Genomic DNA, 72,089 nt, shown 5'->3' on the forward strand with positions numbered 1-72,089 from the left:
CAGCTGGGTCTTTCAACAAAAATCTTGAAAATACTGCAAAATCTGTACTGCAACAATGAGTCAACAGTATGGGACGGAAGATGTACTTGGAGATGGTTCCAAACGTGTACCGGAGTGAGACGGGGTTGTATCTTAAGCCCTATGTTGTTTGCACTGTTCGTTGATGACTTAAGTAAATTTCTTCCTGGTGGTGTTATGATTGCAAACATGTGCCTAAAAGTACTTTTATATGCTGATGATACTGTGCTGTTTGCAGATTCTTCATTAATGTTACAAAATATAATAGATGAATTAAATAGATATTGCAACTTATGGGGACTATCTACAAACACAGACAAATCGAAAGTGATGATATTTAAGAAACATGGTAGAAGATTGAGGAATGACGAAAAATGGTAGCTTAACGATGAGAATATGAAATATACCTCAAAATTTGATAATCACTTGAACGAGAAGTTAAAGGAAGCTAAATTGGCTATTAATTGTACCTGGAAAAATGTCTTGGGAAATCCGAAAGTGTCACTGCCCGTAAAATACAAAGTTTTTGAAGCCACAGTTAAATCAGTTCTAAATTATGCAGCGCAAATCTGGGGTGTGGATAAATATGATGTAGTAGAAAGATTGCAGACATTTTATATAAAGAAAACAATTCGTCTGCTAAAAAATACCCCAAATTATATGGTGCATATAAAGATTGGTTTACCGACAAACATTGAAATTCCATTTTGATTACATCAATCGTATTAGGAATTATAGTAACAGGAATTTGTTGCGGCTGCAAAAATACCTTGTTGGTGCACTACGTGAAGCTGTTGTGTCAATGACAATATATCCAGCCAATGTGCCTAGTGCTATTGGAGAGCTTCAGTTTCGATTTGGAAAATCAGACTTGATTGTGAAAGACCAATTTGTAAAACTGCAAGAGCTACCGTCGTTCGAAGAGTCCAAATTAGAGAAAATTATACAATTTTCGACAAAAATTCGAAACACGGTTTCAGTGATAAAAGCTGCCAATTGTGGCCATTATTTGTGTTACATAACTATTATGGAAGCATTGGTTCCTGAGATACCGCCGAGCAAGCAGTATGAGTAGTTTCAACAGAACAAAATCTCTGAAATCACTTTCAACTATTGAGAAGATTCTTCCGATTGGCTTGGTTCTATCGTGAGGGTCGTATGCCTGCTGTAACGACACTTACTTGGGTTCGTTTCGATTTGCTAGGGTGTCTTCAGCCTCACCAGGATCGTTACAATAAATTTTTTTTATAACCAAAATATTCAGAAACACGCTTAGGTTTTATATATTTTTTTTGTATTTTATTATTTAGTATAATTAAATAAAATAAGTTAATAAATTAATTAATTTCATAAATAAGTGAATAAATCAAAGGGTAGATTGAAGAACGCTGGTTATCTCTTCCAAATTATCTAAAGCTGCGTACTGATTCGAATTCAGGTTGACTTTGGTTGACTTAGGTGTTTTCTAAATGAAAAATGTTTTTTATGTATAATTAGTATCGATATTTCTTTATGTAGAAATATCCTTGTATATATATGCCTTAGAGATTCTATGCCAAGTCTCCTGCATAAGAAAATGTGCGTCTTATATACAGAATAGTCAGAGCTTTTGTGTAGCGCTTTAATTTTGTTTACAGCTGATCTCGCATTATTCTTGTTTACTTTGCGGTTTATTGATTTTCTATATCATATTGTGTGCGGTACTCCGCATGTGCACTTAACTTCTGTTTGAGCTTATCTTACGGCGAATAATATGGGGGTTCTTGATTCTTATTTCGGTATTCTGCTGCTTTGATTTGTTTTTCTTCATTATTTTCGTAAAACGTGTAGTTTCGGTGGTGTTTTATTTATTTATAGATATTATTTTATTTAAAATGTGCTAAATTGATAAAATATATAAAAAAAAGAAAATGGTGTGTATATATTTTCTTGAATTAATATCTATTTTATTTTCTTAATTTTCATTTTAAATATTATATTTCAATTACAATTTTGATAACCTAACCACAATTTTAACGGGTACTGCAGGTACGAGTATTAGTAATTGAACATAATATTACTACTATATATAAATAAATTTTAATCCACATACGAAATCATGGCAGTGATGAGAATTTAGACCGCCTAATAGACGAATATTTTGATATAGAAAATTTCGGTGTGCACAATACTCAACAATTGCTTGAGTCAGAGAACAACAGAAGAGCCAGAAAAATACTAGAACTCACTACGCGTAAAATTGGCAGTTGCTATGAGACAGGTAGAAGACATCAGCGTCAAGCCTACCTGACAGTTTGGAGAAGGCGAGCACCCGTTTCAAAAATATGGAGAAAAAAATGAATAGCTGTTCACAATTTGCCCAGCGATATCGAACAGATATGAATAACTATTTTGCCAAGGGTTATGCTAGCATTTTAACGAATGATGAGGTGCGAAATTGTATATGTCCTGTAAGAAACTTACCACATTTTGCTGGTAAAAACGTGCATAAGCTGCATAGTGTTTGATGCTGCCGCTATAGCGAATGGAGTTTTACTCAACTCACAACTACTTAAAGGTTCGGAAAAATCAAAGACATTACTTGATATCTTGTTTAAGTTTTGACAAGGTGAAATAGGAGTAACCGCAGATATAAAGGCGATGTTCTCCTAAATAAAAATACGAGCAAAAGACTAACATGGCCACCGATTCATATGGCGCATCAAAGCCGATGACTCTAAAGTTCATCATTATGTCATGATGTCTATGATTTTTGGCGTTGTATTTCCCCATGTTATGCGGAGTATATCAAAAACAAAAAATCCAAACATTTCCACGACGAGTATCCTGAAATAGTCGATAAATTATCAATTAACATTATGTAGATGATTTAGTTTGTGTGACCCTATCAAAATATGCTAACAAGTTGTCAACATAAATCGCCAAGCGGTTTTTGCGCTCAGCAATTTTGTGTCCAATTCAAAATATGTTAAGCAGACTATGAATTCGAATGTCAATCAAATAGCTATAACAAGCCATATTGTGAGAATGGAACCATCATCGTCAAGAAAAAAAATCCTAGGAATGCAGTGGAATACGCACCAAGATGTATTCGAGTATCATACCAAATTCCATCGTGTACCAAATGATGTTTTTAAAGGAATATGTCCACCTACAAAAAGAGAACTTTTACTATTACAATGGCCGTGTTTCATCCTAATGGGTTTATTGCCGACTTCCTTTTACAGCCGTAACTTTTTATGCAACGAGTATAGAAATGTCAAGTAGAATGACACGAGCCTATACCAGAGTCAATTTTTGAACTTTAACCAGCCTGGTGGTCAGAGTTTGAAAAGCTGAAATATCTTAAAATTGATATCAAAAAAGATATCAAAATTTAAAAAAGATATGTCAATGAATTGGAAACTTTCTGTATTCAAATTCGATCGACATACTGTTAACCTCAGAAACGCATTTCACTTAAAAAAGCTATGTTAAAATACATAATTACACAATATTTCAAATCGACCATCCCGACGGAAAAGGACACGGTGGAACTACCATCTTCATAAAAAACTGTATAGTTAACTCTGAATCAGAAAATCATAGAACAGAACAAATACAAGCGACCACAATAATAATTGACGATTCTCATAGTCTATTAAAATTGGCTGCTGTTTATTTTCCTCCTAAGTTCTCAAATACCAAAGATAGGTATTTAAATTTCTACAAATCTCTTGGTCAAAGATTTATAGTCAGTGGGGATTTCAACTTAAAAAATTCACTATGGAGATCACGTTTAACAAACGCAAAGGTTAAAAATCTTTACACTGTACTGAGTGAATATAAAGCAAAATTTATAAGTACTGGTGAACCAACCTACTGGCCTAGTGACCCAAGAAAGCAACCTGATTTGATTGACTTCTTTATAACAAAAAACATAAATGTAAATAACCTTTCCATTCATTCCAGTCTTGAGTTATCCTCTGACTACTCATCGATAGTACTAGTTTATAGCACAACTCTTCATATGAACAATAATACTTATAATTATAAAAAGTGTTGGGATACATATCGCGAGCTAATTGAAGAATAATTAGTTATATAATTGTAATTAGTTATAGTTAATAAATCAATACTCTTCTATTATCTGCAGCATCTGCATCTACACCAATAACTAAAACCAAAAATGTAATACATGTCCCGAATCACATCAAACATAAAATAGAACAAAAAAGAATGTTGAGAAAAATCTGGCAAGTATCTAGAGCTCCACAAATAAGGACAAAGTTGAACAAATTAACAAAAGAGCTGAAAGAATTATTAGAGGTTGAAAGACAAACAAATATGTCAATTTTTATCTCAAGATTGAGTGCTACAAAGGTAACAAATTACTCGTTGTGGAAGAACGACAAAGAGTAGTAATCGTGCCATACTCCATTGCAAACCGCTTAAAAAGAACTTAACACTTGGGTACGCATAAATCAAGAAGAAGCAACTGTTCTCGCTGAGTATTTTAAGAGCACATTAACAAACTCTAAAAATGATACAAACCATGCACTACCCAAGAACCTGACCCAGAAGAACGTTAAAGTTAAGAAGATAACAATTGCTGAAATAAAAACCATCATCGCCGTTCACATAAACCCAAAATAATCACCAGGCTTTGATGAGATATCTAGTAAATTTCTTCTAGAATTACCTGTAATAGCTATCATTTACATTAGAAACATCTTTAACTGCATGATCAGCAATAAGATTTTCCCTTCTGTTTGGAAAGTAGCGAAGGTTGTAGCAATACCTAAACCAAACAAAAATGCTTAAATTGTTAACTCTTACAGACCGATCAGCTTATTACCCATCCTATCCAAACTATTTGAAAATCTTCTTTTCTCCCGACTGGAACCAATAATACGTGAAAACAACCTATTGCCAAATCTGCAATTTAGATTTCGTAAAAAGCATTCTACAATTCACCAAATACATCGGGTGACTAGCAAAATTGTTAAAGCATTCGACAGCGTTTAGCACGAAGGATTGCTTTACAAATTATCAAGAATATTGCCGGCCGAATTTTATTTACAATTGAAGAGCTAACTTAAAGATAGATATTTCTTTGTGCAATATCAAAACGACACATATAACATGATAAAAATAGAAACCGGTGTCCCTCAAGGGAGTGTATTAATCGCGATCCTATATATATTATACAGGGTAGACATTCCTAAGCCAAAAAGTGGAGAAATACTAACTGTAACGTAACTTGGGGGATAAAGATAAACGCCGAAAAAACTGTCCAAGTTATCTTGCTTTTCTGCAAGAAAGCCAAATACTTGGGCATGATATTAGCCCAAATGCTGACTTGGAAGGAGCACATAATTCAGAAGAAAAGGAAACTCGTCAAAGATTTGCAGATCTATATTGGCTTCTTGGTAAAAATTCCAGTCTGTCAATAGATAACAAACTACTAATTTACAAAACTGTTGAAATTTGAAATATAAGGAACCACCTGCAAGACTAATATAAATACTATCCAAAGGCTGCAATCAAAAATCCTGCGAGCGATAGTAGATGCTTATTCACATATTCACAAAGACCTGAATATCCCTACTATACATGAAACAATTCAAAAAAGCAGTGCTAATATTTCTGTCAAAATTTGTATGAAATATATCATTATCAATAACATGTTGTCTTAAATGATGATTTAAGATAACTCAAACTTCCAAATTTTCATTTGTTGAAAATATTACCAGATATCTATAATAGTTGTAATATCAATGGAATAAATTAAAAAAAAGAAAAAAAAGATATTTCAAATTGTTCAAAAAGAGAATTTCGCGAACGAAATCGACCAGATACATAAAAGTAAGCCCATTCAAAAGAATAGCCCCATTTACAAATTGCAGCCATATCTGGACGACCATGAACTATTACGTTTACATGGACGTCTTAATAAAACTACGTGACTACCGCTGGATTTTCGATGCTCGATCTTGATGTCACACGGTCATACCTTCACAGAATTAAATGTACGCCATTTTCATGAACAACTTCATCACCAAAATATAGCTGTGGCTATTAATGAAATTTGTCAACGTTTTTGGGTGTCACAAATCAAAAAGGTCATAAAAAAACGTTCAACCCCAACCTGCCAAATAGAGAGAACTAAACGATAATTACCTGAAGATCGCGTCACACCATTTATACGCCCATTCACATATACTGGTGTGGACCTGTTTAGTCCTGTTAGTGCCGCCATTGGTCGCCGACAAGAAAAAAGATAGGTTGCAATTTTTACCTGCCTTATGACAATTGCCGCCCACTTGGAGATTGTTGAAAACATGTCAACAGACGCCCCCCCAGTTCGCATTTGATGTGATAATGGTACCAACTTTATAAGTGTTTGATTCGATCCATTATCTATATCAAAACTATAATCTAAATACGCAGAACGAAATACAGTTTGTAATATTATTTTTTCGTCCCATATTTTTTATTTAATAACGTAACAAAGACAAAAAAAATCAAACGAATTGCAAAAACAAAAAAAAAATCTATTGATTCTTCTTATATTAAATATTTGAAATGTAAGAACGATAGTTATTGGACAAAGTATTATGATTTTTTTAAAGAAAATAATAAATAAAGTATGAAAACATACTGGTATGAAATATGAAACCTGAAAAATCCTGAAAGAAAAAAAAAAAATTAAAAGCCCAATAAAACAAAAAATATATACGTCTATTAAATAAAGTTACGATTAAATTAATTTGAACTTCTCAAATTTTTTTGGAAATTTTATACATATTTTCAAAACATAATAGTTTATAAATTAAATAGATTAGCACTGGACTTGGAAATCAACTACTTCACATGAGCGCCGAAATTAAAGTATGGTGCATAAAAAATAATAAAGGCATCTTTAAATGCAAATAAATGAAATGTCAATCCTTAAAGGTATTATCGCTGAGCACATACGTTGATATACTTATAAAATTTTTTTTTACTACCCACTGAAAATAATGATATGCCCTGAAAATAGCATCAGTGATGGAAGTACCATTATAATTAAATATAAAATAGTTTAATACCTGTAATATCAATAAATATTAAATAAATTCGTCCCAACTGCTTTGTATATAGGTCGCTTTCTATTGTAATACCTTCAGTGTTATGTATACACGTTTTTGTTCTAGGTCAAAAATAACAGTAAACTGAAACTTGTCTTCAGGGCTTAGTATATGAAATACTCTATTTCGCATACGTACAAGTTTCCATATTTGATTGTTTTTTTGTTTCCAAAAATATTATTCATACGTAGTATAGAATATAGGAAGATTGTAACTTAAATTTCACCCACTGAACTATACTATGGATAGTCTTCAAAAGTACAGCAGATTCAATTTTGAGACCAGAATCAGTTATTGGAACTACTAAAGGTTAAACTAAATTAATTAGTAGCGATCGATGAAAACATTTTGAGAATAGATCATCTTGAAACATACTCTCGGTTACATAAGGTCTATATCTGAGATATGCTCGCCGTTGCCTGTACACAATTAATTTATAGTTACAGTAAACCTTACAGAAAATGGCTGTTTGATTATATTTTTCTATTCTTTTGGGAGAACTGTGTAAATACAAAAAAAATTAATAATAAATATTATAAAATTAATTTAATTAAATTTTTAATTTGTTAAAAGATCTTAAAAGATCGTAATACACATGCAAAGCAGTAATACGATCTTTTAAGCACATCAGGCGGTTGTATGCGTTTAACTGTAAGTCTAACAAGGTAAATACTTTAAATATTTAATTAAAGCAGTATTAAGTTTAATAAATATAAATATTACAGGTAAGGCTTCATCACATTTCACCTTATTTAAATATGTAATTGAGGCTATGTTACGTCTCCCACCTTCAGACTTATTAGCAGGAATGACGTTTTAGTCATATTGCTTGCATCTTTGTCATACGCACAAACAAAACTAACGAAACTATCAAGCGATATACTAAAATAACAATTATCAAGTTAAAAACAAATCCAGAAGAATTTAATATCAATACTACACCCAAACTATATTACCAAATCTTAATAATTATTATTTGTATACGATAAATATTCAAATATTTTGATTTTAAATTAAAATAAAAAACAACTCTTCGTAAAGCGATACTGCTGCATTTGATAAATATACCTATAGCATTAAAATAACCAGAAACCATTTGTATAATCGTCTATAAATGATAATAAAATATTATTTTTATATTTAACATTATTTTTAATTTAACAAATTATTTTTAATTTAACTAATTATTGAAAAGAGGCATATAATTAGAAATATAATTAATTAAACGGAGTTGTAAACACAACTGAGTCTATTATAGAAGCAAAAAAACGTATACTTGCAGTTTTTCTAGATATAAAACAAGTCCTTTATAAAGCGTGGTATACACGACTGTCACAGTGGTTTGTATCTGAAAAACTTCTTACTGGTTCATGTATGGAACTATGATATCCCGACTTTTCTTAATAGAATATAATTGAGGTTATAGAATATAATTATTGCTGATATAAATAGTGCTATTATACAGCAGATTGAAAAATTTACACACATTTTTTACTAAGTGCGTTCATATAACCGTATACATAAACGCATAAAAATATACATTTGATAATTTTATATGCTTAGAGGAGTACCTTTACAAACTATAACAATTTAAATAAGGGTATGTACATATAGGTATATATGTTATTAAATAGTATAAAATTTCCTTTTCATGTGATTAACAATATTTCAAATGCAATGAATATGTTTTATTATAAAATCTGTTCAAAATTATTGGTTTGGTAATATAAAAGAATTAACACTTAATAAGTATAAATGCAGTTTTGTAAATATTATTACTTTATAATAAATTTTTCTGGTTACTATCGCAAAAAAAAGAAAGTAAAACTGATTTTATGGCTTATATTTATGTTGTATAATTTAATGAATGCTTTCAGTTAATTGGGATACTTTACTATGCACTAGGGACCTATAATATTAAAGAGGTGCCTGTATATTAGATTCTTAAATTTAAAAATTGTATTTATAAATAACATTAAACAGTAACTAATTGGTTACGTATCAAGATCGTACCAGCTAAACAATAAAAGTATTACTGTGTGTTTTGTTTATTAAGAAACGCGAATAAATCATGTAGAAGTTAGGATTTTGAATTGAAGTTAAACTAGTAACCCTCAGCAATTAAAGTCGAAGTTATTGACAATATCTAGCGATTAGTATGCTAAATATGTGAAAGAAAATAATCTATAATAAATAAAACTTAATTTGAACTGTGAAACATGGTGGTTTGTAGATGTATGGTAAGTAATGGTGCCGGTAAACCTAATTTTATACAAAATACAAGGACAAATTTGGGTATCTAAATATTCTAAAAACAAATTTAAAAGAAAGTGCCAGAATGTTAGGGCTTGATACAATTTTTTGTTTCAGCAGACATTGTCCGGGATTGGCTGCTGTATTATGCTCCCAGGCAACTTTGAACAGCACCACAATCACCAGACATTAATCCCTTAGAATTATAGTGAGATTATTTGGAAAAGAAGATTCGCCACCCCACGATTTCTAACAAGGATATGTTACGTAACGTCATCAAGGAAGAATGGCAAAATATGGACACACAGGATACTGCAAATCTAGTTGACTCCATGCAAAGACAATGAAAAAAGGTTATTAAACGCAGAGGTTATCCCATAGGCTAGTAAATTTAAGATTTCTGTGAATTTTAATTGTTTTAATTTAAGTATTAAGAAGTGCACGCAGACTTTTTCTGCTTCGAAAATTGTCGCTTTTGCATATAATTTTGTTTAATTTATTTTTTTAGAAGAATAACTGTTAGTTTTTTATGTTTTAATTTCATTGTTGTTTTTTTTGGTTAAAATAAATCAGAAAACAAAAATCAATTTGAGTAAAAATTAAAAAAGTTATGCGAAAAATTTAAGAAAAACTTTGTGGGTAAGTGTAGACTTTTTCTGCTGTGTGTATAACAAAGAAGTGTTTATTGTTATTAAATATATTTTTATTTAAAAATTTTAATTTTTTTTTAAATGCAATAATCTATTATTTTGTATAACTGAAAATTTATATATAAAAATACTATAACAGAAAATGATATTAGTGCAAGTATGTATATTTCTAAATAGAGAAGTAAATGACAATTAAATAATTAACATTGTTCTTACTGATTTTTGCTTCAAGTGGTATATTAGCAGTAGATAACATGTTATTGTTAATAATATCTTTGAAGTATTGAATAGGCTGTACATTGTATTTTCTTTTTTAATATTAAGTTATATTTCATTGTAGAGGACGAAAACAATAATTGGAGAGAAACAATTTTTTTTCATTTTTAATCATTTTCAGATTTCGCAACGATGTGAACCTGTTATAGGTTGACTTCATACAAAATCAACTTTGTATCAAATTTGTATTAAACCAACGTTCTTTTGACATGCTATATATGATCTTTTTATGTATTTTCACTAAAATCGAAGCAGTAAACACTGATAACATGCAGTGAGCGAAAATCTCAATCGGGCTTTCGACGACTTGTCTGATAATGAAATGTGTTGCCCGTACTGCGTACTGCGACATATGCTCGTGCAGTTCTCTGCCTTTTACTGTTGCTGCTTTTTCTTTATACTTTACTGTTTCCAATACCATTGAATCTCTAGCCAACACCAAAATTCTTCAGTAAACAGAAGGCATTCATGGGAAATGGTTGTGGTGGATTTTATAAAACCCGCTAGTACATCTTAAATCGATCGTTTGCTTTAAGTAGAATATTAGCAGTTTGAGATTCCAACATTTACTGCTACTGCATGTGATTAGTGCACGGTATATTTTTAACAAGAATTCGTTGCAGATACACCACAACGTTTGAGGCAATTGGCTTTTTTGAATTTAATTAAATTTTTTAGGAAATTCTGCAAACACATAGTGAAGTGAAAATAACAGTTAAAATAATAATCTTAATATAAAAATTAAATAAATTTAACATATAAAATTTGTGCTATTAAAATACTAAAACTCAAAAGGTGATACATTGCCGCATTAAATCGTTCTTCAGGTAAAATAGCTACTACTACACTCACAACACAAATTTTAAAAATGTTTAAATATTTAAATGTTATTCATGTGTGCAGTTATGTTTAATAGTATTTCATTGACTTGAATATATGCTCCATTAAAGATTATTTACTTTCGTAGATTGTACTATCTCAATGGGTTTTATATGATTTCTAATTCACGCGGTTAAAATAAAAACCAAAACCTTAAGAAAATACATATACCATATGTATATTTCTTATCGAACAACATTTTCAAGCCAGACGAATGCAATTACCAACTTGCAATAGTGTTTTTGACATCGAGTAAGGCCTCGTCCGTCTACAAATCCAATCGGGTCTAAATAAATTTCAATTGCAACATTCTTTCGTTATGTTGCTTGTAGCGTGGTTGAGTTCTCGCCTCTCAATATATGTACATATTTAGTTTAATGCCTTATTTAAATACAAAATACAAAATATAAAATATAAAATAACAAATTTTGCTGCAAGTGTGTAAAGCAGTTATATTTGTCAGAAACAGTTGAGCAGTTGCAGTATAATAAATAAGCTTAAAAGAAAATATATATATTACACATATATGTATTTACTTTTTTTACTTTTTTATTTTTTTTATTGTTTTTATTTTTTTACTTTTTTGTTTGTTGCTGATTTTCTGTCGCTATAATGTTGTCGGGAATCTCAATGTTCGTTCATGTTCATTCCATTCACGAACCAGTCAGTTAAACAAGTATTTTCGTTTTAAAATTTATATTTGCTTATTACATAAACTCGTCAGCGTTTCAACGACTTATAACTTATACAGCAGACGTTTCTTGTTCTGCCATTTGCTGTGCATATTCCTTTAGTTAGCCGTAATCGAGACATATAAAATATAAACAATACCATGACTTTTTATGTGACGAAAATCCACAAAGACCAGTTCAGTGCGATAAAATATTATAACAAAACAGACACAAATTCGTAAATTCGTATACATAACTAACTCATTCAAAGCCTAAGATAATCTGCAAATCTAGTCCAAATATCGTATTTAATCTTACTCATATGATCGAAGAGAATGTCTAATATATTTCAAGTATATTTGTAGATTTTCATAGCTATTTTGCCAATGTCGAAACCATGCAACAGTTGCATAGAACTTGCTTCTGCAGCATATGTCGGCAATTCGTACGTACATGTGCTTGTGGAACAAACACATGCGTTACATGCGTAAGCAGCACTCTTATTTATTTACTACATTTTCAGTAGACACAGAAGTAAATATGTAGTACGTAATACACACCAACATATATATGTATGTATATAGTTTAGTAACAAATCTGGTGTTAGTGCGTTAAATACAAAATACAAAATACAAAATAACCCATTCATAGATAAGAAATATACAAGGCAATGTGTGTTTCTAAATACTCACAAATACAAAAATATCTAATCCAATAAAGTGTAAACATAGAATAAAAAAACAAAAATAATTTTGAAAGTACTCGGTCATATTAATGTGCTTAACCTTTCTCAAATTTGATTCAAAGTGTTTTGTTGTAAAAGAAATAATCAAAAACTGGAACAAATAATAGTTAAAATATTGTCAGTGGAATCGATTTTGATTAAAATATTTACCATATTATATTTATTCTTTAATTATTATAAATTTTTTGAAACTGTATATAATTTTTAATTATTTTTATGTACAACATAAAATAGTTTTTTAAAATAAATATTTGTAATATAATTGACTATTTTCTTTTGAGAATTAATTGCGTCAGCATTGTGATGTGTTGTCATCATTTCATGTGATCGGACGAATAGAAGCAGAGTTAATGTGTCCCCAAAGTTTACAGAATCTTGGTATTATTGGTATAAAGATAAGCTTAGAACAAAGAAGGTTTTATTTTAAACTTAATTAAACCTTAACTAAAGAGTCTCAAATGATGAACTAATTGAACTTAATTGATGGATTGATCAAAGATCAGATTAATATTCCTAAACTGTAAATCTCAAAAACATATCATTTTGATCGAATATTTAGGTATATTAAAACCTTATGATAGCGACTACACAAGGCGCAATATCGTTATGAATATATCAATAACTTATGACCAAATTGTTGGTCAACATATATCCATTATCTCTACAGGTTTGATCAAAACTGTGTATGAATTCATCAAATATTTATTTAATTGTAATCTAAAAATATTATTTTTATCGAACATATAGGCATATGTTGCAGATTTATGTTGGCGAATACACAAAGCTCAATAACGCAACTTTTTGCGTGAGACTATTTATTGGCAATTACATGCATCAAAAGGCAAACCAGTTTTTCTATTCACCTGATTTGATAACGTGCAGATTTAACCTTCTCAAAAAAAACGCATTTACCGATGAAAGAAAAGTGTTTTATGGAGGTAGAAGTCGTCAAAAATAAAATGTATCAACATTCTAAAGGCCATATTAATCGAAAATCATGCTCATTCGAATTATTTTGAAAAAAATGAAAAAAGATTTGTAAAAGTACTGCAAATGCAATATTCATTTTATGTATATATGTATGCATTTTAAACTTCATTCGTCAATAATCATCAATAGGAATTTCAGATTTATAACCTACTTATTAGAGATAACGTTTGGAAACTATATTTAATACGGTTCCTCGATGAGAAACGCATGTGGAAAAACCTCTTATTAGCAATAGTTTAGTAAATCCAAAACCGACTTCTTGATGACTAAGTACCACATATCACGATAGGTGGAGTTTTATCATTCGAAAAATGGAGAACCCTGCAATCAACACATTGTAGATAACAACATAGAAGTACGTGAGTTTAAACTGTACTGAGTCTGGTTTTATTCTCTATTCTTCAATAATTAAAATATGTGGTGCAGTGGCGTAACTACAGGGAAGCGACTGGAAGCAACGCTTTCGGGCCCACGAATTTAGGGGGCCCCATTATAAATTTATGTATTCATTGTATTTATTTTTAATAAATTCTCAAAAGTGGGACGAAACGATTTGCCGTATAGTTGTGCTTCAATCCTCAATTTCTATCGGTGCTATATTTAAATCTGCATCTACTCCATATTGCAAAATATTTCATTAACCATTAACATATACCAAATTTCATTGGAGTATCAAAAAGCTGAGTTCAAAAGCTGAGAGAGTAGTTTGAACTGAAAAGGTATATATATACTTTACTGATATATACTTTATAGTATTTGCGACGTTTCCTTTAATGCGTTACGAAAATCTGGACAAATATAATATACCCTTTTTACACTTTTTCGTGTAAAGGGTATAAAAAGATGTTAGTAGGGGCCCCTTAGTTAGTAGTTGCTTATAGGCCTAAAAAATGTAGTTACGCCACTGATGTGGTGCGATACAATGGAGTCTCGTATACTAATTTGATATTGAATTAATTTGTTTGAACAATTTATAAAATCAATCAATAATTGTAACTATTAATATAGTTCATACTCGTATATTATTTTGGTTTTTGTTACATTTGTATTTATTATTATCTGCAATAAATATGTAAAAATATAAAACCATTTATACATTTTTCCAGAAACAATTGCAATTTTCTTATCGTGCTATAACGCAATATTTTGTCTAATTATATTAATATGGACTAGTTTGGTACACTTCTTCGTTCGGTTCGTTCTTCTTATATATTGGAAGTATTGACGTTATGTTGAAGGTGTAGAATGTGCGCATCTAAATGTAGCTTAACAACGCGGCCTTTCGGTAAACAGTAAATATAAAAAATTATATAAATATTGACTTCATTTTTTAAATAAAATTGAGGCAGTCAATTATTAATATATAAAAAGGAAAACAATGCTCTTGTCAGCATGAAATAATTATTTTAAAATTAACGTGTTACTAAGAAGAGCTTAAGGAGACAAATATTATAATAACTGATTTTGAATTAACTTTAATTTATTTAACGTAATTCGTAACATGTAATCTTTTTTTTTTGAAATTCTTGATTGTACGCAAGAACAAGAAGTTGCATATGATCTATATGCACTGAATACCCTTACTTTGTTACCCAAACTTGACATTTAGTCCCAATGTACTTTTGAAAGTGCTTCTCTATACAAATATACTTGAATGCTCATATTAGCTGATTTTATTTTTGTTTTCTTTACACCAATAATACTTGTGCCATGACGGATATTTTAATGTAAACAAATCAACAACTAATAAAACAAATCGTCTTAAAGCGACTACGGTCCGTTTTTCTAAATACGGAAAGTTGTACTTCATTTACTTCTAAAAAGCATTACTAATATTGCGATTTATGTTTTGTTTTTGTTTTTTGAAAAGACTGGTACCTTATCCAGCATTTTATTTTATTTATTTTAAATTTTATTTTTAACTTAAAAATGTACATAGTATTTGTTCATGTATTAATTACATTTATTATTAGGCGTTTTCTTTTGTAAGCATGTCACAAAAGAACTAAAAAAATAAGCACTACTAAATGGCAACTCTGGACAAAATGGAGGATTTGTTCGGCTTATATGGGCAATAAATGTGTAATAAAATTTAAAGTTGAAATTTCGAAAATTAATAATTCTTTGCAATTATTGATGAGAATATAACATTTAACAAATAACATAATCGATACTTTAGAATCAATCATCGATGCTACTACGACACCAAGTAAATGTGTTTTCATGCATTCCATGTTATAGGAAAACCATCGTTGCTTTATTGATACCTAGCCATACTTTAAAGAATCATTTCGCACATTGATTCCTTAAAACTGACTAAAGCATCAATAAAACAGCGATACCATTATAAATTGCTGGGATATAAAGTTAAAAGAATAAACAAAGTTTTCAGTATACCGTTTGATTACTTCTCATGCGATTTTATCTTGATAGCACTAAACTGCTTTCACTGGTATTTACACAACTTCTGAGCTTTAATCACAATGTCGTTTATTCGTGAATAAGATATATACATGAAAAGAATACCAAACCAAAGAGGCGTTCCTAGCAACAATATGGTTGCAAATTTGCAAGACTTACATTCTTCAATTTCTGATAACATTAATTCTAATAGATGGAGATGCTCATATATCACTTAAATTGGCTATAAGCACAAAATATTTTAAAATGGTGGTCTAAAGATGGCTTAAAGAATATACATGTCAAATCACACGTATGATATGGTATGTCAACAGTTTGAAAATAACATAATTGTGTGGTTTAATTCACTCCACATTATTTAATGTAATCACTGTACTGGCAGGCATACCACTCACGCTGTAGCCTACTAATGTGACCTGATATAGTCCAATAGTTCAGTTAATTTTGTGAAAAGTCTAAAATTAAAGTTTGATTTACGTCGGCAGCTATCGGCCGTAGACCATTATATAGCTAAGCCATGACTAGTAAATCAAACTAAGCTGCTAGCGTCAGCCAATCACAAACCAGTCGTAGTCGTCGTCGTCGTCAATATGTGTTATTATCTTTACCAACGCAAATTCAAATCTTTAGTGTTGATTTTTAGATTTCAAGTATTAAATTAATATTAATTAATTAACAATAATAATAATTACGTAAAATTTTAGTATAAAAGTTGTAAAAATTTTATAGAATTGTTAAATGTCATTTAATTGTGAAGAAGACAATAGTAATTCTACAACATCAAGTGTTTGCAGTTACACATATTCACCGGAACATGTCGATGTCGAAAAAAACATTGTTAAGAGAACCATTGATTTTGGACGATGCAACTCCGAATCATACAGGAAGCGAAAACGAGGAAGAGATCACTTGTGGACAACCTTTTCTGACGGAGATACAAGTTCTTCCAAACAGACAAGAAGTGAAAACAACTATAATGAAGGAGACGAAGAAGAGGAAACGGGAAGAAAAAGAAGAGAAACCCTTGAAGAAAATAAAAGTGAATGCGGAAGAGGCGATCAAGAAAGCTCAAGTCTTATCAACGAATTGCAGTCATATCTCGATTCTCTCAATGATTTTGGCGATGTGAACACCAAATTCATTTGTTATAATAAATCAAAATTATCAGCAAAGCATCTATATCGAAAAATTGTATTCCCTCGTTTATATTAATTATTATATTATTCAAGTTGTCATTGACTTATTAATTAAGTAGAAATATGATATAAATCAAATGGAGATGTTCGTTTGAATATATTATAATAAACATTACTTATAATATTGTTATCAATCCTTTTTATTTTATTTAACACACAAATTAGGTGTGATACAAAGCATTTCAATTTGATGAAAAACACTTAGCTCTGAAAAACAAATTAGGACTGGAGTATTATCTCTTTAGATGTGTTTAATGAAAACTCAAATATAATCCTGCATTTTATACGTTACATTGAATCATAATTCATATTTAAATAAACGCCATTTATCATAATAAATAGCGATATTTTAGTAATATTCATTTAGTACTTATTAATTTTAATTATCTTCTACATCAAATAAGACTAATTCCAAACTATTTTGATAATAAAAATTTTTTATTTACTGCAATGGTAGTAGAAAAAGTTAAAGCCACATGCGTCTTCTGAAATATTAAATCCAATAAACTATAAATAAAACTTTATTCTAAATAAAAAGTCAAATAATAATAATTAGTTTTTCTTTTACATTTTATTTTGCAGTATATTTAGTTCTAGGAACATTTATATATATTTTTTTTTTTATTTTCTTTAAAATTATTTCATGCTTCTTTTACATCTTGTAAAAGTAAATCGAAACTATCTCGATAATAGTTCATTTTGTGCTAACATTGATAAATTGTACTTATTGCCGCCGTAAATCCCCTGTGATGTTTAACTTTCCCCATCCTCTTGTAGCTCTATAATTTTCATCTTTGCTGATACAACGATTTCTTGAACTGATTTCATCGCTGTGAATATGCAATTAAACTTACAGGCGTCGTTAAACTTGTCAACACAGTATTTCACTAAGTGGACAACCATTGCGAACAAGCAATTCACAGAGTTAATCGTTTGATGGTTCCAAAAGTACTCTTGTGTTTGATATATTGATTAATTTTTATTTCTATATAGTATTTGGACCGTGCCATTAGGTGTTAAATATCTTATTATTAAAATGTCCTCTTTAGGATATATCACATCACTGCATCCTTTTGAAGTAATTTTAGATTATTTATCGATACATATCCGTTGTTCGATCACAACTTGATGGATGTTCGTTTTGAAAGCATCAAGAAATTAAGTTTTGTCTATTTATATACTATCCTTTGCGTTATCCTATAAACGAAAATTTAGCGGTGATAAATCGTATGATCTGTGTGTTTACATCACCAAAACTTAACATCATACTTTCCGGAAGTTTTCGCAAACGGTACGTGTTGTATAGCATGAAAATTCTCTATTGAAGTTTATATTCATATTCATATTTCTCTGAAAATCGGAATATTTGTCAAGAGAATACGTTTCAGATTACAGCTTTTGTGCCTCCGCAAATAATTTCGGTAAATTTCATAAGATTCATCTCTAGTTCTCTATTTTGTTTACATACTCTTTATACTTAAGTTTGGTAATCTTAAAAATATCAGTTCGTGAAGACGATACCACCATTTCCCTTTTCTACTTAAGTTTGGTAATCTTAAAAATGTCAGTTCGTGATGACGACAGTATTGGCTTTAAAATGACAACATAATTAATTTTCGGTGTCGAAGAGTATGTACGAAACCGAATATATATGTAATACATAGTATGTACTCGTCATCCATTTGACTTTCCAATCTTTCTTTCATTGCAGTAAAAATGTGGCACCACTTTCAATATTGTAATTCCACATAACATAAGCCTCAAGGTTTTTTCTGAAGGCCAAATTAACATAAGTCGTTGCTAAAGAAAATTCGTGTGGTCTTACTTTAACGATTAGACACTAGAACTAATTGTGATTAAGAAAATAACATATGTACATAGAAGTACTTACATAATATATATGTAGGTATATAACAAAAAAAATATTCTCTCAATTTATTAAAGAACTTCATAAATAAACATTAAAAATATGTTTGGTCAAATTAAATTCCACCAAAGTGTGGATATATTTTATAAAATATATTTATTTTCGACTTTTTTCTATATGTATGTATTCAAATATAAATATCTTATTTATTATTGTTTGTTATAGTTGTTATATATTGTTTGTGTATGGAAAAATTCATAAATACTTTTAGTATCTTTAATCATGTATTTACCATACTTACGTTTTTCGTTGGATTCCTTTGTCAACTGCAGTTTAAAAATAGATTTAAACCAACCAAACCAAAGTAATATTAATATAGAGCATGGTGTTTTTTAAATTTTATTTTAATATTTTAATATGTAGTATATTGTTTATTTTATTTTCATTGAAATTGTATATATAAAGGTTTTCTACAGCAATTTTTTGCTTTTGTTAGTACTTTTAAAATTATTTTCATATTTTTATATAACCATTAAATTGGTTAGCTGGACGTGTGGCTGTTGTTCGTATAAATGTATATATTTTATTTTAATTTAGAAACAATTGCACACTAATTGTACGAGGAGTTTTCCTTTTTAGCTTCGTAAAAGTTTTTGATGGCGACATCAATTTCGAGAAAGAGTTTTGGGATAAATTTTTATTGGTTCATGGTACTTTCTGGATACCTTTTATACTTTATCGTTCACCAGAATTAGATGAGTACACCTAGTGTTTTAAATAAAGTTCAATTTGTTCCTTCATTGTATAACTGACATATTTGCGGTATTGTTGTAAGACCTTTATCTTTAATGACAATCACAGGTGAATGGTCCGATGACAACTCTCAGCTAGTCTTGCATTGTTCATAAAGGAAACCTTTGGTAACAGAGAAATCAATAAGTTCAGGAATTTTTGCTGTATTTGATGGCTAGTATGTGTGATCTCCCGTAGAAAAGACTTAAAGTTTTAAGTGTTTTAAGTTTCACTGCCTTATATAATTCACGTTCCTTTGTTGTGGTTACTTGTGATCCACAGAATACATTTTTCGCATTGTAATTACAACCCGTTATAAATCGATTCTCTAATGTTGAAAAAAATTTTATGTAGATTTCTTTCTTTACATTATGTTTTGGTGGGCTGTATATGGCGGATATAAGAATCGGTCCGACTGATTCCTCGGTCTTAATATTTGTGACTGGAATTAAATCAGTGCATTCATAATGTTTAAATATTTTTTTAATTAATATTGCTGAGTAAAAAGTTGTGACAACCTATTGGCATTCCATAAGACGAGTTTTATAGGCATGAAATTTGTTTAGACACTTAGACTTAGAAAATTTGAAAGTTTGCTGTTTTCGGGTTGCTCTTTATGCTGATTAGTTGAAAGTTTAATTTCAGCATTATGTTTTAAAAAAAATTTAAGTTGTGGAAAAATACTTGCTTGCAGTTTGTAATTATCTGGGTGGTTTCTTTAACAAACAACATATTTGACATCATTTGTTCTGGTTTTCCTTTTCATAGTTAGTTGAAAAGCAAATTTAATATTAATTTCATTTTAAAAATTTAAAAATAAAACAAAAAATATAAAGGAAAAAAATAAGCCTTTATATTTATATATTAAATTATTTAATATATATTACATTATATATTTTAAAATATTGTTACCGACCTTAATTGTTTTGATTTATTTGTTGGGTTTTAGGCTTATATTATTAATTAATAATTAATTATTATTAATTTTTATATTATAATAATTATTATATTATTAATTATATTATTATTAATTAATAATTATTGTATTATTAAAATGAATTAAACATTTATTTCAATTTTAAACAACTTTAAAACCATTAATGTATTTATAACATATTAAAGTCATTTTGATATACTTTTTTTTGAATTTTTTGTATATAAATAAACGGTTAGATTTTGTTTATTATTTAAAAAAACGATCTGAAACGACCTTCAAAAAACAAACATTTGTCTTATAAAACCATATTTCGCATTTCAAATGCGAAATCATGTGAGATAATAATTTACCACAGTGTCGTTGTGTTTACTCACCTTAAGTGAGTAACTGTCAAAAATGAAACAGGGTTTCGCTGCCGAATTCTTTTTTTACACCGAGGACAACCTCAAATAAGCGCACTTTTTTGTAAGTGTATTTTATTGACACACAAATACTTACAAGTAATATATCCATTTATATACAAAGTGTTCTTTATCAAAGCTATATGTATTTATATAAGAGAATTCTTGGACAAATAAACAGATAACATTGTATTGAAGTCTATTTTCAGTATTTTCACACTTTTTTAATATAAAATACCTTTTTGTATTACTTTTTGTCTTGCATTTTTTAACGTATTCTATTATAAAATTTTTTTTGGGATTTATATCAAAAACATCCATTTACCTATTAATTATTAAGCATAAATCTTCACTTTTTTAAAAATTTATTGCTATTTTTTCTTATGATACATTAACTCGGATTTTGTAGTCATTAGTTTATAATACTAATTATTTATTGAATATATATTTATTTTTTATTTAATATATAATAATTGAAATATATTTTTATATATAATAAAAAAAAGTTAGTCATCATGGATTCCAAAATTAACAAAAATAAATCATAAAGATATATCATTAATTAAAATTTTTTTATATTCACATGACATATAATGAATCTTTTTAAATAGCAAATACATTGTTTTTAAACAACGCAAATTAAGTGCGACGTTGGCTAAGTAATCCACCACATGAGTCTGCGTTTTCAATTTAACAGGGTTCGGTGCACTTGTCTAAAAAATTATATACAGACAAATAAATATTTCTAAGACCACTGAAAAATGTTTAATCATGTTTGAAAAGGTTGTTACACTTTATTACAAAAAAAATTTCCAAATGCTATATTGTTTATAATTAAATCGCCTTCTACCAGTATTATATTATATAAGATATAAAAAGCCTTTTTTTTTAATGTTTATTTAAATAATTTATTTATAATGTCTATATCGTAGTAGTGCTGTTCACATTATTCGAAGTTTTTAAAAATTCGAAGTTCTTCGAATATTCGAATATTCGCATTTCAACGAAGTCTTCGAAGTTGGAAAAAACTTCGAAGTTTTTGTGAATTTTTGTTCTCGAAGTCTTCGAAGTTTAAATGTAGTGAAAAACTTCGAAGACTTCGAAGACTTCGTAAGCAAAAGGTGAAGTGAGAGCGCACAATGCAAACAAACGTGCATCACACAAATAATTTGAGGGATGAAAGCGTTTGCTTTGTTTGTACGGTTTTATGTTTTTTGTTGTTATTCTATGCAGAAAATTAAAAACATGTTTTTTTGTTTTATTTTATTACATAAAATTTATTTTATTATTTTATTATTAAATATGTATTATAATATATATTATTTTTAAATATGTTATTATTAAATATTTTTTATATTAAATAAAAAATTCACATTTTAAATAACTTATATTTATTATTTACATTTAAAAAATTATATTTATGAAAATTTTTAATATAATATAAAATACATGAAAATTTGATGGAATTTCTTTTATACAATTTTGCTTATACACTAATTTACATTTTATTTAGATACTTCCTTATAATATTATGTATTTCTTTTCCTAGAATAAAGGATTTAAAAATTTTCCATAAACAGTAAAATAACTGTAACTACAACAAAACATTCAAAATTTTATAATGCAAAAATAAATTTGCGCTTACCTGCGTGATCATCACAGCTCATACAGGTCAAATAATTAGGCATTAATGAGCAAAACTCATTTTTCCATAACTAATTTTTAAGGTTTTAATTTGTGATTTTCTTTTTAAAGGAAAATGAAAATTTTTATAAAATTCCATTACTAATAAAATCCATCAATATCAATATTTTCATATTATTACGTATATATTTTATGTTATATTAAAAATTTTCTCAAATATGATTTTTTAAATATAAATAATAAATATAAGTTATTTAAAATGTGAATTTTTTATTTAATATAAAAAATATTTAATAATAACATATTTAAAAATAATATATATTATAATACATATTTAATAATAAAATAAATTTTATGTAATAAAATAAAACAAAAAAACATGTTTTTAATTTTCTGCATAGAATAACAACAAAAAACATAAAACCGTACAAACAAAGCAAACGCTTTCATCCCTCAAATAATTTGTGTGATGCACGTTTGTTTGCATTGTGCGCTCTCACTTCACCTTTTGCTTACGAAGTCTTCGAAGTCTTCGAAGTTTTTCACTACATTTAAACTTCGAAGACTTCGAGAACAAAAATTCACAAAAACTTCGAAGTTTTTTTCAACTTCGAAGACTTCGTTTACTATTCGAATATTCGAATTTCTTCGAATACTTCGTAAATTCGAATATGAACAGCACTATATCGTAGCGTATTTATAATAAATCTAGCCGAAAAATTTTCGTTTGTTGCATTTATTGCGGCTATAACTCCTCTGCCTTTCGCTCTTACTTATCGCAGAATTAGGTAAATATTAAAGTGTCTTAACACTCTCTTTGCAGTCAGCCAGATATATCATCTCAAACATCACGTGTGAGATTCTAGAACTCACGTGTGAGATTCTAGAACTCACGTGTGAGATCTCAAAGAGAAACTTACATCTAGGTCCGGTATGCCGGTTTTATTATCCAATTATACGACATAAAAAAGTAATGTTTGAAGTGGATAGAATATGTTTTACATACCTAAAGAGCACTTTTATAAATATTAAAAGGCGAATTTAAAGCAACAGGAAATCAAGAATGACCAACAAATATATAGTATGTGGAAAGAAATCAGATTTTTGTGAAGCAAGACTTGAAAACGTGTTCCATGTTTTCTTACGGGATGATAACATTCGTCCCCCGGTGAAAGCTCGGTACGATGGACTGTACAAAGTATTTAGTCGAGACGATAAGCTTATAACTGTATTATAACTATCTGATGGAATTATTTATCTGTTTACGAAACCAACCCATTTTAAATATTTGGCTTCAATTATAAACTTTAGTCTCATTGTAAATATAATACTAATGCCACTAGTAATACTACTATTAAAAATAAATTAAATTAAAAAAATTAAAGTAAGAGAAATACGATTATTCTGTTGTTCACGTAGAACAAGTATTGAACAAAAGTATTGAATTGAATAAGATTTATACATGTAGATTAATAAAAATAAAAACATACGTAACAAACGCCATATCAATATTGCTTATTAGTTTAAGTAGACTTTGTGCAATTCATAGTCTACAATTAAACACAAAAAAAAAATCACGCAACAAACAGATTATTTAAATTTTGATAAATTTCTACACTTCATTGAATTAACACAATTACTCTAAAGCTGTACTAAACCATTTACCTCATCGAATTCTAAGGATAAGAGTCTAGTTTGATAAAAGTCTGGGAGCAACTGATAAGTAATAATTGAAAAAATACTGCATAGTTACTAAAATGATTACTAATCTCAAAAATATAATATAATGTAATAAATATACTTTAATAACAGAATTATTAAATTCCAAAACAGTGGAAGACTATGCTGAAGCTGACTTTTGTTCCTTATAATTCATTTATCATATTTTTGTGCAAAAATAAAGCAAAAGCAAAGAATCTAGAGTACTCTAGAGTGAAAGTATAGTAATAAAGTAAAGGATTAGTATTGCAAATATTTGTTCCACCTTAACGTACAATCCCATTTAGTAGTTTTGAATAAATAAACACATTAACAATATACAGATTTTCATACTTTAGGAGGCAGAACAAATTCTCTTAATACTTTATAAGGGGTCCACAAATATATTCAACATTTAAAAAATATTTTTTTTTTGCTTAAGTATATCTATATCAATTCATTGAATCAAATTAAATTATTACTGTTTGCCGAGATTGAAAAGAAACTAATAGATGACCCAAATTAAACATTAAAATTCATTAACCATTTTCCCATATGGGCAGGGGCATACTGGACTAATTAAGATTGGTGTTTTATAGCACTTTCGAATATTCAATACTAAATATATGTAATTATTTTCCATTATATGTTGAACAAAGGTATTGAAAACAAAAATTTAATGTCATGTTTTTAATAATTTTCTTAAAAGTTCTTAAAAGATCATTTTATTAAACAATATTTTTATATATTTCAGAATAAATGGCCAACATTAAACAGCGCGAAGGATCAAAAGCTGTATCTGAAACACTTATTGAAGAAGGCGATGAAGCAGCTAATTTCGAAATTGACAATTCAACAGCCGAAGTTGTCGTTCCTCCTGATAGTGGTTGGGCATGGGTAGTAATGATAGCATCATTTCTTTGTTGTACTGTAGTAGATGGCATTGTTTTTTGTTCAGGACTTATACAGGATTATATTTTAAAAGATTTTGATGTATCTAAAGGATATGTTGCCTTTGTCTCCTCTTTGTTAAGCGGTTGCTACCTAATGGCTGGTCCATTTGTAAGTGCTTTAGCAAATCGATTTGGTTTTCGTCCAGTCACTATAGCTGGATCATTATTTGCTGCATTTTGTTTTGGATTATCTTACTATGCGACAAGTGTTGAATATCTTTTTTTAACTTATGGTGTACTTGGAGGAATTGGTTTTTGTATGGTTTACATTCCATCGGTTGTAATTATTGGATTTTATTTTGAAAAATGGCGTGCGTTGGCAACTGGTGTGGCTTTATGTGGTTCGGGTGTCGGTACATTTATATTTGCACCACTTACAAATAGTTTATTAGAAAATTATGGTTGGAAAAATACTCTTGCAATTCAAGGTTGTATTATCGTAAGCTGTGCCATTTTTGGGATAGCTTTTAGACCTATTCAACCAATAAGACTTGCAGTAACTGATAGTTCCATAGAAAATGTAGAGAAAAAAAATAATGGTCATGGGAACACTGTTGCTCCTCGATCTCCATTTCATGCAAATGCTTTCAGTAAGCCATTACCAGAAGGACGCTTTGCATATTCAATGCCAAATTCAGCACATAATACTTACATGGGTAACTCTCCAAAACATCATTATCCTACTGCTGCAGAAGTTTTTCGTGGTACCAATTTAGAGCGACGATTATCAAGCAATTCGACTAAAGGGACAGAACTAAAAACTTTAAGAAAATCACAGCCGACGACACCAAACGGAGAGCAACAATTTAACTTCAATCTGAATAAAGAACTTTCCACTGTTGGGGAAAATGAAGAAGAGACTGAAAACGAGAATCTTCTTGTAACCGAAACTAAACCTACAATAGTTCAGGCACGTCGTCATACTGTATCTGGCCGTCGACCAAATGAAATTAACAGAAAAAATGTATCAGGATCACATGATACAGTTCATAATACATCGCGGCCAATGTATCGGGACGATATATTTTTTACAGGATCTTTAACAAGAATTCCCCAGTACCAATCACAAACCTCACTCGCATATCATATGTCAGTAACAAGATTACCAACAAAACAAGATATGCTTGAAGAGAGGCAGAAAGGATGTCATCTTTGTCCTGAAGCTGTGCGTCGTACACTTTCTACAATGCTTGATACTTCACTATTAAAATCGCCTTCCTTTATGCTTCTATCATTTAGTGGATTTTTAACAATGATGGGATTTTTTGTGCCATTCACGTTTTTAGTACGTCGTGCTAAAGATGCAAATATGGATGAAGAAGCTGCTTTGAGGGTTGTCTCAGGAATAGGTCTTATTAATACTATTGCTAGGATAATTTGTGGCACTTTGAGTTCATTTCCAAGCGTTAAACCCTTATGGCTAAATAATGTTGCTATTACCGCTGGCGGCTTAGCGACTATGCTTAGTGGTATCGTCATCAATAGTGCAACGCAATGGACATTTGCTGTATTCTTTGGTATATGCATTGCTTGTTTTTCTGCCTTACGTTCTTTGATTGCTGTCGAAATGATTGGTTTAGAAAAACTTACAAATGCTTTCGGATTTCTAATGTTATTTCAAGGTGTTGCCGCAACTATTGGTAGTCCTATCGCAGGTATGCATATTTTTTTTGGTCTTACGTTTCGACTAAATATAATAATTATGTATTGAAAACAAAATATACGTATCATTTTTTGCAATTCACAATTGCATAATTTCAAACACGAGCATACGTTATCAAATCAATAAAACCTTGAATGATATAGCAACGTGCTTCATACTAAAAAAAATTCTCAATGCCTAGACTATCGAGCTATATTAACATTTAGAATGGCTATATAGAGTTATTAACGTATTCGCTAGCAAAATTAACACATTTATTAAAAAGTGATTAAATATATCTTTACTATAATTCAATCATTATATATATACAGCAAATTTATTAAAGTAATCAAATTTAGATAGGAATTTGTATAAGTTAAACAGAAAACTATTAAGTTATTGTTTTCATATGTGTGTTTTGGAGTGGTTCAATATAAAATAAAAAAGAAATGATTTTTTAAGTTTGATTTATGGCTTCAAGATATTACGTAAACATTTGAAAAATGAATAAAATTTTTGAAAATGTATAAAATTCATTAGTGTAAGAAAAATTTAATATATTATATTTTTTTATTATATATTATAACTCACTAAAAACTGCATCATAACAGGGAAGAAGATTTTGATCATACTGCATTATCTGCTTTTTAATGCGCCCAGTTAAAATTCAGCGTATATTATATTTCACCTTTCTTTTAACTGATATGGACACACAATCCTACTGTCATTTGTCTTTAATATTGGATTCACACAAGAGCTTGTTTATAATTTTAGCTGTCAAAAATTTTTATTTTGCATTGAAAGCAACAAAAATTGACAGCTGAAATCACAAATGTGACAGCTAAATTACAAACATTACAGCTAAAATTACAAACGAAACTCTCGTATGAATCCAGAATAAGTTCCCTGGATTTAATTTTGGTACAGAACTTACGAATTTCACACATTGCCAATCTGTATACATGAGCTCTGCTTGGTTGTGTGTAAAACAGTTATTTAGTTTAGTTAAAGAAGTTATTTTAGCTATTTTTTTTATTTTTGTGAAATGATAAAATGTAACGTAGTCTTTTAAATCATAGTGAAGTAATGAATTTAAATAAGTACTGGATAAACTCAATATTTATAAAAATACTGAAATCATAAATAAAATATATAAAAAAAATATTGCAAAAATAGATTATGCAAATTTGACTAATTAAATAATATTGAAGAATTAATAAATAAATATTCTTTCAGGTGCTTATCATATATTTTTATTATATGTTAAGCATTGTATACTATTATAAATTTATTACAAAAAGCCTTTTCTTTTGTAAACATATCACAAAAGAACTGCTTTTTTTTTAAAATAACATATGAAACAATAACACTGCTGGCTTATTTAGTCCAACATTTTTGTAATCGCTTAACTAATAAGCAGTTCAAATCGTATGGTTGCCAAGACTAAAAATTCGTCTATTGTGAATGATTTTTGGAAGTACATACAAAATATCCAATTAATAGTTAACGAAAGATTTTCTTGATTCTTCGTATTTCGTGTCGTCATTGTACGTAAAAAATACGTTACTTTTTCTATTTATTATTTTACTGTTAAAAGGAATGAAATTTCATGTAAAAAAAAAAATATTCTTACCAATAATTGCTAAGAAAGAATTATTATTCATTTTGGAAATTTAAACTTTAAATTTTATTATATGCTTTATATATATAAGCCTAACAAAATCTCCATTTTGTTCTGAGTTGCTATCGAAAGTAGAGCTTATTTTATTTGTTATTTTGCGACATGCTTACAAAAGAAAAGGCGTAAAGCTGTAATTACTTACAATTATTATTTTTACTGTTTTGGTTTGGCAAGATTTTGATAAAAAACTCAATATATTAATATATGTTTTATATTTTTTCATTAAACAATATTTTTTGTACGCAAGATGCGTGCTGCTTTTACGTTTTAATGTGCAAAACTTGATCATTAGTGAGGCACTTTTCGAAAGGATACTGGGATGTGTTTAGTAATAAGCTCGAATCGAACACCGTCACAGATGTGTTTGATAATGCTTAAAATTTCAGACCGTCACTGCGCTACCCAGTTTGGTATTAAGACAATTAACTTTCAGAATATAATGCAGTAAAGGCTTAACGATGGATTGCTGAACAAGAGAATAACAGTTCTATAAGAGACGATAGATTCTTTCATTGTCTAAGTTTCTTTACTTTATGAGATTAAGAATGGGAAAATCAAGTAGGATTATATCTGGGGACTTGCATTTGAACTCAAATTTATTAGAAAGTAAAAATGATTTTAGTTACAATATAATCAATTTTAATCGGAATTCATTATTCCGAGGGCTTAATTTCATTACCGCGGAATATAAAGTTTTTTCAAAGGAAATCAAATGTAATATGTTAGGGGTTTGGTGATACAGAAAGGATGATGTTGAACTCAGAAGGATCGAATATAGTAAAAATATTGGTGATGAGAGTATTGAACGTATATGTGTCTATGCGGACATGAAGTTTAAATGTAACTCCTCTTGACTTAATACAGTGGCAAACCGAATAGTAGAAAGTTTAAAATGTCAAGAATTTTACGACCCAAAAATATTTTGTGTCTTAATTTGTAGCAAGACGTGGAAATAAGGATACTCAGTCTGGTTTCCACTTTGATGACTTAATTAGGTTTAATAAGCGTTAAGTTCCGAAATAGGGTACCTTTTGATAGTAAAGTGAAAAAAATTTATATTAAAATAATTTGCACGTTGTTCATTTCAAAGCATAATCAAAAACTTTTTACTTCAGAGTGGATTTTCTTTATATCCCAAAGAAAAGTAATTTATAGCTATAAATTATTAAGATCTAGACATAACGTACATATGTTTAAGCGGATAACATGGAATTCTTAAATTATTGAATACCTGGAATTAGCTTGGTGGCCAAAAAGGGTGCAATTGCAGCATTCGAGAGAGTTCGAGAATAAATGCTCACGTTTGGGGTGAGATGTGCCACAATGAAATTTATAAAAAGATTAATTGTATAGTTCAACAGAATGGAAGTTCTAGGCATAGTAAGAGTTTAAGGAATCCCGTTGCATTTAGGCTTTAGATAATATACAACTAGATAATGAGTATAATTCTTATATACCATAACAGATTAGATTTAACTATTTCAAAAAAGGGTCATTGGTAATTATGTATCATCGATAGCTAATATCAATTTAAGATATTTCTCATCATATAAGCAAAGGACTTTTTTCAAGAATATGGAAACTATTATATTCTCAGCTGGTTTTAAGGCACAGTTCGAGATTTGTTACTTCTTAATATCTGCAATTGCATTTTTATCATGCGTTCAATAGATCCGCAACGGTTCTATTATTTGACAGTGTCATCTCGATGCGGTGCCAAATCAAAGTAATATTAAGTGGATGTAGAACATGGTGTTATTTGAGTGTTATATCTCAATATACTATTTATTTTATTTCATTAATATTAAAATCTTTATATAGTAGATTGGAAATTACTTACCAATTTTTGAAAGCATTTAGTTTAGTTAGTTAGTAGTTTGGTTATGTTTGTTTTAAGTTGAGCATTGATTATGAATGAGTGAAGTGGAGAGTTTACCTCGTATTTTGGTATGAATTAAATTTAGATTAGCCATTCAAAACCATCTTTTGCATTTTTTGCTAATCAACAACTTATTATTTTTATTACAAATATATGCACATAAAACTAAATATGAAAGTTTGGTAAAAAGTAAATTTATTTTTTTTTAAATTAAATCCTTACAATGTAATTAATAATATTAAAAATAAAATTTAAAAAAAATGTACAGACGAAAAATTACTAAGTTACTTTGGTAAATGAAGTTGAGAATTCTTTTAATATTTAATAAGGGCTTATATCATTTGAGTTTGTTGCTAATTAAATTGGTGATTGGGCAAGATCTTACGAAAGTTTCCTGATCTTAACGATTTAAGCTTCCGTCAACTGGTAGACTGGAATTCAGATATTTCCAGATGAAACGAGAACTGCGTTAATCCGTTAAATAAAATTGTTATTGACTTTTTGAAGCATTAGCAGAACATAGATAGGACGTTATGGTTATGGTTTTGCCTGAAGATACCCGTTTTAGTTTGTGATGCAACTATAGCAATCCGTAATATGTTATCAAATCCCATTTGTTAAGATAAAATTCCGAAATTATTTACAAGTAAAGAGTCTAAAATCAACATAACTTTATAGTTAAATCCAATTTTTCGATTACTTTTAAATGAATTTTTTTTCTAAAGTTTTTAGATTCTTGATAAAACTTAATTTTATAAGTTTCAAAAAATAAAAGGATATCTGTTTTCTATTGATATCAGTTATTTCTTGACCTATATACTCAACAGTTGCTGAAAGTGGTTATGAAATCAAATACAGTTATTACTGGTGGTCTGTTGAGCAATTGTATCATGTGAAATGACTCTAGCATTGACATTAATATAATCCATTGTGACAGTTGCATTTAAATATATCCAAATTTGCGATGGAAAGGACAGCACCTATCCGGAACTCAGTACTGCTTGAGAGCAGTTATGATGAGCATAAGTTTATCGTTATTTATCAGCAAGTTAAGACCATGTGACTTTATTCATTATGAATATTGATCGTTATTCATTAACACGTGGATAGATTGGCACACATTAACTAGGAAGCGTCATCTTAACGGAGTGACTTGTATTTATATTGGCTATATTTATTATTAATTGCTGGGTAAAAAACAAATATTAACTTTAGTGCGGTGTAAATTTGCTGGGTACAGAATGCTTATCATAGTTGGCACCGCTAAAAATTACCGGTTACTTACAGTTTTTTGATTTGTGTTTTTGATCCAAAAGTTTTAAAGTGATTGTAAGCAGCTGCTTTTCTGTTCGTGTTTATAGCTCTTCAGTACATGATAACTTAAACTATTAAGTACTATTTATATTTATCAATTTACAAATTTAACAATTATTTATAAGTTCAATTCATTTATTTACAAAATGGCTTTTACTGATTTAAAGGTTTAATTTGCGCTGATTTCATGTTCGATAGGAGTTATTATTTAATCTTAAAATCTAATCTAATAATTTATTATACGTATAATAAATTTCTTCAAAAAGCTAAACGATCTTTTATGTCGGATAGTATTCCACAGTAAATTATATTTTTATTATGTTTTACTTTAGGCATGTTAAATAAGAAAAAATCAATAACGTCCGCATTATTACCAATATTTCTGTACTTATAAAAAACGCTTCTCAGAATACAAAATATGAAAAAATTAATAAACTGAAATATTTATTTCAATTAGTTTTAAATAATTAAATTCAAATGAAAATATAGTTAAAGTAACGAATGATATATTTAAAACACAAAAATATAAGTCATATATTCTAGAATTTCTGTTTTATGTATTTGTTTTTGTAATAATTTTTTTACATGGAATGATTGAAGTGTGTTACTAAATTTTATTTTTGACTAAAAATACTTTATGAAAAACAAATCAAAATATGTGTATTTAATATTAAGGGCCTTCATTTTAAGGTGTAGATGTTTTTGGAACATCTACCAGAAAAAAAAATACAGCTCATGCACGGCGGCGACTCAATACTTTAGGAGCCGCCTTTCTCGAGGATATTGACCAATTACAGAACCTGAGACTAAATAGCATTTTAGGCTTTGCCAAAGGATCTAGGTGGTTTTAAACCCTGAGTTTTTCCTATATATACGGTAACAGAATGGGCCAATAGGCCTAATTGGATCCAATAGGGATCGCCGGTAAAACCTAATCTAGCCTTTACGAGTGTTCACTTCTTGGTATATATCTTTTTAAGCAATGACTGAATGTCCTTACAGTATAGTATAGTATACAGTAAATTTATTTTTCTTGTGTAATGTTAAAAATGGACACCCATCATGTGCACATTTACCAGATCTTGATTCTAATTAAGAGTACACGAAAAAACTTTAATTTAAAGTCAAATTATAGTTAAGCGGCCATTGATCATAATTATATAATGAATTAAAATTCAAAAAAACTTACAATAGATAAAGTATCGCATCTTATTAAACGTTTATTAAGATTTTATTTTTTAGTGGAGCCTTGAAGCCTTAATGAATTACACACAATAAATCCTTTTTTAGTTGGGTCGTTTTACATTAAAATACAGGGCAAATTGAAAAAAATTCTAAAAAAAGGATTTTTAGAAAAAATTTTTAATATTGTTATATTATACAAAGTGCATAACGCGATATAGTGCGTATCTCTTAAAAAGTTAATTTTTTTATAATAGTATAATTTCTTTTATATTTAAGAATGTATTACTTTTCTCTAATTTGTGAATAAATTGTTAGCTTAAAATAATTGTTTAAACTTATTGAATAAAAATGATTAAAACATAAATATATTTTATATTCTTTTAGGCGCACTGTACGACAACACTGGAAGTTACGATGTTTCGTTTTATTTTGCCGGCGGTCTCATTTTGCTCTCAGCCTTCTTATGTTATCCATTAACTTACGTTTCAAAATGGGAAAAAGCCCGTAACGAGAAAAAGCTTTCACAAACTGTTCCTACCGCTTAAGTCGGGGAAGTTAAAAAATAGTTCGAAATTACATATATAGTTCAGTCATATCTTGCTGTGTATATTGTATCATAATATTTTAAACATATTGATTTTTAGCAAACGTTTAAAGAATAATTTTAAGTTCAATAATTAAAGAAAAAAATTCATTTTTGGGACTTTTCAGTATAAAATATTGTCATTATCTAAAATGTGTGCCGTTTGTTATATATGTGTATATATGTAAATAACTTATTAACAAAATTTTTAACAAAGTTGTTTGCATATTATATCTACCCATTTCTAATCATACTATCTTAAGTAACCATATTGTTTTTATTAAAAATTTTCGACCTTAATTTTGTATTTTGAAACAAATTACTTTAACAAAAAGTGATTAAGTAAATTAGTTTATAAAAATATAAAATATGAGATTTTATATGTTTGTCCATAAAGACGTAAAACTAATAGAAATGTATGTCAATTAAAAACAGATTACAGCTATTATTCAAATTATTTCATAAACAAATGTAATTGTTTGATAAATAATATAGCATAATTTCGACTATCATAAATAAAAATATTTTAATTGTAAGAAATCTTTATTTCTAATATTTATTGATTAAAACTACACAAAATATGATCTTATAATAGTTATAATAGTTACTTGTTAAATAAATGTAAAGCGGTTTGTACAAACTTCAAATATTTTTTAAATTAAATTTAGAATTTAGTACTACAATATACAATCACAAAAATTATTTCAAATAGCTAAGCAAAATAAATACAACCGATTTATAAAAAAAAATAATGACTTTAAATAAAATAGTGCATATAATGAATATTAAAATATTGTTTATATTTTTTACTTTTCTTGATTAAGCGAGTTGATAAATTCCTCCAGTTTTTCTTGAATATGTCGAACTTTTACTGTGGTCAAAAAAAAAAAAAAATACGTATATACATATAATTATAATTATTGGCATTTATATAAAATTAGTTATACATACTGAGTTCTTCAGCGAGTGTTACACGTTTTCCTGTAAGAAGTTGAGATTTTTTCTCCTCGTCATCATTAAACTCATCTAACACTTCTTTTATTTCTTTATCCAAACGGCGTGCCTCTCTATTAATAACCTGTTGCCTTAAAGCATTAGATGTCACTTTTATAACTTGCTGTATTCGCCAAAAAAGTACAACATCGCTACAACTTATCTAGAATAATTTAGTTATTAAAATCAATTTTAATTATTGAAACTTCTACTCATTACTTCGCACTCAGTTCCTTGGGTACTATAAAGGAAATACGCTTTTCTACAATCATTGGCCCTCTGCAACGCATGCTTTAAAAAGTGTCTAGAATACAAGAAATATAATAAAACTAGTTCTCTAAAATCAAGTAATTCCAATATTTGGAAACAATTTTTGATATAAATTTAATAGCTCAAACGTTGACCTGAGTGAAAAATGTCGATTTATTAAGGAACCACGTTACAATATGGTTAACCATATAATAAATTTAAAATATTTAGACGTTGGGCGATAACGCGATATATAGTATAGTAACAAAATGACAATCATCTGAACGCTACTTTTTAAATTATTTATGGATATACATATTGTGCCCAACGCAGCCTGTCAGTATTTTACTTACTAATATAATTTTTGAATTTGTATAAAAATTGTTTCTTAAAACTTTAGTAGTATTACCTTCTATAAATTGGAAACCATGTTTGACGAATATAATCGGTGTCGACATCCACATTATCGCGTTGTAAATTTTTTCGTACTGTTGTCAATTCATCATAAGATAGGACAGGAAGATGCTTCTATAATTAATATATTATTTAGGCCTTCTATTATTTACTTTGAAATATCGATACGACTTACATCATCTCTTAAAATTTTTTCTAATTCAGTCTTAACACGGCGTCTTTTTATTTGGTCATCCGAAATAGACTTCCATTGTGTAATACGAGTGAACTGTCCGGGCCCAAACATTTCTTGTAAGGTTTCCTCTGTTTGTGATAGTTTACTTTTAACAGAGTTCTCTAAGAATTTTACTGCCTGGTCCCATTCAGTTTTGTCATGTACAAAACGATCCTCAAGTGTATTTAGTTGAATGACACGTAACATATCAATAGCTTTATCCTCCCAGAAATGACGACGTATTGCTTCATCAACCACAGTTGCTTTCAAATTATCAAATATATCATCATGATCTGGATTCTTCTTTGCTTTTTCCATAAGATTGGTGAATTCAGTTTGAAGAGTTTCCCAACCTAAATTTATTTTATAATATTAAGGCAATTACTATTAAATAAATTGTTTTTACCCGCTTCAACTGATTTTGCTGGCAAAGCTTGTTCTGCCCACTGACGAAGTTTAATGTCAATCATTGTATTAAATGAATCTGTAATAAAATAAATGCCGCTAGACTTATGTCAATAATTAAAACGATTATATTAAATTAACAACATGAATATTATATCACGTACCAGAATATTTATGAACAAATGAAATAGTATATTAATATTGTTTTCGTAAGTCATATTAGATTAACGTTTAAGTTATTTCGCTAGTATCAAGAGTAATGGCAATGTTTTTTTTTATTAATTAATAAAAGTTTTAATTTAACTATTTTCTTAACAAGAAAATATATACATATACTGATATAAATGATTTGTTAAATAATGATAAAATTATTCAAATTTGCCAATTTCAAAATAATTTAAAAACATACGCGATTTGAAGTAATACGCTGTTAATCGAGTCAATCTTGCACAAATTTCATAACTATTAGAAGTGTACATCGAAAACCCCAGAAATTTTCTATTGCGATATTTTTAATATGTCGAAAGTGAAGAGCAACTAAACGTTTATTAATGTTAGCTAATATATTTGCAATATTACTCCATACCAGCGGCATATTACTTCATATATTGGAAATTTTTTAACGCAAATACAAAATCATAAGCTAAAAATGAATTGATGAATTTTACTTATATTCTACTACGTTTTCATAATATTACTTTGAGAACCTGACTGAGCGGCCGGAAGATAAATATTTTCAAAGACATAATTAGAAAGTTTTTCCCAAAGCTTTCCATTTAAAGCTTCTTCCCACTTCTTTGATGAAATCTGAGATAATGTTACAACTTCATCTAGAATTTCACATTTAGCTTTATCAAAAAGTTCATCCCTTCCGGACTCTCGTAAACTGAAAGAATTTTATATATAAATTATTTCAAATCAGTTTAATAGCAACCTACCGGGGAAAGTTATTTTTCCATTCAGTTTCTAAATTGAATCTAGTTGCTTTAAATGCATCTGCTTGCTGTTCTATTGTTTCTCTGACCATCTTCCAGAAACGATCAGATACTGCTAAACTCAGGTTTCTGCTTGTAACTTGGTGTGGCATTATAACCCCTCGTCGACTGTGTATTAGAGAAACTTATTAATAATAAACAAACGAATAAGAAAACTTACTGGAAAAGCTTTGAGTTCTTAAAGAAATCTTCTTCATATTGTCTTATAGCTTCAATGCTATCGTCTTTACGACCGCGACCTGTGACTACAGCATAATACCCAATGGCTTTCATCGGAAACAATTTTCCGGATAAAATTTTTCTAATCTTTTAGAAGATATAAAGTGTATATATATAATATAAAACGAATATATTTTGTATTTATATGAATTTACTCTGTCTGGATCAGCTAGTTCTTCAGCTAAATCTACTTTGGTTAATACGAAAATAGTGCGCCTTCCCATAGGATCACATTGCATTACTAGATCAGTAACATTACTACGTTCTGCATCAACTGAACCATCCTGAATACAAAGAATTATGGCATTGGGATTACTCATATAATGTTTAGTCATTTGATGTATTGAATCTTTCGTATCTGAAGCCATATCCACAGTCATAGTCTAATAAAATATAAATAATAATAATGAAGACATTATATAGAAATTATATTACCGAAATAATTCCCGGTAAGTCCACGAGTACCATGCGTTGTAATCCCGGTCCTTTAACGGTCATTGATATCACATCATTACTGACCGTTTTCCCCCCACGCACTGATGCACGCATTCTAAGTTCAATTTCTCGACGAAGTTCTGACAAATCTGCCTCTTTATTTAAGTCATATTCTCTATCTGAATCACGGAATTGAGCCACATGATAGGGACCTTCTGCTAATGTTACTTTAACCGGGGCTCGCGTCATCATTTCACCACTGCCACGTGGAAAAATTCGTGCCTTAGCAATTGATTCAAGTACGGAAGTCTTCCCGCTGCTTTGGTCACCTACCACTACAACACGTGGCAAATGGTCTGCTACAGAATAACTAGTATCATACCCCGAGAGCTCATCTAGAACTTCAGAATACATATCAATTAAAGATTTTTTGATTCTCTTTGTTGTAGTTTTTTTGTTTGTCTTTAAAATTAAATACTGCTGACGTAATTCGCGGTTTTCTTTTTCCATTTTTTCTAATTCTTTTTGGTATTTAATTTGAACGTTCATTATTTCTGTTTGAAGGGCTTCCACTTGAGATTGCAAAGATTCTGAAAATATAAATATATATAATATTTATATCATTGAAATAATTAATATTAATTACCATATTTCTTTCGACTTTCATCATTTGAAAGACTCAAGGCGGAAACTGTCGTTTTTGCTTTTATGTCATCGTTTGCTAAATAAAAATAAAGTTATCGTTATAAATATATTAAATACAAATTTCTTCTCTCACTTTAATACTTATTTTTTTAATAAGGAAAATCATATAAAACGGAAAATGTTTAAAACCTACATTCAATAAATTTTGTTCCATTATAATCAGCCGCCTCAATAGCATCATCCAAACGGTTATCAAACCACATTCTCCATTCAGATAATTTTTCATCTCCAAGTTGTTTAAGCTTTGGATCTACGTGCGAAAACAATCCCACAATATATTTATTAAGATAATTCAAATTCTCCAATATAAATGAGTTACTAAATCAGTAAAATATATGCAAAACGAGTTACATTAATATTGCACATTTTAATGTGACAAAAAGAATTTGTTCAAAAAAAATATTGCAAATAAAACGTAACTGCAAAATAATTTAAACGTTGAGTAACAATTAGTTTTCAAATTTTATTAAAATTGTAAGATGAATGAGTTAATATGGTATATAAAATATGACAAAGAAATTACTTTTAGGAACTATAAATTTGAAATTTATTTATCAAAAAAAACCAAATCATTAAAATGGATTGTTAAAAAATGTAATGCTTTCAGTTTCAAATTTTTTATATGCTTTAATAGTAGAAGCGCTTAATGTAAACAGAGGTCACCTCAAAATTTCATAATAAGTATTAAAAATACATCATCTGCGAATGCAGATAAGATGATATATTTTCGTATCTTTTGTGTAGTCATGTACATGTTCTTCCAGAGTGTACTAACAAGATCCAACAATAATCAGCACCAAACATAATTTAAAGAAATTACAGATTTTATTTCAAATTAAGGATTTAATTCTCTCAAACAATCAATTTATTGTTTTATTTTATACAAAACAGTTCTTGTTATTTGACCGATATACCCAAAATCATATGGGATTAACTATTTCATATTTTTTTATTTTATAATAAAAATTGCCTTTTTTCATATTAAAAAAGTAAATTGACCTCTGGTTTTTAATATACAAAATTCATAGTATAAAGTGAGAGAATATATATATTGATAAAAAAAGTAGAACAAAAAATGATATTATAATGTATTACCCATAACATAAAGTCATTTATAGTAGGTTTGAAATAATAATGATTTTAGTAACAAGAAGAAAAATCTTATAGAAAATTTAATTTATTACATATTTGTTCTACTTATGACAAGATCTTGGGCCATAATTACTCACCTATTTCAATAACATCTTTAATAGCATTGCTTATTTCCACCAGTTTTTTCGATACATTATTCCATTGACTTCCTTGAGGAAATACTTCCTCTAACCATTTCATGTCAGGCAGTCCATCTTTCCAATCTTCATATTTCTATAATTTATGTAATATAACATGGTTATATAATACTATTTAACATAAGTACTTTGGTAAGAGATACACCGCCGCCAATAGCACCTCCTAACAATATATAACGTAACTTTAGAGCTCCTCGCAAAACTCGAACTACAATCATGCCATATTGTCTTGTATGTGGAACATTCCATTGCCGTGGTACCACATATGGAGTGACAGGATTGTGCCTGTGCCAGTCGCAAGCTTTTCGTAATCGATAATTGTTGAGTATAGTTGAATAATTCGAACTCAATATTTTCATGCAGAGGCACGGCACCTGCTTGGGTTTTCTAGGAAGTATTATAGTAGTTATGTAATTTATAACACATATATTATTTATACCTATTTCGATATTTCAAAGCCAATCGTAACATTGCTAAAGGTTATAAAATTTAAAATTTATATAAACACAATTTCGATCAGCTCCGCAAGTATCGATGCAATATGATTTAATTTGACATACCAAATCCGTAATTCGCAAAGTACAAAAAATACAGTGTTGAATAACGGACAGTTGTATTCTTAATATATAACATTTTAAATATATTTTTATTGCAATAGGTGCTTTCAGCAGTTTTAAAGTGTGATAAAAAACAGAAAGTTGCTTGCTTAAAGTTGCTAAAATGTACGCGAAACAACAATACTATTTTCTCTATTTAATAACGTAGTTGTGAAGTGACCAAGAATTTTAGCAACTACAAAAACAAATGTTACCAAACAAAATGCGATTTATTCATTGGAAATTTCAAAAAATTATCTAGTCATCGGTCTAATGTTTGTTAATAAAAATTTAAACAAAATTCAAAATTTTTTATATATACAGACTTAAATTTATATAAGTTATTTGTATCGAGTTGGCGGAGCGTTTTAAAATAAAAGACGTTTCGCTTTCGGTTGAGAATTGTATCTAAATTTCTTTGTTGAATTAATATTGGCTTGCGCACTCCACTTACAAACTATTTTGCTTATTTTACAAATTTTGAATATAAGCTAATTTTTATTTATTATTTAAATACAATAACAATGTCAGCTGCACTTACAAATTATTATGCTTATTTTATTAATTAATTTTAATTTATTAATTAAATACAACAATAATGTCAATACGCGCTTGCCTCGAGTTCTTTGCACCGCAATGGAACTCGCTATTGCGTAAATCGTTGCTGCATTAAAGCGACAATTTTAATTGTGCGCATGGAGTGGGTCGCTGACATCAGGCGTATTCGGTGGCTCGCAAGTACGGCAAAAAACAGCAAGTTGTTGGCCTATGCAGGCCTATACTGGCCGCAATGTACGCAAAACAACAACACTATTTTCTCTACTTCGGCCAGCATAGTTATGCTGGCCAACCACATCGGCCAGTAAAAAAAAAAATGTTACCAACGCAATAAGCGAACTATTGTGAACCTTCATTGAAAATTCCAACGAATAGTGCAATCAAATGTCAAAAATTGAGGAAATAAAAATTCAAACAGAATTCAAAAATTTGAAAAATATTGAAAAGTAACGAAGAAATAATAAGAATGGAGAAATCGTAAGTATTAAGCACATTGAATTTTTTATTATGTTAATTATTACCAAGTAACATTTATTTTATTTCATTTAATTTGTAGTTTACATGCGTAAAAAATTTTTTTATAGAAATACACTCAAGTAAAACGTTGCTTTCTTCTCCCAACATCGACAGTACCTACAAAAATTTACTTATCTTAGTGTTTTATTTTTAAATTTCCAATATTCTTACCATTCCTTTTAATTCCTTGTTTATTTTAATTTTATAATATTTTTATAAAAATAAGATTTGCTGTTTGTCAAAACAAAACATTTGACAGATTGCAACAGTGATGCCAATGACTCGCGTGGCCAACATAGGCCAACATGCATTTTTTGCCGTACTTGCGAGCCACCGAAAAGGCCTATCGTAGTTACATATTTATGCTGACGCATGGTCAGCACTGGTTAATTTATACAAAAATTTTTATAAGTACATAAAGTACAATTGAAAAGCGCTTTAAATATTTTAACTTATTAGTTGCTATCAAGTTCACACTTACTAAGAACTAAATTTTATAAACTTTTATCAATTTTATTGTAAAAAGAAATTTCAAAATTAACAGCATTTTTCACACTGCTTTTAATTCATCATTCATTTTAATTCTTAATATTATTTCAACTATATATTTTTATTCAAAATGTATTTCTGAACTCTTTTTATATGAATTCTCCAATAGAACACATCTCGTTTAAAAATTAAAATGCAAAGCAAAAACAAAATTCAAAGAATAAGCTCACTTTCCTGAAAGTGCTTTATGAATAAACCTGTCGAATTTCGATAGTGCCAAAACTTAAAACTAATCTATTGTGAATAATTTTTCCGAAGAAAATGGCATGCTCCAATCAGCTGTTTATTATTTACAACTGAGTGTTGTGTAAATTTTAATATAGACCTTTTCTTTTGTAAGCATATTGCAAAAGATCAAATAAAATAAGCACCATGTAAAGCATGGACAAAATGGAAATTTTGTTAGGCTAATATATGTAAAACACGTAATAAAATTTAAAGATAAAGATTGATAAGAATATTTTTTTTTTGCATGTTTGTGATTAAAATAAAAATTTTCATACCTTTTAACAATACAATAATAAATACAGTTAATTGGAAATTTCGTATGTGCTTCCAAAAATCATACATAATAGACGAATTTTTAGTCTTGGTAATCATACGATTTGAACTGCTTATTAGTTAAGCGATTTCAAAAAGGTTGGACTAAATAAGCCAGCAGTGTTATTGTTTCATATGTTATTTTTAAAATAAATACCTTATCTTAAAAAAATAATTTTTTAATAAAATTTATGAAAATAACTGAGTTAGTAATTGTGAAGAAGTTAATGATTTACTAAGGAACTTTTTATTTCTGCGTTCACTAAAAAAATGCAAACATGGATAAATGCAAAACATAATCGTTGTAATTAAAGCAAAAAGTTATGAGGCAACTGTAAGAAAATTAAAACAGTGTTAAATACTGCCCATTTAGCATTAATTAGAGATGTTAGATGTATGAAAATTACACAAACGAATTTATTCACGATATCGTATTGCCTACATGAGTAACATAATCTATATGTTTATATGCAAGAATTGTAAATTGCTTCTATAAATTTGGAGAAATGATTAAATGGCATGATCAATTCATCGTCATTTAAATTGTTGGTACGTGTTTACTCCAAATTTATAGAAACAGTGAAATGGCCCGATTTTCTTGTAAAACATATGTATTTTAATAACAATTTTAAATAATAAATTTCTTCTTATTTCAACAATCATATTAAAAGGTTCTTAATTTTATAAACAACATTACTTATGTAACTTATTATAAAACGCTTTTTTATAAAATTCAACGGCAAATTTGTTTGAATTTTTTTACTTGTCATATACATATTTACTGGTTTCGGCAGTGATGCCAAGTTATTTTTAATCACCAAAAGTAATTCTATTGGAGAATTTATTTACAAAAAAAACACATGTTATGTGGACATATGCAAGATTTGCTTTTTGCGAAAACATAACATTTGATAGATTGTAATAGTGATTGTGTTTGAATTTTTATCATCTGATATCATTTTATTTAGAAATAAAATTGTTTATCAGCTAGCAGACAAACCAAATTAAAAAGCTTTTATTAAAAAATTTTCAGCATATATTTCGTTCTGTTTTTTAGAACTTCATCAGTGCTTCATTTTTGTAAAAAGCAAAAATTTTTTTAGGTTCATAATAATCTTGTTCAAATTTTTTTTAAAACTAACAAAACATTTATAAATGTTCACAAAAATCAACACATGCTTCTATTATTCGTGCGGTTAATTTTAGTTTGGAAGAACCTTTCTTGCAGCAAGCTACCGATGATATTAATCAGTCCACTTGGGACCCCAAAATGGGCCATTTTGACTATAAGGTCATCATGCCAGACCTTGTCAAAAGCTTTGGCTATGTCGAATATTATCATCCCGGTTTGTATCAGCTGCGATGTTCTGGCTAGTTGTAGTTCCGTGGAGAGATCAGCCCTAAACTCGAATTGTTCGTTCGGAAGGATATTTGGGGCGTTCACCACTGTTTTTAGCCTAGCCAGGATTACTCGTTCTGCCAGCTTCCCCAGATTTGGGAGCAGGCTGATGGGACGCCAGATCTGCGGACATAAGGGATTTTTGTCCGGTTTAGGAAACATTACAACCGAGGCCATCTTCCGGGCGTTTGGAAACTTGCCTAGCCTAAACATGCAGTTGATGATGTTAACGATTCATTGGATTGCGTCCTCTGGGAGATTACGCAGGGATTTGTTGCTGATGTTATCATGCATTTTGGTTCCATATTTTTCTAAATCAACTGTTTCTACATAATTTTGAACTAGATCCTACACACTGAACACTTATTCATTGTACGGCCTTGTTCAGCAACAAACCGTTGCGACATCTCATTAACAAATTTATTATCTATTAAATAATTTATTAAATAATTGCGATATACACTGTATAAATATAATTTTATACCATTTTGCAATTGCAGAAAAGTTGTTGGTAAACATGACACAATTTTTCTTCCCTCCATTGTCTGTAATAATAACATAAAATAAAACTTTTATATTAAATTTAATTTCCAACAGTTTTCTAAATCATTTTTTTAAAATAACATTTATATTTAAATAAATTAATTTTAAATAATATTTGCGCTTGATATTATAAAATTTTCTTTGTTCTTAAAAATATATTTTGTGCTCTTATTTTTTAAATTTTATTTCTATTGTTTTTTCCAAAAATAGCTGTTTGACCATAATTTACGGAAAACTGTTCTATGAAAACTTATATAAAGAGCGTAACTTGCATTCTATTTGCGTTACGCTTTTAGTTTGTACTGTACTTGTGTTTTACACGAGTTTCGCTACAAGTAGCTCGTGTAACAGACCTATCATTTGCATTTAATTAGTTGCTTTAGTTAAAAATTATATGCACACTAAACAATAGCATACAATCTGCCGATAGTGATGGAATACGTGTGTTGGGTATTTGGTATCGATATATGAAAATATAATGGTTTTTTACGATTGCTTACTTTTATTGTGGTAACAATCGTAATATAAAAAACAAAACTATTTAACAATAGCTGCGTTTCAGCAAACATGATCCGCTCAATGATCTGGATCATCTTTGCTGAAACGATACGGATCACATTTGAAAATAATTGGCAACGCATGAAATATGCCAGTTGGGTTTGTGCACAAAATTTTTTGATTTATGTGAATAATTTTGGCGCTAAAAAAATAAGTGAGAAAATTTTGAATACAAAAAATCTAAAAAATGGAAAATAAATAAAATCTGTTGAAATGTCTGAAGTATTAAATGTAAGTTTTTATTTAGTAGTTACTTTAAAACTTATATTTAATTTTATAGTAAATAAATGAAAATTGCAGATTTTATTAGAATTATCGAGCAAAACTGACTCCTCCATTTTCTTTTTAAACACTAGTTCAAGTGTATTAAGCTCAAGGGATGAAGTGCATCAGCATGGATATAGTGGAAGTTTTGTGGAAATGATCAATAATTGTTCCGTTAAAGATTATTTGATTGGTATTTGCGCATAAAAAATACAATTGTTATATATTAATTATGTTTCATTTTTTAATAGATTTGTTAATAAATTCCAATCAGCGAATGCATAATAACCGTGATGATCACAATCGGACGAGAGCAATGAAGGAATTTTATATATTTTTGTGGTATATGGCAAATATGATACTTTTTGCGAATTTGGTATTTGTTTTGGCATACCAAGAGCTTCTGTATAGAGAATAATTAAAAGAACTAGTGTTTAGCGTATATCAATTGGACACTAACTTATAAAATCCGCACTTGCTAATAATGCAAAAGTGGAAACTTCGAAAAAATTCCCGTTCGTAATTGGTTGCATAGACAGTACACATGTAAATATAAATGCACCACACCATAGCAAATAGGCTTATTTCAAAAGAAAGCATGACTATGGCTTAATCTTGCAGGTAGTTTGCGATGAAAATGATTTTTTTATAAACGTTTATATTGGAGAGCCTGGTTCCTTATGTATTGTTCTGTTTTAATTAAATAAATGTATTCAACTTCATTTATATATATAAGTTTTGTGGAAACGATCAATAATTTTTCGTTCAAGATTTTTTGATTGGTATTTGCGCGTAAAAAATACAATGGTTATATATTAATTATGTTTCATATATTAATAGATTTGTTAATAAATTCCAATCAGCGAATACAAAACAACCGTGATGATCACAATCGGACGAGAGCAATGAAAGAATTTTATATATTTTTGTGGTATATGGCAAATATGAATACTTTTTGCGAATTTGGTATTTGTTTTGGCATACCAAGAGCTTCTGTATGGAGAATAATTGAAAGAACTAGTGTTTAGCTTATATCAATTGCAAAATTTCCGTTCGTGATTGACAGCACAGCTATTAGCTGCGTTTCAGCAAACATGATCCGCTCAATTTTACATGCAAAACAAAAACAATGGGGTGAACCAGCAATTGATCTGGTTCACTTTCTGGTTCAATGTGGAATGTATGTAAAAGATAAAAGTGGAACGTATTTTAATGCAAATGAGGTTGGCAATGCGATGCAACGGTGTAGTAAAATTATAAACAAATCTACATTTATATTTATTTATTATTGATTTTATTTATTTATTATTTATTTTATGTACTTATTTATTTCATATGTCATTATTATTTATTTCTTTGTTTGAAGTAATGTTTTAATTATTACTATTACTATAAATTAAAATTATTAAAATTAATTAAAATTATTACTTTAATTATTTACGTTTTATTATTATTAAAAAAGTGTTGTTTGATAATTTATGAAAATCAATTAATTTGAAATGAATATATAAACATTAAGTTGAATACATTTATTTAATTAAAACAGAACAATACATAAGGAAACAGGCTCTCCAACATACACGTTTATAAAAAAACCATTGCAAACTGCTTGCAAGTTTAAGCTATATTCATGCTTCCTTTTGAAATAAGCCTAATTGCTTTGGTGAGGTGCATTTATTTTAACATGTGTGCTGTCAATCACGAACGGAAATTTTGCAATTGATATAAGCTAAACACTAGTTCTTTCAATTATTCTCCATACAGAAGCTTTTGGTATGCCAAAACAAATACCAAATTCGCGAAAAGTATTTATATTTGCCATATACCACAAAAATATGTAAATTTTCTTCATTGCTCTCGTCCAATTGTGACCACCACGGTTATTTTGTATTTGCTGATTGGATTTTATTAACAAATCTATTAGAATATGAAACATAATTAATATATAGCAATTGTATTTTATATGCGCAAATACCAATCAAATAATCTTTAACGGAACAATTATTGATCGTTTCCATAAAATTTCCACTATATCCATGCTGATGCACTTCATCCCTTCAGCTTAATACACTTGGACTAGTGTTTAAAAAGAAAATGGAGGAGTCAGTTTTGCTCGATAATTCTAATAAAATCTGCAATTTCCATTTATTTACTATAGAATTAAATTTAAGTTTTTAAGTAAATACTAAATAAAAACTTACATTTCGTACTTCAGACATTTCAACAGATTTTATTTATTTTCCAAGTTTTAGATTTTTTGTATTCAAAATTTTCTCACTTATTTTTTTAGCGCCAAAATTATTCACATAAATCCAAAAACTTTGTACACAAACCCAACTGGCATATTTCATGCGTTGCCAATTATTTTCAAACGTGATCCGTATCGTTTCAGCAAACATGATTCAGATCATTGAGCGGATCATGTTTGCTGAAACGCAGCTAATAGCTGCGTTTCAGCAAACATGATCCGCTCAATTTTACATGCAAAACAAAAACAATGGGGTGAACCAGCAATTGATCTGATTCACTTTCTGGTTCAATGTGGAATGTATGTAAAAGATAAAAGTGGAACGTATTTTAATGCAAATAAGGTTGGCAATGCGATGCAACGGTGCAGTAAAATTTTAAACAAATCTACATTTATATTTATTTACTATTGATATTATTTATTTTTTATTTATTTTATGTACTTATATAATTAATATGTCATTATTATTTATTTCTTTGTTTAAAGTAACGTTTTAATTATCAATGTAATTAAAATTATTACTTTAATAATTTACGTTTTATTATTATTGAAAAAGTGTTGTTTGATAATTTATTAATATCAATTAATTTGAAATGAATATATAAAAATTAAGTTGAATACATTCATTTAATTAAAACAGAACAATACATAAGAAACCAGGCTCTCCAACATATACGTTTATAAAAAAACCATTTTCATCGCAAACTGCCTGCAAGATTAAGCCATAGTCATGCTTTCTTTTAAAATAAGCCTAATTGCTATGGTGAGGTGCATTTATTTTAACATGTGTGCTGTCTATGCAACCAATCACGAACGGAAATTTTTTTGTAGATTCCACTTTTGCACTATTAGCAAGTGCGTATTTTATAAATTAGTGTCCAATTGCTATACGCTAAACACTAGTTCTTTCAATTATTCTCCATACAGAAGCTATTGGTATGCCAAAACAAATACCAAATTTGCGAAAAGTATTTATATATGCCATATACTACAAAAATATATAAATTTCCTTCATTGCTCTCGTTCAATTGTGACCACCACGGTTATTTTGTATTTGCTGATTGGATTTTACTAACAAATCTATTAGAGTATGAAACATAATTAATATATAGCAATTGTATTTTTTATGCGCAAATACCAATCAAATAATCTTTAACGGAACAATTATTGATCGTTTCCACAAAATTTCCACTATATCCATGCTGATGCACTTCATCCCCTGAGCTTAATAAACTTGGACTAGTGTTTAAAATGAAAATGGAGGAGTCAGTTTTGCTCGATAATTCTAATAAAATCTGCAATTTTCATTTATTTACCATAGAATTAAATTTAAGTTTTTAAGTAAATACTAAATAAAAACTTACTTGTTTCCTTATGTATTGTTCTGTTTTAATTAAATGAATGTATTCAACTTAATGTTTATATATTCATTTCAAATTAATTGATTTTAACAAATTATCAAACAACACTTTTTTAATAATAATAAAACGTAAATAATTAAAGTAATAATTTTAATTAATTTTAATAATTTTAATTTATAGTAATAGTAATAATTAAAGCATTCAAACAAAGAAATAAATAATAATGACATATTAAATAAATAAGTACATAAAATAAATAATAAATAAATAAAATCAATAATAAATAAATATAAATGTGGATTTGTTTATAATTTTACTACATAAAATAAATAATAAATAAATAAAATCAATAATAAATAAATGTAAATGTAGATTTGTTTATAATTTTACTACACCGTTCCATTGCATTGCCAACCTCATTTGCATTAAAATACGTTCCACTTTTATCTTTTACATACATTCCACATTGAACCAGAAAGTGAACCAGATCAATTGCTGGTTCACCCCATTGTTTTTGTTTTGCATGTAAAATTGAGCGGATCATGTTTGCTGAAACGCAGCTATTCTGACAAAAACGAGTTTCACAAAAGCTAACACAAAGCTAAGCCTACAATACAATACAACACAGCACGTCATAACACAACACAACACCACATTGCACAACACAATTCAATCATCTCAACTACCATAATTGGATACATTGTAATTTTATTTCATTTATTTAATTTATTAATCACCTTTATAATTATTTATTTATGTATTACAATATAAAATATATTATATATATTTACTTTTTTATTTTTTATTTATTTTTTTTGGTTTATTTTTTTTTTATATCAATTTAATTTAATTTTTACTTATATTTATATTAAATTTAACTTTATCTCATCTTATATTAATAGTAGAAAAATAAGTAAATTTTATAACAAACCTGCTATTTGCATACATAACCACGTATGCAAATGAGTAATCCAAATTCTCCCCCAGAGAGAAGACATACGATAAGCATCCCAAACAAACGTAATGCTTATCTAGTAATAGACGCATCAAATAAGTTGCCACAGAAAACTACACAAATCGATAAAAGCTTACAAAACATTGTATCTTCAGCAGCATCACTTGCATTTCCAGACTTAGCTAGTCCAAAAAATAAAACTAAAATCCAAACAGGCATGGAACGATATTTCAATATCAAACGAAAACTTAGTCCTCAAAAAGGCTACTTAAGAGGTGTGGAAATAAACAAAATTAACAAAAATAGTGCATCCACAAATATACTTTCTGGCAATAGATTTGCTGAACTAGCTGAATTTATAGAGGAAGCTAATCAGCCTACTGCCAAAAAGTTTAAGCCCCCTCCAATTTACCTTCGTGAACGCAGTTCAAATAGCCTTGTTACACTCTGATTGGTAGCAATACTTTTCATATTGTTCCTTTATGTTAAACACGCAAAAAATTTTAGGGTCATTACCAAACATTTCGACGACAGCAAGAAAAATTACTACACATACCAACTGAAGAGTAGCAAAGGACTTGTTGCCGTTATCAAAGGTATTGAGTCAGATGTAGAATCCATTGAAATCACAAATGCCCTAAGCGAAAAGCCTTTAGCGCTAGAGCAGTTATAAATATAGTTAATAAAAATAAAATTCCACAACCCATGTTTAAAGTTGAACTTTACCCGAAAGCTTCTAAGCTTAAAAAAAATGAAAGCCATCCCATCTACAATTTGTAATACTTACTTCACTGCAGAATTAGCCTTGAGGAGCCCCACAATGGTATAGTGCAATGGGATAGTGCAAATTGCCAAGAGTATGGCCACACTAAGTCATATTGCACTCTTCACAGTGTGAGTAGCATGTGGCGAGCTTCACCGTAGTTCCGAATGCGATAAAAAGGCATTAAAGGATTTCAACTCCAAAAACTGTAGCAACTGCAGTAGAAATCACACCGCAAACTACAGAGGCTGTCCTACGAGTGCTGCTATACATATTTCTAGCCTTGGCAACATTAAGTGTTGTGTAATAACATTACTCAGAGCGTGTTGTCATTTAATTGTGAATTGTTTTATTTACACAGAAAAATACATCTTGGCCAAAAAATGGAATTAACACGTGAATATTTTCGTGCGATAATTTTTCACAACTTTCGGCGTGGATTATCGCAACAAGAGTGCATTGATGAACTTAAGTCTTTGTATGGCCATGAAGTAGGTTTGTTCTCGTTGGATCCCGCACAATTTAACAATCGCTCAAAAAAAGGCTCGTGTCGTTTGGTGCAAAGAAGTATTGAAAAAATACGTTTGCGGTGCTTCAAAAGATGTTTATAAGATCGTTACAGGTCATGGGACGAATCATGGATCTATGCGTATGAGCCCGAAACAAAACAACCACAATCGACCGTGTGAGTCTTCGAAGACGAGCCAAATCCAACGAAAGTTATTCGTGGAAGAAGCACTTTGAAGCAAATGGTCGCCTGTTTCTTCGGCAAAACTGGTAATGTGGCGACTGCGACTGTTCCGCTTGAGCAACGAAGGACGTTATGACTTTCCCACTCAACATCTACATACACCATCTATTTGACATGCATATCACGACCAATAGTTTTGTTCAAATAATCATAAACAAATTAGATTGGAAAAAGGCACCGGAATTTGAAAATATATCACCCATCATGATAAAAATAAATGGTTATAAATTTTATCACAAGACTTTTTAATGCCATTATTAAATTTGGCTTTTACCTAACGGAGTGAAAAACATCCATGATTAATATGATTCATAATTCAGGTGAAGACCCATGCTTACTGCCATGCTTTCTAAACTCTTTGAAAGAGCACTGCTTTTAAAGCTGAAAACATAATACTCTCTCACCCGTTTGGTTTTAGGGAAAATCATGGAACTATTAAGCAAGTGAATCGTATAACGAACGAAATAAGACACGTATTTGAGCTCAGAGAATATTGTTCCGCGGTATTTCTCGATGTTAAACAAACCTTTGACAAAGTATGGCACAATGGGCTCATATATAAGATACGCTGTTTATTACCTTCAAATGTCCACTCAGTTTTAGAATCGTGTCTGCATAACAGAAGTTTTAAAGTTAAATGTAAATCATATACTTCTAATAATTTCCCAATAGAAGCTGGTGTTCCACAAGGAAGTGTTCTTAGCGCTATCTTGTATGCGCTTTACACATCTGATATCGCAATAAGTAGCTCAGTCGTCAGCATAACGTTTGCTGATGATACGGCAATATTATGTCGAAACAAAAACGTTGTGCTAGATTCAAACTAACTTCAATCTCACTTATTTCGGGTGGAGATATGGTTGTCAAAATGGCGAATTAAAATTAATGAACTAAAATGTAGACACGTCGTTTTTACCTTAAATCGGACTACATCTCCAACAATTTTACTAAATAACATTGCCATACCATAAGCAGATAATATAACGTACTCAGGTATTCCTACCCTCTACGTTGCATTGGTTCATTAATAGCAGATCTTCCCTGTGCCTAGAGCATAAAGTACTCTTGTATAACAGCATCATAAAACCAATATGGACTTATGGTATCCGGCTATTTGGCAATGCTAGTGCTTCAAATATTGAAATTATCCAAAGAGCACAGTCAAAAATACTGAGAAAAATCACTACTGCCCCATGGTATATAAGAAATGAAAGTATTCACCGAGATCTACAAATTCCCCTAGTTAAAATTGAATTTGACAATATAAGAAAAAAATACAATAAAAGACTGACAGAACATGTTAATCTTCTTTCATTAATTAATATTCAATAGCTTGAAGTAAAAACCGCAACTTTCTTTTTAGTAATCTGATAAAGTTAAACTGCTTTCTTAATAAATCTATGAAAATCTTTTTTCACTCTTTTAAAGAGATGTATCGGTTTAACATAGCGCGAACAGCATGAGAACGAATTTATTTTAAACGGAAATCGATTCCATAAATGGAAAATCATAATGGAAAAGAGGCACTGGTCATACCAAAAGGAGTGCGATGAAGAATTGTTAGACTTTGTCATGATGAAGCTGGTCATCCAGGTATGAAATGCACAATAAAAAAAAGAAAGAATGCCATTTGAGATAATACATATGGACCATCTAGGACCTTTCATTAGAAGCTGCGATGGAAACGAATATATCTTAGTGATCGCTGATGCGCTGACTAGATATGTTGTTACTGCTGCTGTTAAACCAATGAAAACTAAACCAGTACTAGAAACACTAAATTAACTAACATTGTATTTTGGTCCTCCCAGTCAAATTATTACCGAAAGATGCACAGCTTTTACATCCTCAGTGTTCGAAGCCTGCTGTACTAATCACAATATTTAGCGTATTAAAGTTGCCGAACGCACTTCACGAGCTAATGGTATCGCAGAATGTGTGAATCAATCAATTCTCTCTTATTGTAAGAATTAATCAGGCACAAAAGATTGGGACGCAAAACTTCATTGCTTACTATAGAAGATAAATACATAAAAATATGTTAAAAGATAAATATTCCCTCATTGAACTAATTTACGATTTTCCGTTAAAAGACATGAAAATATCAATATCGATGTCCAATAATTAAACGCGCGTCGTGATAATGCTAAAAAGAATATTAAGGCTGCTAGTGAGAGAGGTATGTCATTGTACCCATGGCGAGTGAACAGAGAACGCAGCGTCGTTATAGCACAGTCGTTAGCAGTGACAAATTGAAATCATGGTATTCATTGTTTTCCACAGTCGACGATGATTACGATGAAGATAACGATACTAGGGCGGTTTGATAAGTCAGTGACTTTTTGAATAAATTTTTTTTGACAAATAAACTTTTTATTTTTCTACATAATCACCTTTCAGCTCGTTACATTTAGTCCAACGTTTTTCTAATTTTCTTATTCGCTCCAAATAATAGGTTTTCTCAAAGCTCTCAAAATACGCGTTTGTTTCGGTAATGACTTCTTCATTCGATTCAAATCTCTTACCGCCCAATCATTTCTTTAGGTTTGGAAACAGAAAATAGTCGCAGGGGGCTAAATCTGGAAAATATGCTGGATGGGGTAGCAGTTCGTATCCCAATTCGTGGATTTTGGCCACGAATGCTTAATCAGCACACGAAATTCACTTTTTTTTCCATTTTCGTTAAAATTCACGAGGTTGTCTGATTTGAACGGCTATTAAACACCAACTGGACGTAGCTTGCTCAGAATTAGAATGTTGCCCACTGGTAGATTACAGCTGACGGCAATAATCTTGCACTGTTGCATTTGGAGTAACTGCGCGGAAAATTCAAAAAGTCACCGACTTTTCAAACCGCTCTTGTATTAACAAACAGTAAACTTGTACTCAAACATGAGTTAATATCAAGATAGTAATACTGTCATTTCTTTTTATTATTGCTCATATGTATATTTTCACTCTCTCATGAGTATGATGTTCTCAAAGTATAGTGTGTAAGAATTATAAATAAATAAATATAAAGATAGTCACGCTTGACACTCACAAGTACGCAGACGTGTTTTATTTAACGCTACTATAACTATAAAGGAGGGCACACCGTTCTGTTTGTTTTCGTGGGTAAATAATTCATGCGTAAATAAACAATAAAAATTCAATAAATGCTTAAATATATAAAAATATAAAAATATATATTGCTATGTATTTATAGATACTGTTTTCTATACATAAGTATTGGGTCTTCTTGAAGAGTTAATGACTCTTTCTTTTTTGAATACCCTTTACTAATTAGGCAGTTAGAAAATTGCAAAATTGTGATAGGTTTAGTCTGATTTTGTGATTTTATGTTCAGGCGCGATTATGCCCAGTTAGTTGCGTCAACTGATTGGGTTTGTTTTTAGAATGTATTTAAAAAATCATAAACAAATACTTCAGGCTGAAACGCAAATGGGCAGTGCCGCCTATTCAATGACTCTGAACAGGAAGAACATATCACCGAGGAAGCTTACAATATCCTAGACCAAGACCCTGATGAAAACATCACGTTCTAATTATCTCAAGATTAAAGATAAGATCTGCACCAGGGTACGACAAAATTAACAACAGATGCTTACGTAACTCACCAGAAGATTCGATCCATCTCATCGCAAATATGATTAACTATATGTTTAGGCTAGTTGAATATCCTAAGATCTGGCACCCCATTTGCTTACTGTCTGAGTAAGTTGACTGAAAGAGTGATTTTAGACAGACTTAAAACTTCGGTGAACTCACTGAATATTTTTCTTGACGAGGAAGTCGGTTTTAGGGAACCCTCTTCACAGTATTCCAACTGGTGCGAACTTTTGATTTCGCCAGGGCATTTGACAACGGCCTGATAATTAAAATGTCTCGTTTTGGTATCCCAGTCGGGCTGACCAAAATCCTCGGCAGCTTCCTGGGCGAAAGGTTGTTCCATGTAAGAATTAACAGTACCATGGCTAGGTGGTGGAATTTGAACACGATCATTTTGGATTGGGGACTCCGAAAGCATTTCTCCAATGGAGGAATTGATGTTATCATTACCTCATAGTAGTTTTGAGAAATGTCGTTTCCATACTTTCAATACACTCTGTGTATCCGTAATCATTTTCGTCCTTACAGATTGATGTTCCAAGCTTAAAAGCTTGACTCAGACGCTTCTCTACTTTACTCATCTCCCGATATTGTTCACGCAAAGTTCGCGTAGATGCCGACTGCAGGGTCCTTTTATACACCGCGTTCTTCGCAGCAGTAGTTTGGCACCAATTCTTGTTGTATCATTGGTTTCGTTGTGGGAAACGTTGTATAACGAGAACATCTTCCGCAGTTGTACTTAGGGAGTGAAAGATATGTCCCCATTGTCTACCTGTACAATCGGGACAGGAGGGTTGACTATTTAATTAGCTAGAGAGTTGCACTACAAAGACTTCGGCTGTCCCTTTCAATATTTGTACCCCAGAACAAACTTACCTCCAGCACACTTAAAGCGTGGTTTGCGTTTGGATTTGTGTTTATTGATCGGGAGATAACCACGTTGCCTTATGAATATTATGATTAGGGAATCTAGAGCTACATACTGCCATGTTTCGCGCAGCAGCGAAATCAATTAGCCTCAGACCACTGTTGGAGATTGATTCATGTAAACTTATGTTTTTCGACCATTGGATAAAAAATTTTTTCTCTTCAGTTCTTCGCAATAAAGCCCCTGAGAACAATTTAACTTCGTGGGCGGGACTGCTGTCATAATTTCCTCAAGTCTCGCATAGAAGGTATCTTTGGTTAAGTCGTTCTTTTCTTCTGAATTTAAAGTTCTGAAAATATTTATAATTTGATAACAACTACAAGTAAATGCTCGAAAAATTTTACAAAATTATAGAATCAAACTACTATAGCGTTTGGCGACGCTGCCTGTACTATTAGACCGATTTATGGTACGATACATAAATATTTTATTCACTTTAAGGTTTTTGAATTCATAAACAATAACATAGCTGGTTGTGATTTACCAGCCAAATATAACGCAATTCCATTTCGAATAATTTTTGTTCTATAAAACCTACACACAAGTGCTTGAGGTAGCTTGTAAACAATATAAACAGCTGTCCTTTGTATGAATTTCACGTATTTGGTAATATCACTTTGACAGATATACCTGTGTGTAGTTGGTAACACTTCAATCTCTTAAATTAGTACATAGCTAAACTTATTTGATTTATATTTGAATTAAAAGGACACTTATCACTTTGACCACCACTTAACCAACTTAAGTCTTAGAGAAGAAGAAGCATAGCATTGTGTTTTTTGACAATTAAAAAACAAAATACATTGTAATTTACTTGTTTTTTAGTATTGTGGAAATGTAATAAACGTTAAATTAGTGTAAACAAAATATATATTGTTTAACTTGTGGTTATCGTGTAAATATAATTAACATTGAATTTGTAAAAAACTCATTTATAATTAAAAAATAAAAGGTGTGTGTTAAACTACCCACAAACTTATTAAAAATGATTTATGCGTCTGACTAAACAGCACTTTAGTCAAAAGAATAGCTTTGAAACAAAAATAGGCAAGCTCAAAGATTAACTTTCAATTCGTTGAACTTGTGTTTCCAAATAAAGCTGTAGTTTATAAAGCTCGTTCTAATTTAAAGCACGGCAAGTGCTTTGGTTGGTGTCACTAATTAAATAAAATAAATGACAATAAAACCTGGAACTTGAGCATTGAAAGTTTGTGCAGCCTTGGCTTCTTGTGGATAAACACGATTAGTCATCGCTTCTAATTTTGACAGCACGAGTTCTAAGCCTGGCACTTGCAGTCCCAAACAAATTATATACGGACTATAAACTAATTAAATAAAATTCGATTATTTCCAAAGACCACTGATGAAGAGTACTTGGCAATACTCGAAACAGCGTTGTATGGTCAGCCAAATTTCAATAAATTAAATAAAAAATTTTTGTCTTTGCCTTTCTTTGCTATTCGAATCGGTCTAAGCACTTTTTTTAGTTTAGTTTTATTTTATTGTTTCTTGGCATTTACTGAATCAAGTTGAAACAGTTAACATATTACGTACCAGTCAAGTTCATACTTGGAATTTTATGATGAAATTTTCAGAAAAGTCTTATTTTAAGTTAAAAATGTTTTCTGCATAAATAATTTTTTTTTTGAAAAGTAGTTTTCCGGAAAAGTGCCGTGTGGTCAACCACACACTGGGACCCAAATATGGTCCCAAATATGGTTCGCAAATATGGTATTTAGTTACTTTTATGGTACACGTAAGTATAAAAGTCAATGTTTTCTTATTATCAAATATTTATTAATCAAAAAATATGTTTGAATTATTACATATGTATTGTATTATGTAAATAGAAATAAGCTTACTTGCGTCGTTGTCTACCATCAATGTAATATTGTTTATTTTCATGGAATTTTAAAGCAATTTTCTACATGCACATGTGTATTATATTTTTCACATGTAAAAACTGTAGTGTACAAACAGCAATGGCGATTTTGAGTTCTTATGTGAGCATACCGGTCACACGTGGTGAATTTCCCGGAAGAGAAACCTCTTTTGATGCACTGTGACTATCCTTTTTCAAATCATCGTAAGCGGAAACTTTTGTAATGAACATTGAGTTCTCTGATGCAAGAAGAAGGTTTGCGACAATGAAATGCTTGAAGTCTAACTGAGGCATCGATTTTGTGTTTACTACAGCGATACTAATACTGTACCCAATATGGCCACCACCAATTTTTGCTTCAATTCCCAATACGATAGTTAGCAAATCCATTGTCATGTAAATCGACGCTGCCCATGCGTCGATTGTAGCTGTATATAAGTTGACACCAGCCTTTTTTTTTCTCTCTGCTATAGCGTTGTACATTTACTATAGATTCAACGGAATCATACAGTATGTCGTAATGGATGCCCACAATGACTCAATAATTTCTTTACAACAAATGTACCGATTTCCAACGGTTTGTTGTATTTATTAGTTCTACCGGAATATGGCCGAAACTGGAAGATATGTCCACTAAACAAAAAAAGGGTTCATAATTTATAACCGAAACGTATTGGTTTCACAAGTTCCAACGTAAATTGTTGCGACTCAGGCATTTCTATAATACCACCATAATCTTGTGCATTTGATTCGTATACAACTTCAATGGCACCAAAATACTCTCCTACAATTAAACAAACGAAATTCAAAAAAGGAGAACAAAATTCTAACCAACCACTTCATTTAAAGGGCTAAAGTCGCATGTAATGTTTGTTGACATTTCATCATCGTCAATCATTTCATTGTCCGATTCACCAGCAACATTATCAGGTGGCAAACATACCACCATTTTCTGATTTTTTAGATATCTCAGGCACGACATTATAATTTTATTTACAGTAAAATAATGACGTCAGAACTGTTATCTGAAATATCTGGAGTGCATAGCTGATGTGATTAGGGATCCACCGAAGGTGTTGAAATATGAGACGTTGAAGAAACGGTTAATAAATGAATTCACAGAATCGGAGCACAAAAGGCTGCGTAAATTGTTGACAGAATTGGAGCTAGGCGACATGAAACCAACGCAATTGCCGAGAAAATATTTGAAGTGTGTAAGAACAATCTGGCGAATGCTGCAATGCTAGCACACCCGGCTTCGAATGCGAAACTGGTGCTAAATGTTTTTTTTTTTTTTTTTTTTTTTATTTATTTTATTTTTAATTGTATCTTTCTGATAAGAAATTGACAATTATGTAATCAAATCTTAAAAACTAATCATTATGCAATTAGCAGGTGCAAAAAAGGAGTTTAAACTTTATAATAAAATGAAATGGATTATTATTATCAAAATTTATATCAACATTTTTAGTAAAATTACGTTAAGGTGGTACGAAGCTTTTTCGCTTAAGTCTAGATATTGTGGTATCAGAAAGCAGCTGTTGCGCCATTGGATTACTATGCTGGTGAAGTTTCACTTTATATTTTTGGCCGCATGTTGTAATGACGTCTGCAATAGTTGGGATTCCAAGATCTTTGTGGATATGTGCATTTTTGAGATACCAAGGAGCACCGGTTATTTGTCTAAGTAATTTGTTTTGAACTCTCTGTATTTTTTCGATATTAGAAGCACATGTTGCACTCCAGAGTTCTATACCATAGGACCAGATAGGTTTTAAGATTGAATTGTATACCAGGACTTTATTTTCCAGAGTTAGCTTAGAGTTTTTATTAATAAGCCAATGGAGCTGCTGTGATTTTAATTTAATTTGAGATTTTTTGCTTTCAATGTGCTTAGTCCAAGTCAGCCTTCTATCAAGATGAATGCCAAGATATTTTACATCATGTGACTGAGGTATAATGATGTTATTCAACTTAACAGGGGGGCACGTTTCTTTTCGCAGAGTAAACGTGACATGCACACTTTTCGTTTCGTTTACTTTTATGCGCCATTTTGCTAGCCACTTCTCCAATAGACTTAAGTGAGTCGAGAGACTTTGGGACGCCCTTATGTGGTCACTGTTAGAACTAAGAATTGCAGTGTCGTCCGCGAAAGTAGCAAGTGTGTGATTTGAGAGTAGTGGGAGATCAGCTGTATAGATTATGTACAGAAACGGCCCCAATACGCTTCCTTGAGGAACACCGGCCATTATGTCGATTTCTCTTGAAATAAAGGTATTGTATTTCAATCTAAATTTTCTAGAAGATATATATGAATACAATAGCTTATGCATATTTTCAGGAAGATAACGTTTTATTTTATACATAAGACCTTCGTGCCAAACCTTATCAAAAGCTTGGGCTACGTCCAAGAAAACAGCGGAACAGTATTGTTTGTGTTGAAAGGCAGTATGTATTTCTTTAGCAATTCTGTGAACTTGCTCAATAGTGCCATGTCCTGTTCGAAATCCAAATTGATGGTTTGGGATCACATTGTTTTGAGTTATTATTGGCATAATATATGACAGGAGCATTTTCTCAAAGATTTTGGATAACTGGGGCAAAAGACTAATTGGTCTATATGATGATGCCAAGGTTAGGTCCTTTCCTGCTTTTGGAATCATTTTTATTTCTGAAACTTTCCATTGCTTCGGGTAGTAGCCAAAAGCGAGGATGCTGTTAAATATCACCGTTAGAAAAGTTATTGCTGAATCAGGCAATTGTTGTATCATTTTACCCGTAATTTTGTCGTATCCAGGTGCCTTTTTGGGATTTGCAAATGTTCGAATAGTCTCCTTGACGTTATCCAAACACAACGTAAGGGGAGTTTCAACAATAGAAGGAGATTCGATGTTAGGTTGGAAATCTGATAATTGTGGATTTGGCTGAAAGACACCCTTTAGGTGTTCTGCTAAAATACAACCTTTTTCTTCGTCATTGCGAGCCCAAGAACCATCCGGTTTTCTAAGCGGTGGGTCATTTTGTATTGGCGTTTTAAATTTCTTCGTTGCCTTCCACAGAGAATAGTTGTTTTCTTTAAGTGGACCAAGAGACTCGAGATATTCTTGTAAAGAGCGGTTTTTGTCATCAGATAGTGCTTTTTTAAGATCTTTTGAAGCTTTATTTAATCTTTGTTTTGAGGTGGGTGATCGAAGTCTTTGCCATTCACGCCTGGCTTGTCGTTTTCGAGAAATAAGATAATCAATGTGTGATTGAAATACTATATTTGACTGGACTGATCTTTTTGGTTGAGAGGCTTTAATTACAGCATTATTTAATGTCTTGGTAAAGTGATCAACTGCTTTATCAATTTCTTTAGGTGAACTACAATTTGAATTGTAACTTATTTCCTCATTAATTATATTTATATATTTCCTCCAGTTTATTAGAGTTTTTTTATTCTGCTCATTTGAATTAGTATTAAATTTTGTCAGAGTTAAAATAACCGGAGAATGGTCAGAGGACAAGTCATAAGATGATTTAACAGCAATATCTTCACGTTTCATACCATTAATGACTGCGAAATCGATTAAGTCTGGTATTTTTCGATTGTCTGATGGCCAGTATGTTGGGTGGCCTGAGGACACAACATCAAGGCTGTTGCCAAGTGCTGCATTCAGTTGACGACCTCTTGGAGTTATTAGTCTAGAACCCCAAAAGGTGTGTTTAGCATTGAAATCCCCAGCAACTAGAAAGTTAGGACCGAGATCAGTAAAAAATTTCCGGAATTGATCAGAAGTAATAGCAAATTTGGGCGGGCAATAGATTGCTGAGACGACAGTTTTAGTTAGACCAGAAATTACACAAATTGATGTAGCTTGTAGGTATTTAAAACAATGCTTTTGAATTTCATAATGTTGTATTGTGTTTCTAACAAGTACTCCAGAACCACCACATGCTTTACCATCTGGATGTTTAGTGTCATAAAACTTATATCCAGAAACTCGAAAACAGTTTTTGAAGGTTAAATGTGTTTCAGATATAAGCAGTATATCGATATTGTTACTCACCAGAAATCTAGTTACTTCCAGTACATGTTGGCTTAAGCCGTTTGCATTCCAATGGCATATTGTGATTGCATTCATTTGGGTTTTACCAACTCAGCAATCAAACTTTGGTTTTGTATCATGCTTTGCATCAAGCTATTCATCATATTTTGCATGAAGTCCATGAAGTGTTCAATTTTTTGGGTAAAACTTGCGAGCATTGCTTCAAAGCCTGGAACAACAGTGAAGCTATTGGTAAGAAGTGGAATTTGTTTAATGGCATTTGCGTACGTCATTTTCTGCATTGGTGGAGCCGGTGGTTGCAATGTAGGACCAGTGTTCTGTGGAAGGGGCGGGAAATGAGATGTTGTGAAGTTTGGCAGATTAAGCTGTGGGGTGCGCTGTCTTTGGGCAACGTTTAATTTTAGTCTTAGAGCAGTGAAAACTGGACATCCTCTGTAGTTTGCTGTGTGGCTATCACCGCAGTTTGAGCATTTTCTAACTGCTGGGTTTTCTTTGCTTTCAGGACATTTATCTGAGCTATGGATTTTGGCACAAATAACACAAACTTTAGCAAGTTTACAGTATGACTTGGTGTGTCCATATTCCTGGCAGTTGAAGCACTGTACTGGAAAATTACGCTTGTGTGGTTCCTCTATAGTAATTTTTCTGTTTAAAAGAAAGCGAAGCAAATAAATAGGATGGACTTCGCCACTTTTCAACTTGTTTGTGTCTGGATACAGCTCAACTTTGTACATTGGTTGAGGTTTACGGTCTCTATTTAAGATATTAAATATACTTTTTGCTGCGAAGTTTTTTTCTTTAAGTGCATCGTGAATTTCTTTAATATCAACTCCTGCCTCTATGCCTTTTATGACCACTATTAGTCCTTTACTACTTTTTAATTGATACGTATAAAATTGTTTCGATTTTATCTCTAATTCAGCAATTACTTTACGAAACTGATCTTCACTTGAAACTTGTACCTTGGTTTCATTAATCATGCCCTTTTTAATAGGTACAACAAAGAAATTTTTTTTACCTATTAAATTTGAAAGTGAATTAACTAAATCACTAGAGTTTTGGTGCTAAATGTGGACGCTAGCAATGTCGCAGTAGGAGCAGTGCTGCAACAGCTTATAGATGGGCAGTTACAACCGCTGGGATTCTATTCCAAAAGGCTGACAGAGACTTAAAAGAAATATAGTACTTATGACCGCGAGCTACTTGCTATATATATGGCGGTCAAGTATTTCAGGTACATGATTGAGGGTAGGAATTGCACAGTACTAAAGGATCATAAACCGATTATATTTACTTTCTTACAAAGATCTGAAAAAGCATCTGAACGCCAGCTACGCCATTTAGATTTCATTGGGCAACTGACAACAGATATTCAGCATATAGCAGGCAGAAAAAATACGGTCGCAGATACTTTATCTCGAGTCGAAAGTGTGGTGGCTGGAGTTAGACGATCACTAGACTACGTTAAATTGGCAGAAGCGCAGAAAATTGACCAGGAGCTGAACGAGTTGATAAGAAACTGTACAGCGTCATCTTTGGAGCTCAAGTTGGTGGAGTTAATTGCAGAGGATGTTTCTGTGTATTGTGATGTATCCGGCAAGAAACCAAGACCGTTCATTACAAAGTCCTTTCGAGTGCAAGTGTTTGAAATGTTACACAATTTAGCTCATCCAGGTACAAAAGCAACTATAAGACTAATAAGTTCTCGTTTTTGATGGCCTAAAATGAAGACCGAAATAAGTCATATGGTGAAAACGTGCATGGCGTGTCAAAAGTCAAAAATCCAGCGGCACAACAGGACTGTGTTGCAGGATTTCAACGCTCCTAATCAACGTTTTGAGCATGTACATATTGATATCGTGGGACCTTTACCCTATTGCAATGGTATGCGGTATTGCCTGACATGCATCGACCGGTTTTCAAGGTGGCCGGTGGTGGTACCGTTGGCGGAGATTACGGCAGAATGTGTGACCGAGGCTTTAATTAAGGATTGGATAGCGCATTGAATTAATTTATGGGGTAAATATACGTTTACCAGGAGAGATGTTTGATGAGTTGAAGCAAGTATCGCAAGCAGAGTTTGTTAAGGAGTTAAGGAAAACCATGAACGAACTGAAGCCATTGCAAGCATCGCGTCATATGACGCAAAAGCCATTCGTGTTTAAAGATTTGAAAAGCAGTACACACGTATTTTTACGTGATGACGCCGTGCGACCACCACTGAAACAGCCGTATGAGGGCCCGTATAAAATTTTATGTCGTGGTGAGAAAACTCTAACAATAAGAGCGTACGGTGAATGTCAGCATAGATCGAGTGAAACCGGTATATTTTGCGAATGAAGCTGGTGAAGGTTGTTTGCAAGATAATGTCAAGGTGTTAGGTGATAGCAGGAACAAGCAGATAGCAACAAAGGTGACTCGAGTGGGTAGAGCGGTGCGTTTTCCATTGAGGTTTATGATGTAGTAATAATGTACAATTTAGATAGAATTTGTCGTTATGCAGCCGTCAAATTCTAGAAGGGGCTGTGTGGTGACAAATAACAAAGTAGGTGAAATTTATCAGATTTTTGAGATTTTTTTTTTTTTTTTTATTTATATTTAAACAAAATGAAGAGTTTAAATTTACAACAACTAGTCATATTGACTAACAAGGGGTTTTTTTATTACAAGTAAGTTTATCTAAGTCTATCTAGGGTGAGCATATAGATACGAACTAGTCATCTCCTTGCTGGTTGAAACGCCTCAAAAGGGCATTAGGTTTGAAGCGGCATAAGCGTCTGTGAGTGACATCACAAAGTAGCGCTGGAATGGTGCTGTTTAAGTGTTGTCTCAGCCTGTCATAATGTTTTTTAGCAGCCTTCTGAATTTCTTGTTTGACAGTAGGTATTTCAAGGTCACGATGTAGATCAGAATTTCGCACGTACCACGGAGCGTTAACTGCATCCCTGATTGCTTTGTTTTGAAATCTTTGCATCATATCGATTATATGTTTTTTCGCACAGCCCCAGATTTGGACACCATAGAGCCAGACCGGCTTGAAGACTTGTTTATAGATCATAAGCTTGTTTTGCTGAGATAATTTAGAATTCCTTCCAATAAGCCAAGTTAACTTTTTGTATCTTATTTTTAGCTCATTTAATTTTTTCTTGACGTGTACCTTCCATCTCAGTTTGGCATCTAGACTCATACCCAGATATTTCGCAGAATTTGCAACTGGAATTTTTACGCTATTTAGAAATAATGAAAATTGATTTTCTCTTTTGTTAGTAAAGTCTACATGATTAGATTTTGAACTGTTTACTATCAGCTTCCATTTATTTGTCCACTGTTCAATTTCTTGAAGAGCGATTTGAAGCTTAGTGGTAGACACCTTGTTGTTTGGACCTGTAGCCATTAATACCGTGTCATCTGCAAAAGTTCCAACAATACATCTTGGGTTCACTGGCAAATCATATGTGTACAGCAGGTACAGCAATGGGCCTAGTATACTCCCCTGAGGGACCCCGCGATTTATAGGATATAATTTCGAATACGCGTCAAGTAGTTTAACTCGATAGTACCTTTCGCCAATATACGATTCCAGTAGTTTACAATATTGCTGTGGCAGGATAGTGTTTAACTTATATATCAGGCCAGAGTGCCAAACCCCGTCAAAAGCCTTTGATATATCCAGAAACACAGCTGAACAAGTTTCTTTGTTTTCTAAAGCCTTTTCTATTTCGTGCGTAACTCTGTGTACTTGTTCGATTGTTGAGTGTTTTTTCCGAAATCCAAACTGATGACTTGGGATAAGATTTCTTTGACAAACTACTTTTTCAAGTCTTTTACAGATAAGCTTTTCGAACAGTTTTCCTATGGTTGGCAGGAGAGAGATTGGTCTATATGAAGTTGGAGAATGTTGGTCCTTATCTGGTTTTAGTACCATCACCACTTCAGCGACTTTCCAATAGCTAGGGACATGATTTAATTTTATACTCGCATTAAATATCTGTGCAAGTTTGGCTACTCCTTTTGGAGGTCGCTTTTTCAACACTTCACTAGTTATGAGGTCATATCCTGGTGATTTCTTTAATTTCAATTTTTTGATTTCCCCAGTTACTTCTTTATTTTTTATCCGCATAATAGCTTCATCATCTATGTTGTCATTTGGCTCTATATGATGGGTTTCTTCTTGATTGAAGGTATTACTTAAGTATTCAGCCAAAACTTGTGCCTTTTCAATATTGCTTTTCGCCCATTCATTATTATCTTTTTTTAATTGAGGATTATGAGTGATCGGTCTTTTATATTTTTTCATAGCTTTCCAGAGAGAATAGTTAGTTTTGCTATCATATGTCAAGTTTGTAAGATATTTCTTAACATTTTCATTTTTAAAATTACTGATTTCTCTTCTTAATTTTTGAGTGGCATTATTAAGGTTTCTTTTATCTTGTATTAATCGTGATTGTTGCCATTTTTTACGTAGTTTTCTTTTATTATAGACTAGATTTAAAATTTCGACCGGATAGTTTTTATCAAATTGCTTACTATTCTGCAGTGGAGAACTGCGCCATGCCGATTTTTGAATCAAGCTTGTAAAGCAATGCGTTTCACTCACTAGGTCAATTATACTTCATATTTTGCAGGATAGGTCAATATTTTCATTTATCTGGGCCTTAAAATAATTCCAGTCTGTTAGACGGTTTGTTAGTGTCGGTTTAGGTAGCGTAGATAGAATATTACATCCATAAGTAAGCAATATTGGAGAATGGTCAGAATTTAAGTCAAGTCCTGTTTTAACTTCAATGTCTCTTTTTTGAATTTTATTTACAATAAAGAAATCAATGACATCTGGTAATTTATTTCTATCAGTTGGCCAGTATGTTGGAGAGCCAGTGGAGAGAACTTCAAAACCTGTGGCCTGACATGCTTTAAGTAATTCCTTACCCTTTGTGGTATTTAGTCTTGACCCCCATTGAACATTTTTTGCGTTAAAATCACCATCAATTATTGCTTTATGTTTGTGTAATTTTAATAGATCTATGTATTGTTCATATTTTACGTTATGTCTTGGTGGACTATAGATGGACGTTATTTGTATTTTGGAACCACTCTCTTCGACTGCAACGGTTGTTGCCTGGAACTCTTCATTAGAGAGTTTATTATCTTGATAATGCTTAATGTTGGATTTAATTATAACGGCACTTCCGCCTCTAGCATTATTGCTTGGATGAATAGTATGATAAATATTATAGTTTTTAAAATTGATATACGATTCTTTTGTAAAATGAGTTTCGCTTATTAGGCATATGTCTATATTTTCTGTTTGCAGAAGTAATTCTAATTCGTTGTTGTGTTGAAGCAAACCATTTGCGTTCCATTCCATAATTTTAAGAGCAATCATACAGATGTACAGTTATGTTTTTGTAAACATAACTGTACAGGTAAACTCATGAACAGATGAAAACTATTCGAAATCTGTGTTTTTATATTATTAAGATATTAAACTAATTAACAAAAATAAAAAACATTGAATTAATTACTTTTATATATTTTTAAATAATTTTCATAGTTAGCCACACGGAGTTACGAAATGGGTTAATGTTTCAGTAGGTGAACATGTATATATTTACAGAAATATATATCAATATAGCTTAATAAGCATATGCGTACATTATGGCTATAATAAGCTTCCGATCTATTGCAGCTGTAAATTCCATGTTTATGAACTTGATGTCTATTTTTAATATTCCTTGGTTTAGTAGCAATCTGTCATAGTTTATATGCAATCAAAGAGAAGCGAGAAAAAAGAATACAGTTTTTCAGTAAAATGCTATGTATTCTCATAGCAATATTCTGTGGCGATATTTTATAATTGTTGAATTAATATTGTGTATTAATTGAATATAAAGTTCTTATTATAACTTAGATTTTACTGATAAAATATTATAAGATATTTATTTGTAAATAATTGGTTTATATTCCATGTTAGCTTTGATTAATTAATAGATTATACGACATAACGTATATTCTTAAATATTTTGTGTTAATATTCCATAGTACGTTTTTTGTGTTAACGTACGCGGCGCAAAAATGGAAGCCGCAGCTTCTATATCACATACAATTGCAAGCAATAACCAGTATGGTGGTAAAATAGCTGGATTATACGATCTTTTAGAAACACTGGGCTCCGGGCATTTCGCAGTGGTTAAACTAGCCCGACATGTTTTCACTGGTGCTAAGGTAGCGGTAAAGGTGGTTGATAAAACCAAGCTAGATGAAGTTTCAAAATCCCATTTATTTCAAGAAGTTAGGTGAGTTCATTTGTGCAGGTTCTATGGCAATATACATCGAAAATCAATTTACAGATGTATGAAACTAGTGCAGCATCCAAATGTAGTGCGACTATATGAAGTAATCGATACTCAAACAAAGTTGTATTTGATTTTAGAACTTGGTGACGGTGGTGATTTATACGACTACATTATGAGACATGAACGTGGTCTTAGCGAGGATCTCGCTAAGAAGTACTTTCGACAAATTTTACGGGCAATTACATATTGCCATCAATTGCATGTAGTTCACAGGCATGTTAATAAAATTTTAAAATTAATATTATTTTTCTTTTAACATTAATACATGATATTGGTTTATTTTTGCATAAATGTGAATTATTAATGATTAGTGTGTGTAATCATTACTATAAAATCTAAAGTAATGTATATTTAACTAAGGATTATTCGTTTTTTATGCATAGTTAAAAATTTTTTAATTTCAAATTTTTAAAATTCTATGTAAATTAAAGATATAATATTTGCAAGATCTTTTTAAATATTTTAAATATTCAGGTGTTTTAATTAATGTATAATTAATTTTAATGAAAAAAATTTAAAACCTAACAGGGATTTAAAACCAGAAAATGTAGTGTTCTTTGAGAAACTTGGAGTAGTGAAACTTACAGATTTTGGGTTTAGCAATAAGTTTTCACCTGGACAGAAGCTTGAAACTTTTTGCGGAAGTTTAGCTTACTCTGCACCAGAAATATTACTTGGAGATTCTTATGACGCACCTGCAGTTGGTAAGTATTGAAGTGTTTTAACATGATCGATTCATATCATATGTTCCAGATATATGGTCTTTGGGAGTTATTTTATATATGCTCGTTTGTGGACAACCCCCTTTTGAAAAGGCAAACGATTCAGAAACTCTTACAATGATAATGGACTGTAAATATACAGTGCCGCCTCAAGTAACTCCAAGTTGTCGCAATTTAATTGCATCTATGTTAGTTCGAGATCCCAAAAAGCGTGCAAGCCTGGAAGAAATCGCGGCTGATTCTTGGTTAAAAGATGACTTACACTGCGATGCTTCTGAATATTTACCATTGATAAGTCGTCAAGAAATTAGCGAAGAGGATCATGCATTTATTTTACAAAAAATGATTGGTGGCAATATTGCGTCCAAAGAAGATATTATGCAGTAAGTTAACTGACTCGAGTTTTTAGCCAAAATAATTTGTTTTTTTTTTTTATTGAAAGATCACTAGATAAAAATCTTTACAACCATATAACAGCAACATATTTTTTATTGGCTGAAATAAGACTACGAAGGCAACGTGAAGAACTTAACTTGAAAACTAATCTTGATACTTTTTTGAGCAATAATGGAGCACTGAAGTACGGTTATATATTAAAATATATTTCATATATATAAATGCTAGAAATCGTTATCTATACTTTTCATTACAAAAACTAGTTCCGTTTAGATTAGATACATAAAACATTATGTTGCGTTTGCATATATGTAAAATATAAATTCAAATGTGACATTTATACGCTTATTGTGTATGGTATATTTATTATAATATTTCTCAATATTTGCAAGTCTCGAAAATAGGCACACCTCTATCTCATCGTATAAATTGTGTCTACTTAAATTTTTATTTATTGGTACTTTGAATTAATTGATATAAAATCCTCATTATCAGGCACAACTGCAACAATTTGGGAAGAAAGCAAGATAAAAAGATGAAAGCACCGGACAACAATGTTTTGGTTCCTATTAGTATTAAAGTGTGCAGTACTGAACAGTATTCAAACGAAAATAATACGGTATTATCATTTTTTATTATTACAATTCTTTTAAAGTAATTATTTGTATAATGTTTTTATTTTTATAGGACAAAAGAAGTCGAAAATGTAGTATTGTTCGAGAAGAAGATGAAGAGGAACCCATGCTAGAACAAGGTGAAACAAATGTTCTTAAAATTGCTAATGTTCGCAAAGAATCAATATCAGATGGCCGTTTGAATCAATCAGTTCACGAAATATCAACTCAGCATGCAACCATCGTAGCACCACTGAAATCATGCCCTAAAATTGCTGCACCTGAAGGCTTAACGGCCCAAAAATTTAATAAAATTAACAAGCATAATATTGATTCTAATACCCAACATTTTGCGACACAAAAAAAATCATTGACAAGTGCTGATGCATCACAAATAACAGTGCATGATGCATTAAAAGGATTTCAAGATTTAGATATATCTAAAATAAAACCAATAACTGCGAATACTAAAAATCCTGTTTTGACGCAACGTCGTGCTAAACTTAATAAAATTAGAACTCCTTCATGTAGTAGTTCTGAGGCTTCAGATGACGATACCAAAGCTCGAAGTAAGAAGAAAATGCATAAATTTGTTGGTGATACTCCAACAAGATTGAAAATGCATAGAAGGGACTCTCACGATGATTCAAGTGATTCGCAAGATCAAACTTTTTCTTCTTCTGGCTCACACAATCAATCTGCTAATCCGGACAAATCGAGCAATAAAACACATGCAAAAGAGGTAGTATTAATTATATCCAAATTGTAGAAAGTATCTTATTTGCTACGGGTCTCCAAACTGAAAAATTTATATAACGATTTAATTTATATATAGAAAATAAAATCCTGTGTTAGTTTCTTCGCTATAAACTCATTCCTGCCAATCATATTATGCAAAATGACATTTATGACAACTGCAAGTTCATTGATTGTTGATTCCATTATATTTGTCAAATGATTTTGTATTTATCTAAATGGCTGCTATACAATCATCTGATAGTATTTTCTCCAACACGCTTCAAAATAAATTCATTAGCAATTTTTTCGGTTATTTAATAGATAGATATTTGACCAGAGAGTTTTAATTAAATATTATAAATTTAATTAATTTTATCTCATCTTTATTATCTCATTTTTATTTCTCATCTTTCAAGGCTAAAAAGATTCCTTAATTGCAAATCATAATTGTTAAAATTTTCTAAGATATTTAAGAAGATTCTATTTAGAACATCTTGAATTATATATTGCATTTCAGAACAATTGTGTGTAATAAATTTCTTTTATTTTTAAAATTCAAAATCTATTTGTAAATATCTATTGAAAATTTCTGATAATTTTTTACACGTTAGTTAAATAGCCGGAAATGTTTTCCCTATCAATAAAAGAGCTTTTCCCAAAGTGTAGATTATTTTGTCTCAGTTGACATAAAGTGCAATTAACTGCTTTTTTCATTACTTCCTCTTTGTTACTAGAACATATGTATTCGAAATACTGATATTGTGATTCCTGGATTTGTTATGGATTGTTGTGTATACTAACAATTCAAGTCTGACATCCAGATTGAATTAATTTTATTAGTACTTTGACGGCTAAATTATTAATGTAATTATTGATGTAAGTTTGGTATAATTTTCGATGTTTTAACGATTCCCATTTCATTTTTCTATTTAACTACGACGAATTCCAGTACCGTCTTTTTTATATAAAATAAAAAAAGAATATCACAGCTTTCGTTTTCTGTTGAACAAAAATAACTTTTTAAAGGCTAATCTTTCTTTCTTCACCTCCTCAGTGAAATTAAAATTGTTGAGAATTCATTCTTATCCTTCAACCTCTTCGTTTTATTTCCTTAATTGTTCATTTCTGAATTTTCTATATTTTTGTACATTTCATTTTATTGTCTTTTATAGTCAACTGGATTTCGATGTGTTATTCCATCCATTATTTAATAATTTTTTATTATTTACCCATTTATCCCTTCATGTCTGGGTGGTGGTACCTACTTCAGTTAAAGTAATTTCTTGTAATTTTGGTTGTTTTGTTCCATCAATAGGAATATCGCTCAATAGGATTTCCAAAGAATTTTTAATTTATATGAAATTAGCTTAGCTTAGTTCTCAATGTTGCTACAAACACTTCAACGGAGCCTGCGCTACAGCATATGTCTTTTAAATATTTTAGTTTTATTAAATCTTTTGTTAATGTGCTGTATACTATTATTTTATTT

The 72,089-nt window shown here is 30.4% G+C and overlaps 3 protein-coding genes across 6 annotated transcripts in view; 2 read left to right on the forward strand and 1 right to left on the reverse strand.

Moving 5' to 3' along the window:
- The first annotated feature begins 10,740 nt into the window (after window positions 1–10,740).
- Window positions 10,741–34,282, forward strand: LOC119685961. Its single transcript, XM_038100383.1, has 3 exons — window positions 10,741–11,136; window positions 25,305–27,158; window positions 33,589–34,282. The coding sequence occupies exons 2-3, from the start codon at window positions 25,310–25,312 to the stop codon at window positions 33,747–33,749; spliced, it is 2,010 nt and encodes a 669-aa protein (XP_037956311.1). The 5' UTR covers window positions 10,741–11,136; window positions 25,305–25,309; the 3' UTR covers window positions 33,750–34,282.
- A 249-nt stretch (window positions 34,283–34,531) lies between these two features.
- On the reverse strand, window positions 34,532–40,510 carry LOC119685962 (dynamin-like 120 kDa protein, mitochondrial). Of its 4 annotated transcripts, none has more exons than XM_038100385.1 (16): window positions 40,145–40,510; window positions 39,834–40,092; window positions 39,646–39,781; window positions 38,550–38,666; window positions 38,358–38,432; window positions 37,712–38,301; window positions 37,432–37,659; window positions 37,218–37,363; window positions 37,001–37,165; window positions 36,770–36,948; window positions 36,064–36,141; window positions 35,619–36,010; window positions 35,439–35,557; window positions 35,000–35,084; window positions 34,739–34,943; window positions 34,532–34,658 (listed from the first exon to the last, which is right to left on the reverse strand). In XM_038100385.1, the coding sequence occupies exons 1-16, from the start codon at window positions 40,174–40,176 to the stop codon at window positions 34,594–34,596; spliced, it is 2,871 nt and encodes a 956-aa protein (XP_037956313.1). In that variant the 5' UTR covers window positions 40,177–40,510; the 3' UTR covers window positions 34,532–34,593. The 4 variants fall into 4 exon arrangements, with proteins under 4 accessions (XP_037956313.1, XP_037956312.1, XP_037956315.1 ...); XM_038100384.1 differs by having other exon boundaries at window positions 36,761–36,948; XM_038100387.1 differs by lacking the exon at window positions 38,550–38,666 and having other exon boundaries at window positions 40,145–40,509.
- Window positions 40,511–67,577: 27,067 nt separating this feature from the next.
- LOC119679292 (SNF-related serine/threonine-protein kinase-like) overlaps window positions 67,578–72,089 on the forward strand; it is a 5,999-nt gene continuing 1,487 nt past the window's right edge. The window contains exons 1-7 of the mRNA XM_038091558.1: window positions 67,578–68,070; window positions 68,125–68,343; window positions 68,659–68,834; window positions 68,884–69,235; window positions 69,295–69,432; window positions 69,744–69,867; window positions 69,936–70,604. Coding sequence (XP_037947486.1) covers window positions 67,850–68,070; window positions 68,125–68,343; window positions 68,659–68,834; window positions 68,884–69,235; window positions 69,295–69,432; window positions 69,744–69,867; window positions 69,936–70,604 — 1,899 coding nt within the window. The 5' untranslated portion in view covers window positions 67,578–67,849. The remainder of the gene's footprint in view (window positions 68,071–68,124; window positions 68,344–68,658; window positions 68,835–68,883; window positions 69,236–69,294; window positions 69,433–69,743; window positions 69,868–69,935; window positions 70,605–72,089) is intronic.

This window comes from Teleopsis dalmanni, chromosome 2, assembly GCF_002237135.1.
Source record: "Teleopsis dalmanni isolate 2A chromosome 2, ASM223713v2, whole genome shotgun sequence".
Classification (NCBI taxonomy): domain Eukaryota; kingdom Metazoa; phylum Arthropoda; class Insecta; order Diptera; family Diopsidae; genus Teleopsis; species Teleopsis dalmanni.

Excerpts from the sequence above, each read along its gene's own strand:
- LOC119685961 (XM_038100383.1), top strand. The coding sequence starts at position 25,310 with ATGGCCAACATTAAACAGCGCGAAGGATCAAAAGCTGTATCTGAAACA. Across the intron at positions 27,159-33,588 it reads TATTGGTAGTCCTATCGCAG|GCGCACTGTACGACAACACT; the intron begins GTATGCATATTT and ends ATATTCTTTTAG.
- LOC119685962 (XM_038100384.1), bottom strand. The coding sequence starts at position 40,176 with ATGTTACGATTGGCTTTGAAATATCGAAATAG. Across the intron at positions 38,433-38,549 it reads TGGAACAAAATTTATTGAAT|CAAACGATGACATAAAAGCA; the intron begins GTAGGTTTTAAA and ends ATTTTTATTTAG. Across the intron at positions 34,944-34,999 it reads CCCAAGGAACTGAGTGCGAA|ATAAGTTGTAGCGATGTTGT; the intron begins GTAATGAGTAGA and ends AAATTATTCTAG.